At 34.8% G+C, this 72089-nt stretch overlaps 1 pseudogene; it reads left to right on the top strand.

Moving 5' to 3' along the window:
* Positions 1 to 31054: 31054 nt before the first annotated feature.
* LOC132362793 (protein lin-28 homolog A-like) lies at positions 31055 to 65223 on the top strand (annotated as a pseudogene).
* The last annotated feature ends 6866 nt before the right edge of the window (positions 65224 to 72089 follow it).

Below are 72089 nucleotides of genomic sequence, written 5' to 3'. Positions count from 1 at the left end.
CATGCACAAAAGTTAACTCAAAATAAATCACAGACCTAAATGTAAGAGAGAAAACTATATAACTCTTGGAAGAAAATGTAGAAGTACATTTTCATTACTTCGGGTTAAATAAAAACTTCATAGATATGACACCAAAAGCACTACCAACTAAAGAAGAAAAATGGATAAATTGGACTTCATAACAATTAAAAATATTTATGTTTCAGTGAACAAACAAAAAATGAAAGATAATTCATAATATAGAAGAAAATATTTTCAAATCATATATCTAATAAGAATCTTTATCTATTATATAATAAAGAACATTTATAGGTAAACAATAAAAAGCCAAATAACTCAATTTTAAAATAAGGCAAAGGATTTCAATTGGTATTTCTTCAAAGAAGATATACAAGTGACCAATAAGACATGAAAAAATTCTCAATATATTTAGTGATCAGGGAAATGCAAATCAAAACCATGATACCAACTAGGTGTCACCCACTAGAATGATTAAAATGTTAAAAGACAGGGCTTCCCTGGTGGCGCAGTGGTTGAGAATCTGCCTGCCAATGCAGGGGACATGGGTTCGAGCCCTGGTCCGGGAAGATCCCACATGCCGTGGAGCAACTAGGCCCGTGAGCCACAACTACTGAGCCTGCGCGTCTGGAGCCTGTGCTCCGCAACAAGAGGGGCTGCGATAGTGAGAGGCCCGTGCACCGCGATGAAGAGTGGCCCCTGCTCGCCACAACCAGAGAAAGCCCTTGCACAGAAACGAAGACCCAACACAGCCAAAAATAAATTAATTAATTAATTTTAAAAAAATGTTAAAAGACAGGCAATAACAAGTGATGGTGAAGATGTAGAAACTTTGAACCCACATTCACTGCTGAATTGTAAAATTATGCAGCCAATTTGGAAAACAGTTCAGGACTACCTCAAAATGGTAATGATGGAATTACCATATTTCTCAGTAATTCTACTCCTAAGTATACACCCAAGAGAAGTGAAAATACATGTCCATACAAAAATAAACATTTATAGCAGCATTATTTGTAATAGCTGAAAAGTGGAAACAACCCAAATGTCCACCTCTGATAAACGGAAAAATAAAATGTATTGGGTTGGCCAAAAAGTTTGTTCAGTTAGTGAGTCCATTGTTCAATACAATTCTTGATGAAAATGAAAAATATGGCTTTTATTGTTACTTAAAACCAAACAAACTTTTTGGCCAACCCAATAGTGTATCCATACGATGGTGTATTATTCAGCAATAAAAATGAATGAAGTATTGATACATCTACTGTGTGGTTGTACTTTGAAAGCATTACACTAAGTGAAGGAATCCAGTCACAAAAAATCAAATTTTGTGATCCATTTACAAGAAATGTCCAGATTAGGCAATTCTATAAAGATGGAAATTACGTCAATTTTAGCCTAGGGCTGGGGATAGGAGGGAGGGTAGGAAATGACTGCTAATGGGTATAGGGTTTGTTTTGGGGGTAATGAAAATGTTCTAAAATTATATTGTGGTGATTTTTGCACGACCATTGACCTGTACACTTTAAATGGGTGAATTGTTTCGTATTTTAATTATATCTCAGTATTGTTCTTTTTAAAAAAATAAACCTGCCTATCAGTTATATTTGCTTAGGTCTTAAGGACATCTCACAATGAACCTGTGAAGTTCCCCCTAAACCTACTAGTAGTAGTACCATAATATCCCCCCAAATGACCACATACTAATCCTTGGAACCTATGAATAGGTTACCTTATATGGAAAAAGGGACTTTGCGGATGTGCTCTAGGCAGAGCACAGAGGATATTTATGTGGGGGAGGAACTATTTTGTATGATACTATAATGATGCATATATATCGTTATACATTTGTCCAAACCCATGGAATTGCACAACACTGAGAGTAAACCTAAAGTAAACTATAGATTTTGGGCCATGTGGTGTATCAATGAATGTTCCTCAGTTGTAACAAATGTACCATTCTGGTGGGCTATGTTAATAAGGGGGGAGGATACTGATGTGTAGGCACAGTGGGTATGTGGGAAATCTCTGCACCTTCCTCTCAAGTTTTCTGTGACTCTACAACTTCTCTAAAAAAAAAAAAAAAAGTATCTATTAAATCATTAAAAACAAACCAATCCAAACAAACAAACAAACAAAATAAGCAGTGGGTCAGATCTGGCGTGCAGGCTACCATTTGGTTACTCTTGGCTTAAACTAAAATACTCTACCATCTGTTCACCACAGAATTGCAGAGTTTTACTTATAAAATATAAATCTGATAATGTTCCTTCCTTGCCTGGAAAACATCAGTGTGTTTTCATATACACTACAGTGGAAAAGATACAGCCTCTTCTATTTCTACTATATCTCCAACCCACTGTAATTTCATCCCAGTTCCTAGTTATGTTAAACCCAAACTTGTTTCTTTCAGTTGTTTCTTTCTCAGGGAATTTTTCCAGCCATCTTCTACCTTATGCATACTTTCCTCATATTGGAATCTCTTATTTAAGTCATATTTATTAGTTAAAATATCACTGTATTAGAGAAGTTATTCCTATACAATTAAATCCAAATGTGTTCTTTCTAGATATTCTTTCTCAGATAACTGTTTCTTAATAGCATGAAATATCACCATTTGTTTCCCTCCCCCCTATTTTTCTCTATTGTAAGATAAAGTGCAAGAGGGAAGGGATCATGACTACCTTTACTCCCCTCTGCAGCTCTACTGTTAAATATATGCTCCATAAACATTTGTTGAATGCATAAGTGAATGAATGAGTTTCACAGTTAAAAGATGACAAGCTGAGTGTCATAATATGCTAAGGACTGACAGTTAGATGAAACGATTATCTCCCAAACTCCCAAACAAACATAACTGAGTTACAGGAAAACTCTCAGATGTATCATCAGTCCAGAAAATATTTGCTCTACCTCTGTCATATAATATGAATTGTTTTAGTTTTCTAAGAAGGATAATACTGGAGTAAACTTTGAAGCATTGCCATGGTACATGATTTTAAGCATTTATTTGTTCTGTTTTGTTTTTGTTTTTGGTTGGTTGTTTTTTCTCTTTATTTCTTGTGTAATTTAGGATCAGAAAAAGCCTTTTTCGTGCAGGATGTCAAAGCACAAGCATGGTGAGGAGAAATCTGTGCTAGGGAAAAGGTGGTGGAGATGAGAGATTGATTACACAGAGGAAATTGAACAAATAAAGTTGAAAAAAAAAAAAGCCAGATTTCTCAGTGCCAGAGAATGGTTTACAATATGGAATGGAAGTAAAAAAGTATGAACACTAATGTTGGATTGAAATTGACATGTTGATAATGAAATCATGGTTTTCAATATATAGAAATAAATATATATGTAAAAACACCTATGTATATATAGAGAGAGATATTTATAAATGTAAATTTTATACATATTATATATGTCTACTATATAGACATAAATGCATACATGCATATATATGTGTAATATATATAGAGAGAGAGAGAGAGAAAGAGAGAGACTTAGAGAAAGAGACAGAAACAGAAACAGAGACAGAGAATGAGTGCCTGAGAGAATGACACTCTAATGGCAACAGCACACTCAGCGCCCAGATCTTGGTTCTCAATAACCATTGTCCATTGAAAAGGAACAGGGCTCCTTGGAGATATCGCTGATTCCAGGGCAGGAGCAAGAAAATTATAAGATGATTCTGAAACATGTCATGCCAAAAAGCAGGAAAATGCTTGAAAGGTCAAATTGTTGACAGTTTGAGCATTGAAATAATTAATGGCCTAAGTAGATTATAACCTATTGAATAAAAGAGAAAAAATAGGAGTCCATACTGATATAAATAAATAAATGTATACATTGAAAGATTAATTAGATATGAGATATATCATAGTTTCAAAGCACATCCCCCAAAAATACTTAATAAAAATTGGTAACGATTGTCTTTTCAGTAGAGTAGCCTGACTGAACCCATATTAATCAAGTAAGTGATCAATGTGAATATTATCAGAATAAATCAAAAGCATGCATCCCCTGAGAGCATGCTATGAGAGCATAGCAACTTTGTAATATTTCCACCAAAAACGCAAACTTTGAATCTAACCATGAGAAGACAAAAGCAAATTAAGGGATATTCCACAAAGTAACTGATTTGTAGTTATCAGAGTTTCAAGATCATGTAAGTAAAAGCAAAAGGGAGAGACTGTTCAAAACTGAAAGAACATAAAGAGACATATCAACTTCATTTAGAACTGGATCATTTTGCTAAAAAGGACTATATCAGGACAACTGATGAAACTTAAATAGGGCCCAAGTATTAGGTAGTAGTAATGTATCAGTGTTAATTTTCTGATATGGGTGCTTGTATTGTGGTTATATAGGATAATATCCTTGTTTGTAGAAAATATAAACTAAAGTGTTTTGGGTGATGGGTCCTCATGTTGGCAACCTACTCTTAAGTGTCTCAGGGGAAAATGGTCTTTGTACTGTGCTTATCTTTTCCTTAAGTTAATAATTGTTTCAGATTTAAATAAAGATTTAAAATATTTTTAAAAGCCAAAAGATAACAAAAAATGATTAATTAATTTGGTAAAAATTCTATGGTATGATTTCTTTACACTGGCTTCATTTCAAAGTGATTTCTGAAGGTCATTCAGAATAGAATGACCTTCACCTGTGAGGAGACAAAATGGTGGACAGTTTCCCTCAGATGTTTGATAAAGAGGAGTTGTGAATTGGGATGAGGGAATTTCTACTAATCTATAAAGAAGGACAAATGCCAGAGTTTGTTTTTTCCATCAAGAAACATAGAATCTGGAGAAGCAAGAAGAACTACAATCCTGCAGCCTGTGGAACAAAAACCACATTCACAGAAAGATAGACAAGATGAAAAGGCAAAGGGCTATATACCAGATGAAGGAACAAGACAAAACTCCAGAAAAACAATTAAATGAAGTGGAGATTGGCAACCTTCCAGAAAAAGAATTCAGAATAATGATAGTGAAGATGATCCAGGACCTTGGAATAAGAATGGAGGCAAAGATTGAGAAGATGCAAGAAATGATTAACAAACACCTAGAAGAATTAAAGAACAAACAGAGATGACCAATACAATAACTGAAATGAAAACTACACTAGAAGGAATCAGTAGCAGAATAACTGAGACAGAAGAACGGATAAGTGACCTGGAAGACAGAATGGTGGAATTCACTGCTGTGGAACAGACTAAAGAGAAAAGAATGAAAAGAAATGAAGACAGCCTAAGAGACCTCTGGGACAACATTAAACGCAACAACACTTGCATAATAGGGGTCCCAGAAGGAGAAGAGAGAGAGAAAGGACCAGAGAAAATATTTGAAGAGATTATAGTTGAAAACTTCCCTAACATGGGAAAGGAAATAGCCACCCAAGTCCAGGAAGAGCAGCAAGTCCCATACAGGATAAACCCAAAGAGAAACATGCCAAGACACATAGTAATCAAATTGGCAAAAATTAAAGAAAAATTATTGAAAGCAGCAAGGGAAAAATGACAAATAACATACAAGGGAACTCCCATAAGGTTAACAGCTGATTTCTCAGCAGAAACTCTACAAGCCAGAAGGGAGTGGCATGATATACTTAAAGTGATGAAAGGGAAGAACCTACAACCAACATTACTCTACCCGGCAAGGATCTCATTCAGATTTGATGAATAAATCAAAAGGTTTACAGACAAGCAAAAGCTAAGAGAATTCAGCACCACCAAACCAGCTCTACAACAAATGATAAAGGAACTTCTCTAAGTGGGAAACACAAGAGAAGAAAAGGAACTACAAACACAAACCCAAAACAATTAAGAAAAGGGTCATAGGAACATACATATCAATAATTACCTTAAATGTGAATGGATTAAATGCTCCAACCAAAAGACACAGGCTCACTGACTGGATACAAAAACAAGACCCATATATATGCTGTCTACAAGAGACCCACTTCAGACCTAGAGACACATACAGACTGAAAGTGAGGGGATGAAAAAAGATATTCCATGCAAATGGAAATCAAAAGAAAGCTGGAGTAGCAATACTCATATCAGATAAAATAGACTTTAAAATAAAGAATGTTACAAAAGACAAGGAAGGACACTACATAATGATCAAGGGATCAATCCAAGAAGAAGATATAACAATTATAAATATATATGCACCCAATATAGGAGCCCCTCAATACATAAGGCAACTGCTAACAGCTATAAAAGAGGAAATTGACAGTAACACAATAATAGTGGGGGACTTTAACACCTCACTTACACCAATGGACAGATCATCCAAAATGAAAATAAATAAGGAAAGAGAAGCTTTAAATGACACAATAGACCAGATAGATTTAATTGATATTTATAGGACATCCCATCCAAAAACAGCAGATTACACTTTCTTCTCAAGTGCGCACGGAACATTCTCCAGGATAGATCACATCTTGGGTCACAAATCAAGCCTCAGTAAATTTAAGAAAATTGAAATCATATTAAGCATCTTTTCTGACCACAACGCTATGAGATTAGAAATGAATTACAGGGAAAAAAACGTAAAAAACACAAACACATGGAGGCTAAACAATACGTTACTAAATAACCAAGAGATCACTGAAGAAATCAAAGAGGAAATCAAAAATACCTAGAGACAAATGACAATGAAAACACGACGATCCAAAACCTATGGGATGAAGCAAAAGCAGTTCTAAGAGGGAAGTTTGTAGCTGTACAGGCCTACCTCAAGAAACAAGAAAAGTCTCTAATAAACAATCTAACCTTACACCTAAAGGAACTAGAGAAAGAAGAACAAACAAAACCCAAGTTAGCAGAAGAAAAGAAATCATAAGGATCAGAGCAGAAATAACTGAAATAGAAAGAAAGAAAACAATAGCAAAGATCAGTAAAACTAAAAGCTGGTTCTTTGAGAAGATAAACAAAATTGATTAAGCCTTAGCCACACTTATCAAGAAAAAGAGGGAGAGGACTCAAATTAATAAAATTAGAAATGAAAAAGGAGAAGTTACAACAGACACTGCAGAAATACAAAGCATCCTAAGAGACTACTACAAGCAACTCTATGCCAATAAAATGGACAACCTGGAAGAAACGGACAAATTCTTAGAAAGGTATAACCTTCCAAGACTGAACCAGGAAGAAATAGAAGATATGAACAGACCAATTGCAAGTAATGAAATTGAAACTTATTAAAAATCTTCCAGCAAACAAAAGTCCAGGACCAGATGGCTTCACAGGTGAATTCTATCAAACATTTAGAGAAGAGCTAACACCCATCCTTCTCAAACTCTTCCAAAATATTGCAGAGGACGGACCACTCCCAAACTCATTCTATGAGGCTACCATCACCCTGATACCGAAACCAGACAAAGATACTACAAAAAAAGAAAATTACAGACCAATATCACTGATGGATATAGATGCAAATATCCTCAACAAAATACTAGCAAACAGAATCCAACAACACATTAAAAGGGTCATACACCATGATCAAGTGGGATTTTTCCCAAGGATGCAAGGATTCTTCAATATATGCAAATCAATCAATGTGATACACCATATTAACGAATTGAAGAATAAAAACCATATGATCATCTCAATAGATGCAGAAAAGGCTTTTGACAAAATTCAACACCCATTTATGATAAAAACTCTCCAGAAAGTTGTCATAGAGGGAACCTACCTGAACATAATAACGGCGATATATGACAAACCCACAGCAAACATCATTCTCAATGGTGAAAATCTGAAAGCATTTCCTCTAAGATCAGGAACAAGACAAGGATGTCCACTCTCCCTGCTATTATTCAACATAGTTTTGGAAGTCCTAGCTTCAGCAATCAGAGAAGAAAAAGAAATAAAAGGAATACAAATTGGAGAAGAAGAAGTAAAACTGTCACTGTTTGCAGATGACATGATACTATACATAGAGAATCCTAAAGATGCCACCAGAAAACTACTAGAGCTAATCAATGAATTTGGTAAAGTTGCAGGATACAAAATTAATGCACAGAAATCTTGCATTCCTATACACTAATGATGAAAAATCTGAAAGAGAAATTAAGGAAACACTCCCATTTACCATTGCAACAAAAAGAATAAAATACTTAGGAATAAACCTACCTAGGGAGACAAAAGACCTGTATGCAGAAAACTATAAGACACTGATGAAAGAAATTAAAGATGATACCAACAGATGGAGAGATATACTATGTTCTTGGATTGGAAGAATCAATATTGTGAAAATGACTATACTACCCAAAGCAATCTACAGATTCAATGCAATCCCTATCAAATTACCACTGGCATTTTTTATGGAACTAGAACAAAAAATCTTAAAATTTGTATGGAGACACAAAAGACCCCGAATAGCCAAAGCAGTCTTGAGGGAAAAAAACAGAGCTGGAGGAATCAGACTCCCTGACTTCAGACTATACTACAAAGCTACAGTAATCAAGACAATATGGTACTGGCACAAAAACAGAAACATAGATCAATGGAACAAGATAGAAAGCCCAGAGGTAAACCCACGCACCTATGGTCAACTAATCTTTGAGAAAGGAGGCAAGGATATACAATGGAAAAAAGACAGCCTCTTCAATAAGTGGTGCTGGGAAAACTGGGCAGCTACATGTAAAAGAATGAAATTAGAACACTCCCTAACACCATACACAAAAATAAACTCACAATGGATTAAAGACCTAAATGTAAGACCGGACACTATAAAACTCTTAGAGGAAAACATAGGAAGAACACTCTTTGACATAAATCACAGCAAGATCTTTTTTGATCCGCCTCCTAGAGTAATGGAAATAAAAACAAAAATAAACAAATGGGACCTAATGAAACTTCAAAGCTTTTGCACAGCAAAGGAAACCATAAACAAGATGAAAAGACAACCCTCAGAATGGGAGAAAATATTTGCAAACGAATCAACAGACAAAGGATTAATCTCCAAAATATATAAACAGCTCATGCAGCTCGATATTAAAAAAACAAACAACCCCATTAAAAAAATGGGCAGAAGACCTAAATAGACATTTCTCCAAAGAAGACATACAGATGGCCAAGAGGCACATGAAAAGCTGCTCAGCATCACTAATTATTAGAGAAATGCAAATCAAAACTACAATGAGGTATCACCTCACACCAGTTAGAATGGGCTTCGTCAGAAAATCTACAAACAACAAATGCTGCAGAGGGTGTGGAGAAAAGGGAACCCTCTTGCACTGTTGGTGGGAATGTAAACTGATATAGCCACTATGGAGAACAGTATGGAGGTTTCCAAAAAACTAAAAATAGAATTACCATATGATCCAGCAATCCCACTTCTGGGCATATACCCAGAGAAAACCACAATTCAAAAAGACACATGCACCTCAATGTTCATTGCAGCACTCTTTACAGTAGCCAGGTCATGGAAGCAACCTAAATGCCCATCGACAGACAAATGGATAAAGAAGATGTGGTACATATATACAATGGAATATTACTCAGCCATAAAAAGGAACGAAATTGGGTCATTTGTTGAGACGTAGATGGATCTAGAGACTGTCATACAGAGTTAAGTAAGTCAGAAAGAGAAAAACAAACATCGTATAGTAACACATTTATGTGGAACCTAGAAAAATGGTACAGATGAACCGGTTTGCAGGGCAGAAATTGAGACACAGATGTAGAGAACAAACATATGGACACCAAGGGGGGAAAGCTGCAGGGGGGTGGGGGGTGTGTGTGATGAATTGGGCGGTTGGGATGACATGTATACACTGATGTGTATAAAATTGATGACTTATAAGAACCTGCTGTATAAAAAAAATATATGATCAAATGTATTCTATTGGAAAGAAGCAAAAATAGACCATATTTACTGTCTAAATTATATAATAATTTAATGATATTTAGCATCTATTGCAGATTAAAAAATAAAAAAAAAAGAAACATAGAATCTGGTTTCACCACCCTATACTTTCTACTACCTATAATTTCCCAAATCTTTCCGTATTCTCTGTGATTATTTTATGCACATCTGAAATCACAAACCTGGTATAATTAATTTATACACAGTGTTATTTTAAAGGAATGTTCTGTGTGCTTGAAACCTTTAAAAAGTGACCTTTAAAAAAGAAACCTTTAAATGCAAGTTTATATTGCTACTGAAAGATGGTCTATAAATTAAAGCTATTATAATTAAGATTAAGTTCTTATATTCATATTTTCATATATCAGTGTGAATAATAGTACTTAACATTTTGACATCTGATTTTATTATTTTCTTGTTCAATATGTAATGATTTCAGTGTATTTGAAGGCAATTTTATTATTTTTGAAGAGCAATTTTTTTCACTTGAAAATGGAAGTGAAGTGAAAAATATGATCCAATGTGAAGAAATTTGCTTAACATTTTGTGATTAAAGCAAGCTATTCCTTTATACTATATGTTCTTATAATTTTGTCATAAAAATCATTTAAAACCTAAATATAAGGCAAAACCAGTGATTAATACCTTTTACTGTATTTAAACTTGTATCTTAAAAATCTTTCCGAAAAAGAATAGGGAGCAGGAAAATAGAGCAAAATTGAATAACTGGATATGCAGCATATAAATGTAACTGGAGTAGGAAAAAACAGTTGTCAATTTTGTCTCTGAAAAAGCTTTGGGTTTCAGCCCCCTCTTCCTACCCCCACTATCAGCATGGCTTACTTGGACATGGATGACCACAATCTTAGCTAAGCCTTTCGACATTCTAATTTGGGGCATACGTTGCATAAGAGATATGATGCCCTCTCTATATCGCCACATGTACACTTGCCAATATAATCATTGCTGAAGTTATTTATGGAGGTTCCCAAAAAAGTCAGACTTCTAGGAGAATTGAGTTAAAGCTATTAGTGTAGTGGTTCTCAACACTCACTGTGCCTCTAAATTACAGGGCAATGTTTTTAAAATAACAGTGTTTGGGGTCCACTTGTACAGATTCAATTTTATGTGGTCCAAGATAGGAGCTGAGCATTAGAATTTTTTTTAAAGAAGCCTCCAGATAATGCTTAAGTTGACAGGCTTGGCCAACAGTGATCTAGAAAAAGCAGCAATCTTTCATTAAAGGCCTTCAGAGAAAGATGAAGGTCAGTGTTTTTTAGAGCATCTTATAGAAATTTGGTTTCAACAGTAGGACTTGGAACATTATATTAGGTGGAAGATCAGGAAAGGAAGAAGCAAGTAAACCCTACACCAATTCAATCAAAGCAGCTATATTTAATTGTGTGCTTCTTTCTGCCTTGAAAATAATTCTCCTATTAAATATATTTTTAAAACACTAATTTAATTCTACCCCAAGAGAGTCCCAGAGATGTGAAATATCTTGCCAAGATCACACAGATAATTTAAAGTACTCAGAACAGGTTCTGCTGGGAGTTAGTCATGCAGTTATTTTTTTATACTTTTATTTTTTCCTCTCAAGTAAGTTAATTATAATGATGTTGACTGTTGCTGATTTTTAAAAACTAAGTTTTAATAAAATCAAAAATAAATATTTGCAGAACAGTTGTTTTAGGATTCTCTAAAAACCAAAGAACAGGTATCTGTTGCTTTTCGAAAATTCTCTTTATACCACGTCACTTTTATGAAAGACCTAAATTACTACCTGTTTTTGCTAACCAAAAGAAATCTGAAGAGGATTTTCGATTTTATGAAAAAAGAAAAAAAAGTGTTCAACGTTTGTTTTTCAGTGGGCCTCTGTAAGAGGCAGTGTGCATGCACCCTGAGGGTGAATGGCATCGCAAAGCTCCTTCCCCAGGAGCTACACTTAGCATCTCACATCAAGCCACCATAGCTTTGAACTCTGTCTGTGATCATGCGTGCTTTATCTCAATTTATTTTGTATATCCGTTAGTAAGATGTGTCCTAATGTAACTGCTTCTTCGCTGTAGCCCATTTTGGCTAAAGAAAGATTTCATAGGACTGCTCTACTTTCAGACAGTGGGGGGAACCCTGTATTTGAAAAATGCAGCTTGCAAGTCAAATGTTATTAATTAAATATAAACTCCACCTAGTGTCAACTTGCTGAAACTGCCGTCATATGATACATTGATTTTACAAAGACTGAAATCACATGCAGTTATCTTTAAAATTGTTTAGTTAGACCTTGTCAAAGATATAGATGAAATCACAAAAGTTAGATGCTTTATTTCTCCAATCACATAGGTATGCAGAGCTAGAGCCACACACAGATATGTAAAAACTGTATTTATACTTGCTAATGGAAAAACAGTATGCTCCATATTATTCTCAGAACCTCCATGAATCATCAACCCACAAAATAATTTACTGTAACATAGGCACTAAGTTTATCTGTAGGTAGCCTGTTCAAAAAACTGAGTTATTGGGAAAGAGAGATTCATCCAACTTTTCGCTATATAATGCACTGAATTTTTAAACTTAGTATTCTCAGGGCCATACTCCATATGTTGATTTTTAAATACAAAAATAATAATTATTCAAATATGATTAGTGACTCTGTATGAGTCATTTAAATTTATGTATTAAAAGTAATATATTTGAGATATCATTGTAAAAAAGCAATAAGCATATGTAAACACAAAGTGTTACACATATGTGGGTGGTATAGATTGAGAAAATCATGACCTAAAACCTTTCTCCTGTAGTGAGTTATTTGAGGCTTGGCAGCCATGGGAGATAAAACACTGCTGTATTTGAAGACTGGAAACTTTGCACCTATGCAAAGTTTGAATTTGAAATAGAGCGAAGAATTCTAGTTAATAATACAGATTTTGCAGCCAGATATCTAGATGTACATCCTGGATCAGCAACTTCCTCATTAAGCTACTTAAATACTGTCTTATTTCATAGTCTTTCATTATGTTTTAATCTTTAAATCAAGCACAATAATATCTAACTAAGAGACTGGGGAGGATTTAATGACTTACTATGTATAAAGGGATGCAAAACAGTGTCTGGAAAATAGCAGTTTCTTGATATTTTATTAATTTAGTTTTTATTGAAGTAAAACACATAAAAAGTATAAAAGACATTAGGTGTAGAATTCAGTAAATAATAAGAGTATTAATATTTAACCATCACCCAGGTCAAGAAATAGATCAATGCCAACAACACTGAAGACTCCCTTTTCTCCCTCCGATTATCTACCTTGTCCTTCCATCCCCAAAGAAACTGTCATCTGACTTCTAATACTGTAGACGTTTTGCCTGTTCTTTTTTAATATACATGTGAAAATACTCAGTATGCATTCCATAGCATCTGATTTCTTTGCCTTAATGTATTTTTGAGACCCATCTGTTTCTATACAACTTACTTTCCCATTTTTACTTTTGTATGGTATTTCTTTATATGAATATAACACATTAACTGTGTAAAACTACAGGTGAAATATACTGTTTTACTGTCTTAATGATGTTTGTTCATGAGCAGAATAAATTAATTTTATGTAATATTATTTACCATCATTTTCTTTATAGTTGCTGCCTTTTTGTCTCACTTAAGTCATATTTCCCTAAGTCAGGATTATGAAATTATTTCCCTGAATTATTTTCTTGAAGCTTTTTGTTTACTTTCACATTCAAATCTACAATTCACATAAAAATAATTTTATTTGTTAGGCAGGAGCTAATTTTTATGTACTTCTTTATAGATATATAAATATCCACTTGACAGAACATCATTCTTTGAAAAGATTGTCTTTTCCATACTGTTCTACAATGCCACGTGTGGTATAAACAAAATGTTCATACATGCATCAATCTATTTCTGGACTTTTATCTCTATTGCATAGGTGGGTCTATTTGTCTCTTCTTGCACCAATACCTCATAATCTTATTTGCTGTAATTTTATAGGATATCTTGCAATTTGGTAAAGGAAGTCCTCTGACTTTGTTGGACTTCTATATTGTCTTGGATGATCATATTCTTTTACATTACCCTGCATATTGTGAAATCACCAAGTCCATTTCTGGAAAAAAAAAAGCTTCTGGGATTTATTTGGGATTTTTAAAATTTCTAGACTAATCTGGGTAACATTCTTATCATTATAATACTGAGTTCCTATTCATATACTTTGTAAACCCTTTAATATTTTATTTCTTTTTAATATCTCATAACATTTCAAAATGTTCTCTGTAAAGATCCTGCACATCTTCTGTTAGATTGTTTCCATGTCTTTCTTCAAGTTTTATTAAGAAATAATTGACACACTTCACTGTGTAAGTTTAAGGTATACAGCAAAATGGTTTGATTTGCATATATTGTGAATTGATTACCACATTAGGTTCAGCTAACATCCATCTTCTCATACAAATACAATAAAAAAAAAGAAGAAAAGGAAAAAAATTTCTTCTTGTGATAGAACTCTTTAGGATTTACTCTCTTAATTTTCCTACATATCTTATAGCAGTATTAGCTATAGTCATCAAGCTATATATTACATTCCTAGTACTTACTTATAAGTGGAGACTGTACCTTTTGACTATCTTTCTCCAATTCCCCCTCCCTTCACCTTCTGCCTCTGGTAAACACAAGTCTGACCTCTTTTTCTATGAGTTTTTTTTTTTTTTAATTCTACATATAAGTGAGCTCATACTATATTTGCCTTTCTCTATCTAACATATTTTACTTGACATGAGGCCTTCAAGATGTCCCCCATTTTTATGGCTGAATAATATTCCAGTGTGTGTGTGTGTGTGTGTGTGTATACAACTTCTTTATCCATTCATCTATTGATGGACACTCAGACTCAGGTTGTTTTCAAATATTGGACATTGTAAGTATTGCTGATATGAACATGGGGTTATAGATATCTTTTCAAATCAGTGTTTGCTTCCTTTGGATATATTCCCAGAAGTGGAATTGTTGGATCATACTGTAGTTCTATTTTTAACTTTTTGAGGATACTCCGTATGTTTTACATAGTGGCTGTACAAATTCACAATCCCTCCAACAGTCCACAAGGGTTCCCTTTTCTCCTCATCCATGCCAGCATTTATTTATTTGATGATGGTCATTCTAATGGGTTTGAGGTAACATCTCCTTGTGGTTTTAATTTGCATTTCCCTAATGACTAGTGATTTTGAGCATATTTCCATGAACCTATTGACCTTTTATATGTCTTCTTTAGAGAAATGTCAATGCAGATTCTTAGCCCATTTTTTAATTGAGTCATTTGGGGTTTGGGGGTGGGGGTTGTTTGTATGTTTACTATTGAATTGCATGAGTTCTTTATATATTTTGGATATTAACCCCTTATCAGATATATGGTTTGCAAATATTTTCCCCATTTTATAGGGTGTCTCTTCCCTTTGTTGATGGTTTCTTTTGCTGTACAAAAGCTTTTTAGTTTGATGTAGTCCTGCTTGTTTACTTTTTATTTTGTTGCTTGTGCTTTAGGTGTAATATCCAAAAAATCATTATGAAGACCCATGGCAAGGAGCCTATTCCTATGTTTTCTTCTAGGAGTTTCACAGTTTGAAGTCTTACACTTAAGTCTTTGATCTATTTTGAGTTAATTTTTGTGGGTGGTGTAAGAAATGGGTCCAGTTTCTTTATATTACGTGTGAATATCCAATTATCACAGCACGATTTATTAAACAGACCATCTTTTCTCTAGTGAGTATTCTTGGCTCCCTTGACAAATATTAGTTGACTGTTTATGCTTGTTTACTTCTGGGCTGTCAGTTCTGTTCCATTGGTGTATTTGTCTGTTTTTATGCCAGTGCCATACTGTTTTGATTATTGTAGCTTTATAATATAGCTTGAAACCAGGAATTGTGATGCCCCATGCTTTGTTCTTCTTTCTCAGGATTTCTTTGGCTATTCAGTGGTCTTTGGTAGTTCCATGTAAACTTTAGAAGTGTTTTTTCTATTTCTGTAAAAAAAATGCCATTGGAATCTTGATAGGGACTGCATTAAATCTATAGATGGCTTTTGACAGTATTGACATTTTAACAATATTAATTCTTCCTATCCATGAATACAACATAACTTTACCTTTATTTGTATCTCCTTTGATTTCTTTTTTCAATGTTTTGTAGTTTTTAAAGTGATCTTTCACCTCCTTAGTTAAATTTATTCCTAAGTATTTTTCACACTACTGTAAATGGGATCAATTTCTTTATTTCTTTTTCAGGAAATCCATTGTTAGTGTATGAAAAGACTGATTTTTATATGTTAGTGTTGAATCTTTACTAAATTCGTTTATTAGATCTAACAGTTCTTTGGTTGAATATTTAGGATTTTCTATATATAAAATCATGTCATCTGCAAATAGAGAAAATTTTACTTCTCCCTTTCCAATTCTGATCCTTTTAATTTCTTTTTCTTGCCTGGTTGCTCTAGCTAGGACTTCCAGTACTATGTTGAATAGGAGTAGTGAGAGTGGGCACTCTTGTCTTATTCCTGATCTTAGAGTAAAAGCTTGCAGTTTTTCACCATTTAGTATGATGTTAGCTGTGAACTTGCCATATGTAGCCTATTACATTAAGATATACTTCTTCAATGGCTAATTTGCTAAGAGTTTTTAAAATCTATGAATGTTGAATTTTGTCAAATGTTTTTTCTGCATCTGTTGAGATGATCATGTGATTTTTTTTTTTATTTTAGTAATGTGATGTACCAATTTATTGATTTGTGTATTTTAAACCATCTTTGCATCCCAGGAATAAATCTCACTTGATTGTGGTGAATGAGCCTTTCAATGTTCTGCTGAATTTTGTTTGCTAGTATTTTATTGAGAATCTTTGCATCTATATTCATCTGGGATATTGGCCTATAGTTTTTTTTCTAGTAGTGTCCTTTTCTGGTTTTGGTGTCAGGATAATGCTGGCCTCATATAATGAATTTGGAATTGTTCCTTTCTATTCAATTTTTTGGAAGCGTTTGAAAAGGATTGGTGTTAATTTTTGAAATGTTTGGTAGAATTCAGCAGTGAAGTCATCTAGTCTTGAACTTTTCTTTGTTGGGAGATTTTTGATTACTGATTCAATCTCCTTAGTAGCAATTAGTCTATATAGATTTTTTATTTCTTCTGGATTCAGTCATGGTATGTTGAATGTTTCTGGGAATTTTTTCATTTCTTCTAGGATGCTCACTTTGTTGACATACAGTTGTACATAGTAGCCTCTTAACATTCCTTGAATTTCAGTGGTATCCATTGTAATGTTTCCTTTTTCATTTGTAATTTTGTTGGTTTGGGTTCTTTCTCTTTTTTCCTTGGTTGATATAAATAGGGTTTGTCAATTTTGTTTATCTTTTCAAAGAACCAATTCTTAGTTTGGCTAGTGTTTTCTATTATTTTTATGTTCTCTATTTTATTTATTTCTGCTCTGATTTTTTTTTATTCTACTAACTTTGGGCTTAGTTTGTTTATCTGGGATCTTTCTTGCTTCTTAATATAGATGTTTATTGCTATGAACTTCCTTCTTAGAACTGCTTTTGCTATATTCTATAAGTTCTTATATGTTTTATTTCCATTTTGATTTGTCTCAAAAAACTTTTTAATTTACCCTTTAGTATCTTCTTTGATCCATTGTTGTTCACTAGAATGTTGTTTAATTTCTATGTGTTCATGAATTTTTCAGTTTTCCTATTGTTGTTGATTTCTAGTTTCATGTCATTGTCGGCGGAGAAGATAGTTGGGATAATTTCAGTCTTCTTGAGTTGGCTAAGTTTGTGGCCTAACATATGGTCTATACTAGAATATGCTCTATGTGTGTTCTGCTGTTATTGGATAGAATATTCTGTATTGTCTGTTAGGCTACTGTACATAGGGCTATTGAACGGCCTACACAGTTTCCTGAGTTCTCTAGCTAGGTCCCCTGTTCAGACAGGCTTAAGGCTACCCAGAAGTGAGTGGAGCTACAAATGAGTGCAGCAGAAGCAGCTCCAAAGCCATTAAAGCTCTTTGTCGTCTTAACTCAAGATGACCCACTCCCCAAGTTCTCTGGCTGAATAAGCCACTGGCTTTGCTTTGCAAACTATCAGCTCTGCCTGCCTTTCCACTTGAGTGCTACTGGGCCACACATTTACCAGGAGTTGTCACCAGTTCTTCTGGTCAGATAGGGCCAGAAGACACTTTTCACAGTGAGTGGAGCTGTGTCTCAGCTCCTAGTGGAACTATGTCTCAGCTCCCTTGCCTAGGCAGGAGGGTGAAGGTCCATCCCATGTTACTATCAATTTCCCAAAGATGTCTTTCTAGTTGGGAGAGGCCCAGAGCTATCCTTAGCCTTGGCTATGAATTAATCCCCTTGCCTGGGCATAGCACAGGAATACTCCAGTCCTGGTACTGAATTTGCTCTGGGGATGATCAACTCTGCCTGCCCTTCTCATGGCTTGAGCACCATTGGGCTGCACAGCTTCCAGGAGTAGTCACCAGCACCCCTAGTCAGATGGGGCGGGAAGACACTCTCTACAGTGGGTGTGGCTGTGACTCAGCTTCTTGCCTGGGTATAGACATCCCAGGCTCTAGGGCCAGCAAAACTCCTTGTTTGAAGATGTGAACAGGCAGATCTGCATCCTGTCAAGTTCCCTCGTCAAAGTGTGCCCTTGACTTGGTTCTGCAGATGAGCAAAGCCACTGGTTGGGATTACTTACTACTTGGGCACTGCAGGTATGAACTTTGTCTACCAAGATCTGTGTGCTGATTGTTACAAGCCCCTCCCCCCTTTCTCCATCACAGTCAGATTCCCAGTAATTGCAACCCACAGGTTTCCCCGCAATCTTCGTGGTATGAGACCAGAGCAGGGGCTCCTACAAAGCAACTCCAATGCCAGGAAGTGTTGGTTGTTCCTCCTGGGTTCTCTTTTCCCACTGGAGGTACTGGAGGCTCAGGGGAGGTCGTGCCATGTGATGCTACTGCACTGGCTTCAGGGAGGGACAATGTGGTCAGTGTGTAGTCACTTCACTTATCCTTCCAATGCAATCTGTCTGGATCTCTGTAGGGAAGGGGTGGTGCTCCATCCTCACCCCTGTGTTCTAGGATTCTCTCAGTGGTGTCTTGTTTTTGAACAATTGTTAGTTGTTCTTCTGAGGGAGAATGAAGTCAGGCACAACCTATTTCATCATTTTGGTGATGTCACTCCCCCCAATATTATTGATGATAAATAGTGTTATTTTTGATAGTTTTATTTTCTAATATTTTGTTTCCACTATATGGAAAAACAATGCTGATTTTTGTATATTGACTTGGAATTCAGGGACTTTATTGAAATCATGTATTTACTGTTTTTTATAATTTAATTGTAGATTATTTTGATTCTATGGTCACAATTTTTGAAAATAATGATACTTCTATGTGGTTATGTCTTTGTCAATCCTTATATATATATTTTTTCTTATTGCAAAGACTAAGACTGTGTGTACAGTGTTTAATGCTGATAAAATTTGTAGATTATTGAACCCTTATTTGTGCCTGATCTTAAAGGAAAATTTTCAAACTGCTGATAAAATTATGTAATATAGGTCAGTAACTGATACCTTATTATCAGATTAAAAAATACTTCTTTGGGTCTGAATATCCTAAGATTTTTTCTGAAACACAAATAGATGTTAAAAACTATCAATTTTATATGCATATATTGATATAATAACATTTATTTTTAATAATATTAATAGGGTGAATACATTGTTTCTTTGTGGTAAGTGCAACTTGTATTCTGAGATTAAAGTAAAATTGGCCATGACTTAGTCACCATTCTGTGTATCATCTGATTAGGTCTGATAATGTTTTCTCAGGGATATTTCATCTATTTATCTTTAAGAGTTAAAATGCCCTTCACAGGTTGTTGAATCAAGCTTACATTGGCCTTATAAAATGAGATTAATAATATGATTCAGCTAAAAATATTTTCTATTTACATTTGAGTACTTTCATCTATGGTTTATCTGGTAGTGCTTTGTTTAATTTCAAACATTTGTAGATTTATTCTTAGTTAACTTTTTGCTATTTATTTCTAGCTTAGTTCCACTATGTATAGAGATCATAGCTGTATGTTTTAAAACATTTATAATTAGATAATGTCTACTATATGGCTGAAGAAAAGTCAGTTAGAGTAACTATTCTGAGTACATTTGTGTACTTTTTAGTTGTGGAGTGCGTTATTCAATATATGTCAATCTAGGTTGTTTGAATCATCCATCTTTTTATAATTTGTTAACATACTTGCTTTATGAGTTTTTGAGAGAGGCATGGTAAAAAATCTAACTTTTTTATATGCTTGAATATTTATCTTTTAGTTATTTCAGACATATATATAAATATTTATTTTATATATATATTATATTTATATATATATATATATATATATATATATATATATATATATATATTAGGGCCATGAACATGCAAAGCTAACTGTTGTATTTCCTAGTGGAATAAACTTTTGATCATTAAGACACAACCCATTTTTTCCTCTAGTTAAATTTGTCCTTAACATCTTCTTGAGCAGGTATTTCAAGAGTTAAACCATCTTTGATTAATGTCCATGAGCTAATGTCTCCATTCTATTCATTTCTCATTTTTCTTATCTTTTAGTAAAGTTGGTTTCTTATAAATTACATATGGTTGGGTCATGTTTTATATTCCCTCAGGAAAGCTTTGTCAATTTGATTGGAGAATTTATTTCATTGAATAGGACATAATGACTTATGTATCTGAGTAATACTATCTTTTATTTGCCCCACTTGTACCATATTTCTTTTTAATATTATTTCTTTTGGATTTTTAAAAATTGCATTTTAGTTCTATATGGTTTTGTAGTTATACATTCTTTTACTTTTCTTAATGAGGTTAATTATAGATTATAACATGCATCTATGAGTTTTTTAACTTCCTGAAAAATTGAAAGATATTAGAACATTTTAACTGTTTTCCATTCCCTCATTGAATATGCTATTATTGTTTTCTGTTACACCTATCTATATATATGCATATGTATATATGTGTATGTATCTGTGTATAGTTGTGTAATGTTATGTAAGTATAATTAAACTCCATAAATTTGTTTTGACAGTAGTATTCATTTAGAAGTGCCACATCTTAGAGTTTATATTCCTCTTTATTCCTTCCTATGTCTCAAAATTTCAATGTTAAATTATTTTTCTTCTGCCTAAAAGTCAAGCTTTAAAAATGGTAGTATGACACTAAAGATGACAAATGTTCTTTTTTTATCTATTTCTTTATTTAAAAACTTTTTTTAATATCTTTATTGGAGTATAATTGCTTTACAATGTTGTGTTAGTTTCTGCTGTATAACAGAGTGAATCAGCTATATGTATGCATATATCACCATATCCCCTTCCTCTTACATCTCCCTCCCACCCTCCCTAACGCACCCCTCTAGGTGGTCACAAAGCACCAAGCTGATCTCCCTGTGCTATGAAGCTGCTTCACACTAGCTATATATTTTACATTTGGTAGCGTATATATGTCAACACTACTCTCTCACTTCATCCCAGCTTATCCTTCCCCCTCCCCATGTCCTCAAAACCATTCTCTATGTCTGCATCTTTATTCCTGTCCTTCCCCTATGTTCTTCAGAACTTTTTTTTTTTAGATTCCATATATATGTTTTAGCATACAGTATTTATTTTTCTCTTTCTAACTTATTTCACTTTGTATGACAGAATCTAGGTACTTCCACCTCACTACAAATAACTCAATTTCGTTTCTTTTTATGGCTGAGTAATATTCCATTGTATATATGTACCATACCTTCTTTATCCATTCATGTGTCGATGGACACTTAGGTTGCTTCCATGTCCTGGCTGTTGTAAATAGTGCTGCAATGAATACTGTGGTACATATCTGTTTTTGATTTATGGTTTTCTCAGGGTATATGACCAGTAGAGGGATGGCTGGGTCATATGATAGTTCTATTTTTAGTTTTTTAAGGAACCTCCATGCTATTCTCCATAGTGGCTGTATCAATTTACATTCCCCCCCAAAATGCAAGAGGGTTCCCTTTTCTCTGTACCCTCTCCAGCATTTATTGTTTGTAGATTTCTTGATGATGGCCATTCTGACTTGTGTGAGGTGATACCTCATTGTAGTTTTGATTTGCATTTCTCTAATGATCAGTGTTGTTGAGCAACCTTTCATGTGTTTGCTGGCAATCTGTATATCTTCTCTGGAGAAATGTCTATTTAGATCCTTTGCCCATTTTTAGATTGGGTTGTTTGTTTTTTTGATATTGAGCTGCATGAGCTGCTTGTATATTTTGGAGATTAATCCTTAGTCAGCTGCTTCGTTTGCAAATATTTTCTCCCATTCTGAGGGCTGTCTTTTCATCTTGTTTATGTTTTCCTTTTCTGTGCAAAAGCTTTTAAGTTTCATTAGGTCCCATTTGTTTATTTTTGTTTTTATTTCCATTTCTCTAAGAGGTGGGTCAAAAAGTATGTTGCTGTGATTTGTGTCATTTATGTCATAGAGTGTTCTGCCTATGTTTTCCTCTAAGAGTTTTATAGTGTCTGGCTTTACATGTATGTCTTTAATCCATTTTGAGTTTATTTTTGTGTATGCTGTTCGGAAGTGTTCTAATTTCATTCTGTAACATGTAGCTGTCCATTTTTCCCAGCACCCTTATTGAAGAGGCTGTCTTTTCTCCATTGTATATTCTTGCCTCCTTTATCAAAGGTAAGGTGACCACATGTGCGTGTGTTTATCTCTGGGCTTTCTATCCTTTTACATTAATCTCTATTTCTACTTTTGTGCCACTACCATACTGCCTTGATCACTGTAGCTTTGTAGTATACTCTGAAGTCAGGGAGCCTGATTCCTCCAGCTCTGTTTTTTCTTTCTCAAGATTGCTTTGGCTATTCGGGGACTTTTGTGTTTCCATACAAATTGTGAAATTTTTTGTTCTAGTTCTGTGAAAAATGCCAGTGGTAATTTGATAGGGATTGCATTGAATCTGTAGATTGCTTTGGGTAGTAGAGTCATTTTCACAATGTTGATTCTTCCAATCCAAGAACATGGTATATCTCTCCATCTGTTTGTATCATCTTTAATTTCTTTCATCAGTGTCATAGTTTTCTGCATACAGGTCTTTTGTCTCCTTAGGTAGGTTTATTCTGATGTATTTATTCTTTTTTTTTCAGTGGTAAATGGGAGTGTTTCCTTAATTTCTCTTTCAGATTTCTCATTGTTAAGGTACAGGAATGCAATAGACTTCTGTACATTAATTTCATATCCTGCTACTTTACCAAATTCATTGATTAGCTCTAGTAGTTTTCTGGTAGCATCTTTAGGATTCTTTATGTATAGTATCCTGTCATCTGCAAACAGTGACAGTTTCACTTCTTCTTTTCTGATTTGGATTCCTATTATTTCTTTTTGTACTCTGATTGCTGGGGCTAAAACTTCCAAAACTATGTTGAATAACAGTGGTGAGAGTGGGCATCCTTGTCTTGTTCCTGATATTAGTGGAAATAGTTTGTTTGTCACCATTGAGAATGATGTTGGCTGTGGGTTTGTCACATATGGCCTTTATTATGTTGAGGAAAGTTCCCTGTATGCCTACTTCTGGAGGGTTTTTATCATAAATGGGTGATGAATTTTCTTGAAAGCTTTTTCTTCATCTGTTGAGATTATCATATGCTTTTCATCCTTCGATTTGTTAATATGGTGTATCACATTGATTGATTTGCATGCACTGAACAATCCTTGCATTCCTGGAATAAATCGCACTTGATCATGGTGTATGATCCTTTTAATGTGCTGTTGGATTCTGTTTGCTAGTATTTTGTTGAGGATTTTTGCATCTATGTTCATCAGTGATATTGGCCTGTAGTTTTCTTTCCTTGACATCATTGTCTGGTTTTGGTATCAGGGTGATGGTGGCCTCATAGAATGAGTTTGGGAGTGTTCCTCCGTCTGCTATATTTTAGGAAGAGTTTGAGAAGGATAGGTGTTAGCTCTTCTCTAAATGTTTGATAGAATTCACCTGTGAAGCCATCTGGTCCTGGGCTTTTGTTTGTTGGAAGATTTTTAATCACAGTTTCAATTTCAGTGCTTGTGAATTGTCTGTTCATATTTTCTATTTCTTCCTGGTTCAGTCTTGAAAGGTTGTGTTTTTCTAAGTATTTGTCCATTTCTTCAAGGTTGTCCATTTTTTTGGCATATAGTTGCTTGTAGTAATCTCCAATGATCCTTTGTATTTCTGCAGTGTCAGTTGTTACCTCTTTTTCATTTCTAATTCTGTTGATTTGAGTCTTCTCCCTTTTTTTCTTGATGATTCTGGCTAACGGTTTATCATTTTTGTTTATCTTCTCAAAGAACCAGCTTTTAGTTTTACTGATACTTGCTATCGTTTCCTTCATTTCTTTTTCATTTATTTCTGATCTAATCTTTATGATTTCTTTCCTTCTGCTAACTTTGGGGTTTTTTTGTTCTTCTTTCTCTAATTGCTTTAGGTGTAAGATTAGCTTGTTTATTTGAGATATTTTTTGTTTCTTGAGGTAGTTATTGCTATAAACTTCACTCTTAGAACTGCTTTTGCTGCATCCCAAAGGTTTTGGGTCATCATGTTTTCATTGTCGTTTGTTTCTAGGTATTTTTTTATTTCATATTTGATTTATTCAGTGATCTCTTGGTTATTTAATAGCATATTGTTTACCTTCCATGTGTTTGTATTTTTTACAGTTTTTTTTCTGTAATTAATTTCTAGTCTCATAGTGTTGTGGTTGGAAAAGATACTTGTTATGATTTCAATTTTCATAGATTTCCTGAAGATTGATTTGTGACCCAAGATATGATCTATCCTGGAGAATGTTCCATGAGCACTTGAGAAGAAAGTGTATTCTGTTCTTTTTGGCTGGAATGTCCTATAAATATCAGTTAAGTCTATCTGGTCTAATGTGTCTTTTAAAGCTTGTGTTTCCTTAATTATTTTCATTTTGGATGATCTATCCATTGGTGAAAGTGGGGTGTTAAGTCCCCTACTATGATTGTGTTACTGTCAGTTTCCCCATTTATGGTTGTTAGTATTTGCCTTATATATTGAGGTTCTCCAATATTGGGTGCATAAATATTTACAATTGTTATACCTTCTTCCTGGATTGATCACTTGATCATTATGTAGTGTCCTTCTTTGTCTTCTGTAATAGTCTTTATTTTAAAGTCTATTTTTTCTGAAAAGAGAATTGCTACTCCAGCTCTCTTTTGACTTCCATTTACATGGAATATCTTTTTCCACCCCCTCACTTTCAGTCTGTATGTGTCCCTAGGTCTGAAGTGGGTCTCTTGTAGACAGCATATATACGGGTCTTGTTTTTGTATCCATTCAGCCAATCTATGTCTTTTGGTTGGAGATTTTAATCCATTTATATTTAACGTAATTATAGATATGTATGTTCCTATTGCCATTTTCTTATTTGTTTTTGGTTTGTTTTTGTAGGTCTTTTCCTTCTCTTGTGTTTCCTGCCTAGAGAAGTTACTTTAGCGTTTGTTGTAAAGCTGGTTTGGTGGTGCTGAATTCTCTTAGCTTTTGCTTGTCTGTAAAAGTTTTAATTTCTCCATTGAAAATGAATGAGATCCTTGCTGGGTAGAGTAATCTTGGTTGTAGGTTTTTCCCTTTCATCACTTTACATATGTCCTGCCACTCCCTTCTGGCTTGCAGAGTTTCTGCTGACATATCAGCTGTTAACCTTATGGGGATTCCCTTGTATGTTATTTGTTGCTTTTCTCTTGCTGCTTTTAATATTTATTCTTTGTATTTAATTTTTGATAGTTTGTGTCTTGGCATGTTTCTCCTTGGATTTATCCTCTATGTGACTCTCTGAGCTTCCTGGACTTGACTGACTCTTTCCTTACCCTTGTTAGGGAAATTTTCAACTATAATCTCTTCAAACATTTTCTCAGACCCTTTCTTTTTCTCTTCTTCTTCTGGGGCCCCTATAATTCGAATGTTGGTGCGTTTAATGTTGTCCCAGAGGACTCTGAGACTGTCCTCAATTCTTTTCATTCTTTTTTCTTTATTCTGCTCTGTGGTAGTTATTTCCACTATTTTATCTTCCAGGTCACTTATCCGTTCTTCTGCCTCAGTTATTCTGCTGTTGATTCCTTCTAGAGAATTTTTAATTTCATTTATTTTGTTGTTCATCATTGTTTGTTTGCTCTTTAGTTCTTCTAGTCCTTGTTAAATGTTTCTTATATTTTCTCCATTCTATTTCCAAGATTTTGGATCATCTTTACTATCATTACCGTGAATTCTTTTTCAAGTAGATTGCCTATTTCCTCTTCATTTGTTTGGTCTTGTGGGTTTTTACCTTGCTCTTTCATCTGCTGCATATTTCTCTGTCTTCTCATTTTGTTTAACTTACTGTGTTTGGGGTCTCCTTTTCACAGGCTGCAAGTTCGCAGTTCCTGTTGTTTTTGGCGTTTGTACCCAGTGGGTGAGGTTGGTTTAGTGGCTTGTGTAGGCTTCCTGGTAGAGAGGACTGGTGCCTGTGTTCTGATGGGTGTGGCTGGATCTTGTCTTTCTTGTGGGGAGGGCCATGTCCGGTGGTGTGTTTTGGGGTGTCTGTGAAGTTAGTATGTTTTTAGGCAGCCTCTCTGCTAATGGGTGGTGTTGTGTTCCTGTCTTACTAGTTGTTTGGCATGGGGCATCCAGCAGTGGAGCTTGCTGGCTGTTGGGTAGACCTAGGTCTTAGTGTTGAGGTGAGGATCTCTGGGCGAGCTCTCACTGATTGATATTACGTGGGGCCAGGAGGTCTCTGGTGGTGGTCCAATGTCCTGAACTTGGCTCTCCCACCTCAAAGGCTAAGGGCTAACACCAGGCCAGAGCACCAAGACCCTGTCAGCCACACGGCTCAGGGTGGTTAAATAAAAGATTCATTTTTAAAAAATTTAATGCTATGTGAGTCTGGAATTTTGGAGAAGTTTGTGTTGAAATATGTTTTCTTTGTTTGGGAGGGTGAAATTATATGGTTATATACAGTTTTCAATTTATGTGATTCATTCATAAGTCAAATTAATAATTTTTAAAACAAAAGCAAAATCAATCCTGCATTATTATTCACTATTTGACATTTTAAAGATAAAAAGTTTCATTTATGAAAGAGTTTTGCAAACTTTTATGAAAGTTGGAATGATTGGGCATTTGAAACCAAGAATATTTAAGAATTAAATTAAAATAAGCCCAAGAGAATGCCATCAACAGTCAAATATTATTACAATTGTTGTAAGTGTCATACAGGTCTACTATTAATTTTACTGGTATTCTTTATTTAGCATCTGAAAAAGTAATTTTTCTGTAAAATTTTACTCAAAATGTTCATTTATTAGTCATTTATATTTAAAGATCTTTTAAAAAACCTATTCATATATATAAACTTTTATATTTTTTATTTTAAAGTTTATTAGTGTAGAGAAACTCTTTTTACATTAAATAAACTTGAAGCTAAAAATATATTTCTACATTTAAATATGGCATTTTACACTTCATTTTTTAAGTAATCATATAAAAGTCCTGAAAAAAACACTTATTCTAATTTTAAAAGGCATACACCTACATATATTCCTGAACATTCTTTTAATGATAAAAATCTTGATTGTCATAGGAAAGTCCAAGCATAGTTTAATAGTCTATAGAAGTTGTCAGATGTGTAAGTACATGTTATCAAGTAATATTTGATATGTAGGATACAAATAAATGTTGCTGGAAACTTTTTCAATCTGATTTTTTAAAAATCTTATTTTAGTCTAACCAGTACAACAGTGACATTTCACTTTACACTTTTCCCCTTAATACAAGGTATGTCTTGCCTTCTCTGTTTATAATATTTATAAATATTTATTTTAGTCTAACCAGTACAACAGTGACATTTCACTTTACACTTTTCCCCTTAATACAAGGTATGTCTTGCCTTCTCTGTTTATAATATTTATAAATATTTTCTTTCTAGCACTATTTTAGAAAATAAATTTAACTGCAGGCTTGGTAATACATTATTTATTAATACTTTTTTCTTTTAGAATAGTTTTAGGTTCACAGCAAAATTTTAGGGAAGGTAGAGAGATTTCCCACATACCCACTAACCCAACACATGCATACTCTTCCCCGTTATCAGCATCACTCATCAGAGTGGTAGATATGTTTCAATTGGTAAAGCTACATTGATACATCATAATCTCGCAAAATCATAGTCAAGTACTGGACATAGTCAAGAATTGTACAGCAAGAATTGCTGTACAATTCTTTGGGTTTGGACAAACATATAATGACATAGATCCATCATTATGGTATCACACAGAGTATTTTCACTGCCCTAAAAATCATCTGTGCTTTGCCTATTCATCCCTCCCTCTACCCAGTCCCTAGCAACCACTGATCTTTTTTACCTTCTCCATAGTTTTGCCTTTTCCAGAATGTCATATTGTTGTAATCATACAATATGTAGCTTTTCAGACTGGCTTCCTACACTTATGAATATTATGTAATATATAATCATATTATAGATAATTATGTTATATATACAATATTATATATCAGTAATATACATAGGCATAAGTAATATGCATTTAAGATTCTTCCTGTCTTTTTATGGTTTGATAGCTCACTTCTTTTTAGCATTGAATAATATTCTATTGTCTGAGTGTACCACTGTTTTTTTATCTGTTCATCTACTGAAGGACATCTTGATTGCATCCAAGTTATTTGGCAATTATGAATAAAGTTGGGTTAAACATCCTTGTGTAGGTGTCTGTGTGAAAATACATTTTCAACTCTTTGGGTAAATACCAACGAGTACAATTGCTGGATCATATGGTAAGAGTATGTTTGTTTTGTAAGAATCTAGCACACTGTCTTCCAAAATGGCTGTATTATTTTGCATTTCCACCAGCAATGAGTGAGAGTTCCTGTTGCTCCACATCTTCACCATCACTTGTTGTTGTCAGTGTTCTAGATTTTGGCCATTCTAATAGGTGTGTAATGATATCTCATTGCTGTTTTAATTTTCATTTTTCTTGATGACATATGATGTGGAGCATATTTGCTTATGCTTATTTTCAATGAGGTGTCTGTTAAAGTCTTTGACTCATTTTTGGTCCTATGGTTTATTTTCTTATTATTGAGTTTTAAGAGTTCTTTGTATATTCTAGATAACAGTTCTTTACCAGATGTATCTTTTGCAAATATTGTCTTCCAGTCTGTAGCTAGTCTCTCATTCTTTTGACATTGTCTTTTGCAGAGTAGAAGTTTTTAATTTAGTGGAATCCAGCTTATCAATTATTTCTTTTATGGATTATTCCCTTTGGTGTTGTATCTAAAATGTCATTGTCAAATCCAAGGTCATCTAGGCTTTCTTCTATGTTACCTTCTCCAGCTTTTATAGTTTTGCCATTACAGGGAGGTCTGTGATCATTTTGAGTTAATTTTTGTGAAGGGCACTAATATAAATTGTATTGTGTTTTCAATTTTAGATTCCACTTGTTTATTGCTTCTTTTTAGGAAAGCAATGAACTTTGTATCCTACAAACTTGCTACACTTGCCTACTTCCAGGAAAAGTTTTTGTCTATTTTCTCAGATTTTTCTACATAGACAAGCATGTCAGTGATTTGTTCAGTGGAGTGAGTGATTCAGTGATATCTGATGAAATCTCACAGCTGCACCTTTCTCTAGAAAATGTACTAACTCTTACTAATTTGCAACTACATAAAGGGGCGCTGTTTTGTCCAAAAGATTATGCTGATGTGTGTGTGTGTGTGTGCGTCTTACCAAGGCATCCAGAGTACTTGCCACTTCCTCTGATCAGGTTTAATTAATATTATATCATAAATATAGAGGATCAATGTAGTGTTCTGCAGAATATCTAAGTGTTGTAAGTATGGTGTAAGATAAACCATAAATATACTAAGGGGCCTACCACAGATGTGATATTCTGGGAGTTTTAGTATTTTTGTGACATGCTGGGATATCCCTTGTAAAGTTAAAGACAAGATAGGACAATCAGTACTTCCTACCACTTTAAAAGAAACACAACACATGGTAGACTTCCTTGAGGTTTGCAGGCAGTATATTTAATGCTTGGAAGAAAACTCTGAAACTAAGATCTCTTTATCAGGTTACATGAAGGGTTGCTTATTTTGAATATGGTTCTGAGCATGAAAGGTCTCTGCTGCAAGTCGACACTACAGTACAAGCAGCCTTGCCGCTCAGGCCATGTGAATAAACTGATCCCAAGGTATGAGAGGTATATGTGGTAAGAAGTGAGGCTGGTGAAACCAATGACAAGGCCTAATAAGAGATTCACACACTGATCCTTAGAGTCCTGGCACAAGGACCTGCTGTCTCCAGAAGATAATTATGCACCATTTGAAAAGTATCTCCTTGCAAGAAACTTTACATCAATATACCAAGCAGTCAGGATTGACCACTAAGTTTAAGTTCAGGTGATCCCAGAAGGCTATAGACTAGAAGTGGTCAATCTAGAACTGGGTTCAAGGGGTCCAGAGGGCACATGTAAACTGCACAAAAGATGATCAAACTCCCATGTTATTTTCCACTATTGTACTGATAATTTTTTGTCAAATGACATCTATGACCTTATTGGGATTTCCTATACCTAGCTGATGGAGAACGGAAAAGCCCAAGGTTAATGCAAGGATAAATTAGCTTAGTATGGGTGTGCATGTCATGGTCTGCTTATGTTCTATAGTCCTAAGCAAGCTTGGCCCTGAAAGACAGTGGTGAAGGGTGTATTCTCAGTAGGCAGAGTTTGGGCAGTGTTACTGATCATCCGCTTTGTATAGAAAGAGAATTGTCCTGAGGAAAGTATATACAAGAGGTATGTGGATGGACCTATAAGACACAAAATATACTGTGTGAATATTTGCATCAAGAGTCAATGCCCTTCAGAGAGCATCACCTGCAGAAGAGGCATTAAACCACCAAGTGCACAAGACACCTTATTAAATTAAGTGTCATTAAATGTCAGCCAGTCTTCATCACTGGGCATCCCAGTGCTTGTGCCATAGATTATGAATGGAACAGCCATGGTAGTATAGATGGAGGTCCAGCAGCTCGTGATCTTAAACCAGTGTGATGTCGTTCTTGCTGGTGCTGAGTATCTGACCTGTCAGTGCCAGAGAACAATGCTGAGTCCACAGTACAGCACAATCCCTCAAGTAGGAGGACCAGTAATTTGGTGGCAATTTGGTTACAATGAACTCCTTAGAATCTGGAAAGGGCAATGACTTATGCTGAATTGTCACTCATTCTAGAAATAGTTTTGCTTTCCATTTGTGCTGTGGCTCAGCCAGCTCCACTACTTAAATACATACTAATGTGGGTTCTCCTATAACATATCCTCAAACTAAGGATTCTTAACAGCAAAAGTACTGCAGCAGCGTGTACATGACCATGCATCAGCCACAAATTTCACTGTCCTGAAGCTGTTTGTCTGATTAAGCAGGTTCACAGCCTCTTGAAGAAACAGGTGAAATGCCAACTTGAAGATGAGTCTCTGAAAGGATGCGATGCTGTCATTCAGAGTGTGGAATAATCATTAAAGCGATGGCTGTGATACAGTGCATTGTTTCCAATAGATGGAGTACATGGGTCTGGAAATGAAAGAATGGAAGTAGCAGTGGTTCCACTCGCCAGCATTCCAGTGACTAATTTGTGCTTCCTGTCTCCTCTAGACCCTTTGAGTGTAGAGTAGGTCACTTCCACAAGGAAATACACTAAGATTTTCACTAGACTTAAAGCTATAACTGCTGCCTGGTGTCTTTGGGCTCTTTACAGCAGTTGATCAACTGGTTCAGAAGGAAGCTACTATACTACCAAAGGTGATTAACTGCGACCATCATGAGGGTTGCTGTTCCATAACAAGGGCAGGGCAAAAGGTACACGGCAGTCAGGAGATCCTGTGGGTATTTCTTGGTACTTCTGTGCTTAACTTTAATTGTAAATGGGTCAGTAAATAGACACACCTGATAAATACACAGTAACCAAGGCTCAGAATCCTTAGGGATCAGAATTTCCACCATGCAACCACAAAGACCAGTAGAAGTACTAGTTAAATGTAAGAGGGGTCTTGATTGGGTAGCAGAAAAACTAGATGATATGTATCAATTACAGCCTTAGACCAACTGCAGCAGCATGTGCTGCAGTTCATTGCAATAACTTTTCTACTGTAAAACTTTTCTTAAGTTGTGGCCAACCTTTGGCCTGGATGAAACGAACTAAACGTGAGAAGGAAGCAGATTTGAGCAGTACAATGCCTTGACCATGGTGGAGACTAATGATGTCGCATTTAGATCCCTTTTATTAGGACAGTGTATCCTAGCTACCTTAAGGGTTGTCTCTTACTGGTTCATAGCTTCCTCCCTTTCAAAGGTTTACTGTTGTCCAAATAAAATAGGTTATGCTCGCTGCAGGGGGCAACCTACAGTCAATGATTGGCTGACAAGGATGCTTAACGCCTTCCTCTTTCCTCAAACTGAGGCCTATTTGTTGGACTCTTCATGCTCTGGGACATCTCATGAAATCAGACTGAAGCTACTCCCCTGCTATGATCTCATCCAACTTTTACCCTATTCTGCTTATTTCACTCACTTTCTCCTGAAATGAAGAGAGAATTCCTTCAAAAAACCATGTGCAACTAAAACCCTGTATCAGCCTCTGTTTCCAGGAAAGCCAAATTAAGACACTTTGTGACCATGAGATTTTAAATTAAAAGTACGAATTTTCAGCTTTCTCAGTTGTAATCTATTAAAGGTACAGTTGACCCTTGAACAATGTGGGGGTTAAGGGTCCTAACCCTGGCGAAGTTGAAAATCTGGGTATAACTTTACAGTAGGCCCTCTGTATCTGTGGTTTGGCATCTGCAGGTTCAACCAGCCCTGGGTCATGTAGTACTGTAGTACATATATATTGAAAAAAATCCACATATAAGTGACTCCATGCAGCTCAAACCTGTGCTGTTCAAGGGTCAACTGTATATGTTCCTGCCATTGCTCTGTAGGTAGAGGTTTCTACAAAATCAGCCACTCTATAATTCCTAATACCCTGCCTTCGGTCAGCTGAGTAGTTGAATGTTGCAATAATGGTGTCTTCTATATGTTATTGTATCACACAGTACAATTTTCAAATGCTGAGAAGAGAGATAATTTGCTTGGCTCTGATATGGAATATATATTCTGGCCTTTTTCTAACTGTATCTTGTACCACTGGTTCAGGCGTTTATAGAATAGGGTTCTTGTACACCTGATCTCATGTCACTTCTGTAGACTACAGTCCAGGCTCCCAGGACTTTGGACTTCTTACCACAAAACTGAGCTGATGTCTAGGCCTGGCATTGGCTTTGTCCCAAAATGTGTTGCCCTGAGGGCAGACCATGGTACTGGTGAGTTAATCCCTAGGCCTGAGAGAAAGTTATGCAGCTGCTCCTTCGGAAAGTGCTAAAACGTGAGGTGTGGATGTCCACAAAGGCAAGTGCAAAGCCCCTTGTCATATATGGTACAGACCCAGAGGCACTGAGGCTCAGGGTGCTGGCTCTCCTCATATCATCATGTTCCAGGACAGAATTCTTAAAAGTGAGGATTGGAAACTCACACCTGACCTTTCAGTGACTGTAAAGATATGTTTTCAAGGTAGAAGAATTGGACATTATTTATTAATGGCTTTAGCTTGTTTAGATATTTTAATTATTTAATCAAATGCATATATATATATGGATCTTATACTCTTGCAAATGTTAGGTTGGACTTAGTGTTGCAATCATTAATTTAGACCATAATTTCTATATTTGAACCCAGGTAACATATTTGTATAATGAACATTACAATATATTCAAGCATTCCACATGCACAACTTTTTCCCTTTGTTCATCTTCTTCATCTACACATTTTTTATACTTACATGCCTGAATTGTGAAATGCACATTAACTCATCTTTTTTACAAATACATTTCATTTTATTCAATACTATCCCCACTACTAACCTCATTATGTCTATTTGTATTATTTCTCTGTTTTTGACGTAGTTTGTAACACCTCTCTATTTTGTATCATATGAGAACCTTATTAATATTCCATTTACTTGCTCTTCTAAAATTCTTAATTAAAATGCTAAACAGTATATTAAATCAGATGGAGGCAAAGAATGACCTCTGTGACAGACCATAAGACAACTTCCTCAATGTAATATTGCTATTTATCATGTTTCTTGATATATTACTTCAGATAGTTTTCTGTGACTGTGAAATCAATTTAATATTTTCTTAAAATACAGTTTTGCTTTAAAACTTTACTTATGGATCTCAAGGTCATCATTATAACCTGTAAGAAATAGACTTCTTCCATTTTATAAAAATCATTAAATAAATGTTGTATGATGAATACTTGTCTTAATCAGGATTCAATTTAAGAAGTGTTTTGTTTTTCAAAACACTATCATGAGCCATAATTAATGTAGAAAACATAGACTTTTGGTTTAGTATATTTAAAAAATGGGATTGTTGTAGGAAAATATGAATACCTTGTAGGAATTTGTTCAATACATGTCTATAATGTTCGTTCTTTCCTTCTAAGCTCACTGTATTAGGGCACAGAGGTTTTTACTTAACAACCAGAGACTTACTTAACATTTTAAAAAATGGCTGAATAAAACTCACTCACTAACTCAGAAGAAACTTAGAAGATTCTGACACTCATTCAATGTAATGTGGAAACCATCATTTCAAAACAGTGGAAAATTTTGAATTGTTTCATGTGTTCATATAAGAATTTACTTGAACCACTCACTCCACTGAGCAAAACGTACGTTGAAGGCATATTGTCCTCCTTATTTAAAAAATATCTCAACTAAGTATTCTGTTTTTCTAACACCACAAGAGGAGTGGTTAGGGATGCCACACTTTCTGGTTGTTAGTTTTTCTTTAAATATAATTTGGGGTCATAGGGTACCTAACAGCCATTTTTTTTACACATTCCAGTGTATATTACTACTTTTATATCCCTAAAATATATCAGTTAAACATCCTAACATGTACGAAATACATTTAAAGGGACAGGGATGAGAATAAAAATGTTAAAAGGCACCCCATAATAATCAACATCTTGAAACATTTACTTAAAATTATTTAATTAAAAATTTGCAAAGTATAATCATGTGATTTAAATTAATGCAATTAAAGCACGTTTTAAGTAAACCATAAAACCTATAAAATTTGAATAATTATAAAACATAGAACACGTATTTTGGAGATTATTGGAGATTATGAATAATTGAAGATTATGAATACACATCTTTTCAAAAGCTTATGCCTAGTATTATGGAACGCCATTACCATTCCCCATTTAAACCTATGATACGTGAAGCTTTTAAAAGTGAATAATGGACACAATAATGAATAATACAGGACAATGTTCCTGCCCTCATAGGCCAAAATGGGCAAAAGTTTACAAACTAATGAATATTATGAGAATTCCTGAGAGTGAGAGTATTGGAAATATAAGCAGTATAATTGGAGAGGATGTGATTGAGGGACTGAGGGAGTTTGTTTATTTAAGAGGATTAGGAAAACAGATACTTCATCATGATTTTCACCAAACTTCTAGAATTTAATGAGCTGTATGTGTATATCTTACAATGAATGAATCCACTAGCTTATGAGGAACTTCAAGTTGGGCCCCCAGAACAGAGGAAGAGCCTCCAGAACTCTACGGTGATTTATGCTGAAATATTTCAGCACTTGTCAGAGAACAGAACTAATTTGAGTTATTTTAGTAATTTAAGTTGTGAAAGCTTATTTTACACAATGAAAAGTATGTAGTATGATAATGACTATGATGATAATTAAGTCTACGTTGAAGTATAGGTTAAGATACTATCTTCTCTGTGTCTATCATTATATGCAAGGTAATATTGTATACATATTTATAACATTTCCTTCTCTGTGTTTAACTATTATAAACATAAATAACTTTTTCAATTTCATCTTAACTCTATTGAATGTCTTCATTCAGTGAATAGTATATATAAAAATATGTGTGAAAATAAATAAATTGAAAATAGTTGTCATAGTAAAAACAAGCAGAAATGCAATAACAATATAAGATATAGTATAAAAGTATTCCTCAACATCCTCTCTTTGTTTTTGATGTATCTATGTTTCGTCACAAAAATAAGAAATTATGTAATAATGATTTGCAATTTTGTATATCAAAAGTGGAGCCTTAAAAAAAGGTACGTATCTACATTTCAAACTTATTGGGTCCAAAATATATTGTCAACCCCATTAAATTCCTTAAATCAGGTGCCTAATTAAAGTCACGGACATTCTGTCCAGGGCTTCAGAGTTTGCCAGTTATTCTTCCAAATAGATGAGCCAGTTGTTGAATTATAGATTTGTGCTGTGGAAAATTATTATATTAGTTGTAGTCATATATTCATTGACTTTATGTCTAAATGGAAAAACTGAAGGCTATTATACATATTAAAGTAGAGTGGAAGAAACTATAGAACTTGACCATTCTCTTTTAAAACCAGTATTTAGTTCATCTTTTTATTGTGTGAATATAGCACCCATAGACTGTATCTGGCATCTAAATGTCAATTTAACCTTCAGGCTTTGCAAATTTCATCCACATTAAACTATATCTCATAAGTGCAGAATGTCACAGAGTCTAAGTGTATGCTCTAGATCTTTACTTATAATCACTCTGCTGTTAGAAAAAAAAAGTTAATATTACAATGTTTATATTCTGGACACCTAGGGCATAAATAAATATTATTTCTTAGATGAGTCACTTAAGAAATGAGCTTGTTCAGGAAATACTGGTTTCAAGTCTATGAAAAAGGAAAAAAAAATGTTTGGAAGGGAATCAGGGTATGGAAAGATCAAAATGAAAGTTCACACTAAATGATGCATCTTTTCATTCAAGTAAATGTCAGCTATCAGTTTCAGAGCACTGTCCTTATTTTTAAGAATAAAGCCACGAATACAGTGGAGAATATGATGAAAATAAAGATCATAAAACTTTGGGAATTAATAAAATTCTTCATTGCAGAAAAGAGGGTGATTTCTTTTAGCACACAAGACATAGGGGTCATTTTCAGAGGCTGTCTTTGGAAATGTAGCCTTTTAAGTGGCATTTCATTCTGTAATATTAAAAAGCAATTTTTATAGGCCAGTTTTTCTTTCATCTGAAGTCAAGTGGAATGTAGAAATATTTCTACAAAATATTTAGAGAAGAAATATTCTTTTACCTCTTTACCTTTGGGATAGCCACCCAAAGAGTTTTTTTGATCTAAAACCTAGGAGCAATTTGATGGTCCCTAATCAGAGAAGTACAACTGAAACAACTGAACAATAAAAAAGGTTACTAAGCTACACTTTACTCCCAAATGATATGGCAGGTTTCCTGCAGGTAATCCGTGTTATAAACCATCAGTGTCAGATAGTAAGTTGTACAGGCACTGAGTGTGTAGAAATCTTGCCTGACATGTTTGGATTTTATTTCTGATGCTTCCAGAAATTATATTTTACATTATTTGCAATCCTCATGGAACCATTGATGTTTTAGATAATTTTGATCTCATAAAAATGTTTTGTAATTCGTTTGGTTCGTTTTAATTATTGGATAATCTTTTTTTTTTACTTTATTATTTTAATCAAATTAATGGCAAAACAAAGCAAACTTGAAGACTGAAATGCACTTCATAATCAAGGGTTATCACAGAAAACACATAAGCTTTATATAAGAAAAATTCCCAGAGCAATTACTTTTATTAGAATACATTTGCTTTTGGAGTAAACACAGTTTAAAAATGTAAAAATAACATTACATTATGTTTCAACTTAATTTAACATAAAATTTAATATAATTTTAAAAGAGGATGGACTAGTTTATAATTATTACATTTTAGCAACATGATCTTACTTGGACCCAAATGTACACAACAATTCCTGATTAATGCTATCAATTTAGGATATTGATGGATGTTCGTATTAATATCCCAACTCCAAATGGTTTGAACAGTAAGACATTCATTAGTCTACTTCAAAATCTGAAGGTATGACTATTTAAAGGTAGGTTAATTCAGAGACATAAAAAAAGACATCCATCCACTACACAGGATTTTTTCATCCTCTACTCTGCCTTCCTCAGCATTTTGACTTTTGTGTGAAGGTAGAAATTTTCCCCAGAGATCCCCCTGCAGATTCCACCTTGTGTCCTTTGGCCAGAATGGCATTATTATATGTCCACTCTTAAATGAACTACTAGCACCCAGAAAGGAATGACCATGATTATTTTTACCTAATGAAAATTAATCACTACCCTTGGGGAGGATGGGGGGAAAGGGTGTGGACAAAGGGAGGGGGCCTCCATAGAAGAAAGGAAACAAGTACTAAGCGATAACGAAATGTATTTTTCACACCAACGATACTGGGAACAGTTGGTTTATTAGAAGAAACTTTGTGAATCAATAAACTGATTTGACCCCTCCTGCAAACCCAAGGGAAGGAAGAGAGAGAGAATTATTCAGAATAAGGAGATTACATGTATTTTCTCCAGAAAAGATAGCCTAGCATTGATTTTTAAAAGCTAGTTGGTCCCAGAAAGTAGGGCAGGATTTGAAGATATTTTTAATAATATTCTGTCTGTCATGAATTTGAAAAAAACAGTACTAAAATATATTTGAGTGATTTGAGCAGTGCTGACATGCCTCCTACTTTTTACTTTAAATTATGACTATCTTTTTTAACCTTTGATTTTAAGCCTTTAAGAGAAACATTTTATATTTACGTGGCATATTCAATTTAGGGATCAAGAAGCAGTCCATAAATTGATTTACTAACTATAGACCATGTTCTGCACTTAATTATTCGCCATTATATTCCTATTTGTAGTCTTAGGACAAAAAAAATGTAGTTTCTCCCAACACTGAAATAAATTCAGTCATGTCTGCTGGGCTATTTGGAAGCTATTCAATCGTATAAATTAACACTCAGTAACAGCTTAGAATTGCTCGCAAACATTTTAACTATAGAAACACATAAAAAGTCTCCTGCTGATATCTAACTAGGGAGAAGTAAGAGAGAAGAGGAAAGGAGAAGACAGGAAGGGAAGAGAAGTTAGGGGAGGAAAGGGAAAGGGAGGGCAGGAGAAGAAAAAAAATCAAGAAGTGTCTTAAGAAAAGTGAATAAGAAGTATTTTAATCTATTTTTAAAAGTTCAATGCACTTAAATTAACTGCTTTACTTAGAAAAAAATCAAGTATGCCACTTTTCTTGTGAATTAAGCTAATTACAGAGCCCCAAAATGTATTTAAAAGGAGCTGTCAATTTTTGGATTAGAAACACATAATATTCATTATTATAATACTACATTCCTCATCTTTATTCAAGTAATTTCCTGTACTTTTTTATGTGAGCAATAAATTCTAATACAATGGAGTCTCTGAGATTAAAATAAGATCCTATAGTGTTTGAATCAATCAGAAACAAAGTCAAATATTACCTCAGATTTAACACAGTTGTGATTTTAAGAAGAGGCAGTAAAAGACTCAGTTCTTAGCAGGCAGAACTTAGTTTGAATGTACTGCTTGTTCTGCTAAAAAAAAATTTTGTTGTTGATGTTGTTTAACAAATCTAAATTTCATTCATTTAGCTGAAGAATAACAATAGTAAAGCATATCTTTGTTAGATCATCTAGGTGTACATATATATGTATTGTACGTGAGAGCATGTGAGACTGAATATGTGTGTGTTTCTTGTACAGAGGTTTATATATATACAAATAAAAATAAAAATTTAATTCAAAATATGTTATTTTAAAACTGAAATCAGTGTGATTTATATTCATCGGTACCTTGATATTTCAGTCTATTTTCAGTAGTACCTAATAATTTTATAAAGCCTTTTACAGAATATGAAAAATGAATTCAAAATTTATTTTAAGCTTAACTAATATTATCTGAAATTTGCTATATATATATACCAAAAAAACCCAAAAAACAAAAAACTAGTACTCAAGAAGAACAAACTGGAAACAAGCAGTTTAAAATGATAAACTATTTTACATAGTTCCAGTTTGCATGGAAAAAAAAAATTAATTATTTTTAACTTTAGTTTCTAACATGGTTAAGATACATTTAGGAAAATTTAAGAAGCTAGACGTATAGTGAATTAATATTCATTTACATTCAATTATAGTATAAATTTGAAAATAACAAAATCAAAACCATGCTAGTATGTTGGCCATATGTGTGAGAATTTGTAAGTAATATTTCTGTATTTAGATAGCGTTAGAATTGATTAAATACTAAATATAAATACCTGCGTTTGAAAAGTTTTTTTTTTTTTAATATTAGTTAAAATCTAGAGAACTTGCTTCATAATCGTTGTAATTTATCCAGGCAACATGTACAAACATATGGGCATACATTCTTTATTGATGATTTTAAATAACTCGATTTGAAATTCAGATAATTTAAGTGGAAAACAGCCATTGACTCAACATTCTTTTATTAAAATGGTGGACATAATGACCAACCCCTGAACTGTCAGTTTCTTGTTGCCTGGTTGTTGCACTGCTATATGCAAAGGCCCGCCTCTGAATTCCATGTGTAGGTATCTGGTTTAAGCTTATTATTTATAAGTTTGGTAAACATATGCGTAAACTCTGAATTTATTTTTATACTATAGGCCAATTTGAAGCGTCTGAGTCCTATAAGTATGGTTCTCATGTTAAGGTGTATAGGTCAAAAAGCCAACACTGTCCTAGAATATTTATGAAGAACATGGTGAGGTACTCATTATAATTTCAGAAGCCCAAAATAATTCCTAGTTTTATCTGTATGTAACTTTTTTTCCCCCTGAACTAGTATGGACCTCACAGAAATAAACTTGAATAGCCTAGGTAAGGGATAGGGAGCACTGATACTGATCTTTTCCCTTGGGAGATCTTTCTGAGTTCTGTATGTCTTAAACCTAAACAGGACCTTCCTTTACTAGGATTGTGGAACAGCCTGTATATGCTATTTGTTGTTCTACTTTTTCTCCCTCCTTCCCTCCTTCCCTATCCCCCCTTCCCCTTTGTCTCATGTATTCATGCAACACACATTACTTGTTTAACATGAATATGTGGCTAAAAGTTGGTAGATTCATCAAGACTACCATGATAGTACCATAAAGGATAATAACTGTTTGGCCAGTTATAGAAATCTGTTTTCCAAATGTCACATTGTTCATAGACAGTCATGGGTTTGTTTGACAATCACTGCATGCTTAATGTGATATTTTATTGGCTTCTATGGACTCTCATATAATTTAGTTAGAACGAACGACAATTCTTAATCATCCCCACTAAATCAATTCTGAATGCTGATCGATTCTGTAACACAGTATTTTTTTGAAAAGACAGCTCTTTATTCACACTGATAATTCCAATTTTTCTTATATCTTATGGCTTTCATTTTATGCTAAAGAGAGGACATCCTGAAACTTCCTAAAGTAATTCTAAACTTGTTCAAGTGAATATTTTTTGATCTCTAAAATCCAGAATTCAAAATTTGGACCACATATAATAATTTGTGTATATTAATAAGCCCATGTACCTGAATAATACAATCTGAAACTTTGAATTAAAATCTTGTTTACCAGTAGAGAGGCAAATTCTAGCCTCATTTAGCCATTGGTTTACTAGACATATGACTCCAAATCTTAAAACCAGAGAAAGCTGAGAAAACTGTATTGGCCTGGTGCCACATTTCAATGACTGAGTAATAAACTCACTTTGTTTACACTGATATGATGCACTTGAAAAACATGAACACATTTCATATAATCAATAAGTATACCATATGTTTTAGTGAAATGTATCATTAGTTGTCCTGAGATTCAGTTATTCATTCATACAATAGATACATAATCAATGCCACATTTGTCAGATATTGTGATACAACAGTGAGATACATAGTAATTATTACAGTATTTATTTGCTGATTTTACAGAGTGAGATAACATCTTGACCAGCTTCACAAAAATAGCATGTACCCAGAAGTGGAACACAGATTTTTTTCCCATCATAACGAGCAGGATACTTATGTTCCATTTCAGAAACACTATGTCTTTAATGAAGATTGAGGAAACATCACTATCATATCAGCACATTTCTAAATGCCCACAACGTAAATATGGAAATACCTTATTGTCTCTGTAATATAACCCTTTTTCAAATGCCTACAGTATTATTATCACGCTTATAGGAAACTGTAATCATATGTTGCTTTTCACTGTAACTATTCTCTCATAGGTATATGTTTTATTTCACCAAAACTACAGGTTATAATACTGATAAAATAATGTGTTGATAGAAAGTTAGAATTGAGAACTATTCTTTCAAAGACTCTGGTGGGCATTGATTTTTTTAAAAAAGAAATAATAATAAATCAAGAGGGCAGGAAGAAACTTTTAGAGGTGATAGATACGTTTACGGTATAGATTGTGGTAATGGTTTTATGGATATATACTTATCTCCAAACTCATCAAGCTGTGTAAACATTAAAAATGTACAACTTTTCGTAATTAATCATATCTCAATAAAGTGGTTAAAAAAATTGTATTTATTCTGTTTATCACTTATGGGCCTTTCTTCCATCTCTTGCATAGTAGAGAGATTAACAGTACCCAAAGAACTTAATAAAACTAATTTAGGAATAAGTAAAGTGCTACAGAACAATTATAAAAAAACTGAAGAACTACTTAGGAAGATTTCCACAAAGAAAAAAACCAGGACAAGATGAATATCTTCCCAGATTTCATCAAACTCTTAAGGAAAAATGATGCCCATTTTATATCATCTTATCTTTCACATAAATCATCCTTTTAAAAGACGTTATTGTTACCTGAAAAGAATAGTACAATGAAAAGAAATTATATAGAACCATCTAACTGATGAAGATGAATTCAAAAGCATTAACCAGAATATTGGCAAAGCAAATCTAGCATTAATATAATTTATTAAGTAATAACCTCCATGGTACTAGTGATTTCCTAATTCTCATGGTGAACTCAGAGAAGTTATTGTATTTCCTTCATAACCTATATTAATGATACATACATTATTTTATGTTTCAAATTTATATTTGAAAAGTTAATAGAGAAAAGATTTGAACATCCTGCTATGAGTAGCTGTCATTTATAGTGCTTGATATGTACCCATTTTTTAGTAAAATAACGTTCAAAAAGATGATCCAAGAGATCAGTGTGTCTTCTAAACTATTAGACAATCTAAAAATCTTATATGATATCATCAAATCAAAACATAAAAAAAATTCAAATAACAGCCATAAACAACAACAACAAAGTGAAGAAAATACAGCAAATATGTTTTATCAAGGGCAATCATACCTGCTTTAGAGAGCTATTTTTCACGCACAAAAAATTAATAAAACAAATACCTAATACACTTATGTATTCATTAAAACTCAAGTTCCAAAATCACTTATTCCTAGTGGCTGGAGGTAATTGGATTCTATTTCTTTTAAATATTAAGTGTAAACAGTGCTTACCAAGAATTTAGGTATATACAAGAATTTTGGAGAACTTTAATATCCACTAGTTCACTAGGGTCACTGTTTAGACATGAATAACTGAAAGACCCACCCAGCAATGACTCATTATATGAAAAAAGCCCAAACAAAGCACAAGCTTGGTTCAAGGAAGGGTGTCAAAGGGGCAGGTGTCAAATGAATGATTCTAAGATGCTCAGTACCTAGTATTCAGATTGTCTTTTCCCTTAGTACACAGTCATTATCAGACCTATGCCTGTGTCTCTTGCTGGTAGAAAGATCTACGATAAAAAGTGAACAAAAGGTAAATTTAGCTTTTTGAATAAAATATTTTGGGGGCAGTGCTATCAAAGATAAAAAAAAATCTGTATTATCAGCCGAAGCTGCAGCAGTGTCTGAAAACTGGATCCTCTACAATGAGCTGGAATTTTGGAGGGAATATAGAGGAATGGTGCCATTCTATAGCAAACATGACTTACACACACTATTGCACTGAGAGCAGCAATGGGTAGTGTGATGAGTCTGAAAAGGAGCAATATATTGAAGGTCAAACCATACCCAAATGGTGATTGATCTTTCTTCAAACTTGATACCTTGTTTGTGGCTCTAATAGCTACTTAGTGTTTGGTAAAAGCTAACTATTTCTACATTCAAAATAATCTAAATGCATAATATTTTTATATACATATTATTATACTATAGGTATATTTTAGCCATCTATAATGGAAACTACAAGAAAATTACTTTTGACTTTACATTTTTACCTTTATTCTTTTTTTAAAAAAAACAGGCTATGCCAGTCAAATGTCAAATAAAAGTGATCTTAAAGTAATTTTGTAGTTTATGAATTTTAGAGTAAATATGTATGTGAGGTATAACTGAATAGTACTTTCACAAATTATATCATTTTCAAGAGCATTTCAGGTATGTATGTGTTTACTCTTATAGCTTCATTTTATAATTATTCTATATTCATCATGAATCATTTAGTAATGATATAACAGCTTTTTGACCAAGACGTTATATATATAATTAATAGAGATATGAAAAAATGTCTCTGCATACTTGGATTATGTCATTTTTATTGTTGTTTTAATCTTTTATGTATAAAATTCTCTCAGTTAATATTCCTTTAAATTAGAGTTTTGAAAGTTTTTTCATCTCAGAACCTTTTTATATTCTTAAAGAGAAAAAAATGATCCCAAAGATGTGATTTTTAATGTGAGATATATATATATATATATATATGATTTGTATTGTATTAATAAATAAACGTGAGAAACTTTTTAAATTTATGATTTAAAAGCTGATCTATGAATCAGTTTTAGAATACCAAAAATAAACCCATTACATACTAATGAAACTGCACTCCTTCTCGTGTGGGACTCAAACCCAGCCAAAACTCAGATTGTGACTCGGACCCACAGGCTGGAACTTAACCCACCCGCACCTCAGATTGGGACTTGAACCCATGATCCCTGACTAGAAGGGGACTTGAACCCACTGTCTTTTGATTAAAACCGCTCACCTCATGTCAGGATTTACTGAAGCTCGGGTTCTTTTGTCTGGTTACCGAAAGAACTCAGTGAGAGGGAAAGCAGCAGGCAAAGGGTGAGTTTATTAGCATAGGATGCTTGTGAGAGATACAAGCGGGCTGGCAAGGGAGCGCAGCAGCCTGGAGAACAAAGAGGGCTACATTTTTATAATCAAAGAAAAAGCGGGGAGGGGAGAAGACCACCTTCTTCCTCATTCTTGGGCAGACGTCAAGGCTTACATCATTAGTCTCTCCTTTGGCCCTATATGGTTTAATGGGGACTGTCATGGTGCTATTTAAATCATACGTATATTAGCAAAAGGGTGGTAATGTATACCAAAATATTGTAATTTATCTCAGATTTTGGTATAATGTCCCCTTTCACCTAGTTTCTTTCCCCTTTCACCTGTATTTTTATCTTGTCTACATCAGAAATGCTACTTTTCCAGGACTAATAACTCTTTGAATTCATGTAACAAGATTCAGACCCCATATGTATTGTCTTGTGTTTTAATTATCAGGACTTGTGACTTGAGTGTATATGGAGCTTGGATGCACCTGGTCTTCTTCAAGGTAGTGTAGATTGTTGTTACATTACTAGATTCTTTTCTCGAGTGGTCATTAGCTTACAACAGTCTCCCAAACTCCCTTAAAATTCCCTTCTGTCCTTAATCCCCTAGTGGGATTTCTAAACTGACTATTTAATTTATCCTACTCTGTCCCTATCACTAACACAACCAACACATTAAAAAAATGATGTTCTCTAAAACAACAATAAATTACTCAGAGAAATGATATTGTTTTATGTTTTTGCACCTATCTTTAAAGTCTACTTTAATAGAAGATAACTTGACTCCTATATCTGTTTCTGCATTCAATTTGTTACAAAATGTTTTTGTCAAAGGATATAAAGGAAATCCAAAAAAGGATGAAATCCAAGAAAGGATTAGCAATTAATTAGCTTCTGAGATCATTGTGGATATTCATCCTGATCCAAGCTAAAACTGTATAAGTGAAATATGAAACCATACCAATGAACTTGTCATACTCTACTGAAATCAATGTCTATGTTGCACTGTAAATGGACCTATTACACAAGTATAATTTTGTCCTTTGTTACTTTGGAAAATATTGCTTCAATAGTTATACAGATCTTCTGAAAGTTGATATCACATTTATTAATATTACCATTTATTTCATGGAAAATTCTTTCAGTGTTGAGGAGCCATCAGTTGACAATTTCTAAAATTCTAATTTTTGCCCCAGAGCATTCATTTTGCTAATAGCAATGATCAGAAAAAGTTGTTTTCCTTCAAGTGAGTGGCTCACTTTGCCTTCTCTGTAAAGTGTTTGCAAAACACCCAGGTCTGAATTACCATGATTTCTTTACAAGATTTTTTTTCAGTAAAAATGGTTTCCCTTGGGGGAAAAAAGTATTTAGTTTAGCTCACAACTCAAATAATCACACATGTAGTTTTTGCTGGAGACAAGAAGCAGATGCCCTTAAAGAGGACTTTCAGAGTTTCTTTGGTGGGGATAATGGCGGACTCCAGGAGAGATCACACCAAGGATTACTTCCCAGACTTCTGCTGCCAGTGTCCTTGTGCCTGCAGTGAGCCACAGCCACTCCTTCCCTCTGCAGGAGACCCTCCGACACTAGCACCCATGTGGTTGACAGGGTCTTGGTGCTCCAGCCGGGGGTCAAGCCTCAGCCTCTTAGATGGGAGAGCTGAATTCAGGACATTGGCCCACCAGAGACCTCCCGGCCCCATGTAACATCAAATGGTGAAAGCTCTCCTAGATATCTCCATCTCACTGCTAGGATCCAGCTCCACTCAAAGACTAGCAAGCTACAACTAGCAAGAGAGGAACACAACCCCACACATTAGCAGAGAGGCTGCCTAGAAGCATAATAAGTTCACAGACACTACAAAACACACCACCAGACACAGTCCTGCCCACCAGAAAGACAAGATCCAGCCTCATCCACAAGAACACAGACACCAGTCCCCTCCAACAGGAAGCCTACACAAGCCACTGAACCAACCTTACCCACTGGGGGCAGACACCAAAAACAACAGGAAATACGAACCTGCAGCCTGAGAAAAGGAGACACAAATGCAGTAAGTTAAGCAAAATTAGAAGACAAAGAAATACACAGCAGATGAAGGAGCAAGTGAAAATCCACCAGACCAAACAAATGAAGAGGAACTAGGCAGTCTACCTAAAAAAGAATTCACAGTAATGATAGTAAAGATGATCCAAAATCTTGGAAATAGAATGGAGAAAATACAAGAAACGTTTAACAAGGACCTAGAAGAACTAAAGAGCAAACAAACCATGATGAACAACACAATAAGTGAAATTAAAAATTCGCTAGAAGGAATCAATAGCAGAATAACTGAGGCAGAAGAACAAATAAGTGACCTGGAAGATAAAATAGTGGAAATAACTACCCCAGAGCAGAATAAAGAAAAAAGAATGAAAAGAATTGAGGACACTCTCAGAGTCCTCTGGGACATTAAACGCACCAACATTCGAATTATAGGGGTCCAGAAGAAGAAGAGAAAAAGAAAGGGTCTGAGAAAATATTTGAAGAGATTATAGTTGAAAACTTCCCTAATATGGGAAAGGAAATAGTCAATCAAGTCCAGGAAGGGCAAAGAGTCCCATACAGGATAAATCCAAGGAGAAACACGCCAAGACACATATTAATCAAACTATCAAAAATTAAATACAAAGAAAAAATATTAAAAGCAGCAAGGGAAAAGCAGCAAATAACCTACAAGGGAATCCCCATAAGGTTAAGAGCTGATCTTTCAGCAGAGATTCTGCAAACCAGAAGGGTGTGGCAGGACATATTTAAAGTGATGAAAGGGATAAAACTACAACAAAGATTACTCTACCTAGCAAGGATCTCATTCAGATTCGACAAAGAAATAAAAACCTTAACAAACAAGCAAAAGTTAAGAGAATTCAGTACCACAAAACCAGCTTTACAACAAATGCTAAAGGAACTTCTCTAGGCAAGAAGCACAAAAGAAGGAAAAGACCTACAAAAACAAGCCAAAAACAATTAAGAAAATGGTAATAAGAATATACATATCTATAATTACCTTAAATGTAAATGGATTAAATGCTCCAACCAAAAGACATAGACTGGCTGAATGGATACAAAAACAAGACCTGTATATGTGCTGTCTACAAGAGACCCACCTCAGACCTAGGGACACATACAGACTGATAGAAAAGGATATTCCATGGAAATAGAAATCAAAGAAAGCTGGAGTAGCAATTCTCATGTCACACAAAATAGACTTTAAAATAAAGACTATTATAAGAGACAAAGAAGGACACTAGATAATGATCAAGGGATCAATCCAAGAAGAAGATATATCAATTGTAAATATTTATGCACCCAACATAGGAGCACCTCAATACATAAGGCAAATGCTAACAGCCATAAAATGGGAAATCGACAGTAACACAATCATAGTAGGGGACTTTAACACCCCACTTTCACCAATGAACAGAACATCCAAAATGAAAATAATTAAGGAAACACAAGCTTTAAATGACACATTAAACATGGTGGACTTAATTGATATTTATAGGACATTCCATCCAAAAACAACAGAATGCACTTTCTTCTCAAGTGCTCATGGAACATTCTCCAGGATAGATCATATCTTGGGTCACAAATCAAGCCTTGGGAAATTTAAGAAAATTGAAATCATATCATGTATCTTTTACAACTACAACGCTATGAGACTAGGTATCAAGTACAGGAAAATATCTGTAAAAAATACAAACACATGGGGGCTAAACAATATGCTACTAAATAACCAAGAGATCACTGAAGAAATCAAAGAGGAAATAAAAAAATACCTAGAAACAAATGACAATGAAAACACAATGGCCCAAAACCTGTAGGATGCAGCAAAATCAGTTCTAAGAGGGAAGTTTATAGCAATACAATGCTACCTCAAGAAACAAGAAAAATCTCAAATAAACAACCTAACCTTAAACCTAAAGCAATTAGAGAAAGAAGAACAAAAAAACCCCAAAGTTAGCAGAAGGAAATAAATCATAAAGATCAGATCAGAAATAAATGAAAAAGAAATGAAGGAAACGATAGCAAAGATCAATAAAACTAAAAGCTGGTTTTTGAGAAGATAAACAAAATGGATAAACCATTAGCCAGATTCATCAAGAAAAAAAGGGAGAAGACTCAAATAAATGGAATTTAAAATGAAAAAGGAGAAGTAAAGAGTGACACTGCAGAAATACAAAGGATCATGAGAGATTACTACAAGCAACTATATGCCAATAAAATGGACAACCTGGAAGAAATGGACAAATTCTTAGAAAAGCACAACCTTCCAAGACTGAACCAGGAAGAAATAGAAACTAAAAAGAGACCAATTACAAGCACTGAAACGGAAACTGTGATTAAAAATCTTCCTTGTTGTTTGTTACAAAATCCCAGGACCGGAAGGCTTCAGAGGCGAATACTATTAAATATTTAGAGAAGAGCTAACACCTATCCTTCTCAAACTCTTCCAAAATATGGCAGAGGGAGGAACACTTCCAAACTCATCCTACAAGGCCAACATCACTCTGATACCAAAACCAGACAAAGACGTCAAAAAACAAGAAAACTACAGGCCAATATCACTAATGAACATAGATGCAAAAATCCTCAACAAAATACTAGCAAACAGAATCCAACAGCACTTTAAAGGGATCATATACCATGATCAAGTGGGCTTTATCCCAGGAATGCAAGGATTTTTCAATATATGCAAATCACTCAATGTGATACACCATATTAACATACCGAAGGATAAAAACCATATGATCATCTCAATAGATGCAGAAAAAGCTTTTGACAAAATTCAACACCCACTTATGATAAAAACCGTCCAGAAAGTAAGCATGCAGGGAACTTACCTCAACATAATAAAGGCCATATATGACAAATCCACAGCCAGCATTGTTCTCAATGGTGAAGAGGTGAAACAATTTCCACTAAGATCCGGAACAAGACAAGCTTGCCCACTCCCACCACTATTATTCAAAATAGTTTTGGAAGTTTTAGCCACAGCAATCAGAGAGGAAAAAGAAATAAAAGGAATCCAAATCAGAAAAAGAAGTAAAACTGTCACTGTTTGCAGATGACTTGATACTATACATAGAGAATCCTAAAGATGCTACCAGAAAACTACTAGGACTAATCAATGAATTTGGTAAAGTAGCAGGATACAAAATTAATGCACAGAAATCTCTTGCATTCCTATACACTAATGATGAAAAATCTGAAGGAGAAATTAAGGAAACACTCCCATTTACCACTGCAACAAAAAGAATAAAATACCTAGGAATAAACCTACCTAAGGAGACAAAAGACCTGTATGCAGAAAACTATAAGACACTGATGAAAGAAATTAAAGATGATACAAACAGATGGAGAGATATACCACATTCTTGGATTGGAAGAATCAATATTGTGAAAATGACTATACTACCCAAAGCAATCTACAGATTCAATGCAATCTCTATCAAACTACCAATGGCATTTTTCACAGAACTCGAACAAAAAATTTCACAATTTGTATGGAAACACAAAAGACCCTGACTAGCCAAAGCAATCTTAAGAAAGAAAAACAGAGCTGGAGGAATCAGGCTCCCTGACTTTAGACTATACTACAAAGCTACAGTAATCAAGACAGCATGGTACTGACACAAAAACTGAAATATAGATCAATGGAACAGGTTAGAAAGCCCAAAGATAAACCCACACACATATGATCAGTTATCTTTGATAAAGGAGGCAAGAACATACAATGGAAAAAAGACAGCCTCTTCAATAAGTGGTGCTTGGAAAACTGGACAGCTACATGTAAAAGAATGAAATTAGAACACTCCCTAGCACCATACACAAAAATGAAATCAAAATGGATTAAAGACCCATATGTAAGGCCGGACACTATCAAACTCTTAGAGGAAAACATAGGCAGAACACTCTATGACATAAATCACAGCAAGATCCTTTTTGACCCACCTCCTAGAGAAATGGAAATAAAAATAAACAAATGGGACCTAATGAAACTCAAAAGCTTTTGCACAGCAAAGGGAACCATAAACAAGACAAAAAGACAACCCTCAGAATGGGAGAAAATATTTACAAATGAAGCAACTGACAAAGGATTAATCTCCAAAATATACAAGCAGCTCATGCAGCTCTATATCAAAAAAACAAACAACCCAATCCAAAAATGGACAGAAGGCCTAAATAGACATTTCTCCAAAGAAGTTTTGCAGATTGCCAACAAACACATGAAAGGATGTTCAACATCACTAATCATTAGAGAAATGTAAATCAAAACTACAATGAGGTATCACCACACACCAGTCAGGATGGCCATCATCAAAAAATCTACAAACATTAAATGCTGGAGAGGGTGTGGAGAAAAGGGAACCCTCTTGCACTGTTCGTGGGAATGTAAATTGATACAGCCACTATGGAGAACAGTATGGACTTTCCTTAAAAAACTAAAAATAGAACTACCATATGACCCAGTAATCCCACTACTGGGCATATACCCTGAGAAAACCATAATTCGAAAACAGTCATGTACCACATTGTTCATTGCAGCTCTATTTACGATAGCCAGGGCGTGGAATCAACCTAAGTGTCCATCGACAGATGAATGGATAAAGAAGATGTGACACATATACACAATGGAATATTACTTAGCCATAAAAGGAAATGAAATTGAGTTATTTGTAGTGATGTGGATGGACCTAGAGACTGTCATGTAGAGTGAAGTAAGTCAGAAAGAGAAAAACAAACACTGTATGCTAACATGTATATATGGAATCTCAAAAAAAAAAAAAAAGGTTCTGAAGAACCTAGGAGCAGGATAGGAATAAAGACGCAGACGTAGAGAATGGACTTGAGGACGCGGGGGGGGGGGGGGGGGGGGGGAGTGTAAGCTGGGACGAACTGAGAGAGTGACATGGACATATATACACTACCAAATGTAAAATAGATAGCTACTGGGAAGCAGCTGCATAGCACAGGGAGATCAGCTCCGTGCTTTTTGTCCACCTACAGGGGTGGGGTAGGATTGTGGGAGGGAGACGCAAGATGGAGGAGATATGGGGATATATGTATACATATAGCTGACGCACTTTGTTATACAGCAGAAACTAACACACCATTGTAAAGCAATTATACTCCAATAAAGACGTTAAACAAAAAAGAGAACTTTCATTCATTGTAGCATTATTCATGATAGACAAGATATGAAAACAAGCCAAATGTTCATCAACAGACAAATGGATAAAGAAAATGTGGTATGCACATACAATAGAATATCATTCTGCCTTAAAAACGAAAAAAAAAAATCCTGGCTCTACCTGTAAAGCATTATGCTAAATGAATTAAGTCAGTCAGAGAAGGACAAATACTGCATTATTTCACTTACATGAGTTATCTAAAATAGTCAAACTTGTAGGAGCAGAAAATAAATGATGGTTGCCAAGGCATGGGGAAGGGAAAATAAGAATTATTGTCCAGGGGGTATAAAGTTACAGTTATACAAGATGGATAAGTTCTAGACATCTGGGGTACAGCATAGTGCCTGCAATTAACAAATGGTGGAGTAGTTTGATCAAACACTTAAAAATTTGTTAAGAGGGTAGATTTCATATTAAGTATTCTTAACATACACACAGAACATGAGGAAACTTTTGGAGGTGATGTGCATGTTTATTTCCTTAATCTTTGTGATACACACATACACGGTGTATGAATGTAATCAAATTGATCAAATTGTAGACATTAAATTTGTGCTGTTTTTTGTACATCATTTATACCTCAATATAGCTATATTAGAAAGCAATTTGGAAAGATGTGTACTCAGGGTCAAGATATAAGTTAAAAATTGTAAGATGCTTCAGGGACATTTTCATGTATCTTTTGTAAAGGTATAATAATATTTGACTTTTAAAGCACAAATCATGTCTATGTTTAATAGCGAGGACTCTGATTTTATCTTTCTTCAGCAACTTTATACATAGATGCTACAAATGTGAGTTGAGAAACCAAGTCGTCTAATCTCCCTTTCTAAGCCAAACATCTATTCTTAACTGCAAGAAAATATATTCTAACTAAAATTCTAAAAAATAAGCTTCAGATACCTAAAAGTTCCCTCAATTTTTAAAAAATATTGCAAAGCAAGAAAACTATGTATTGTTTGTGTTTCTGCATAAATGCAGAAAAATTGGGGGTTTCCAAATAATGATGAATTATTGGAAAATAATATTACAGAGATCATGCTAGTTATAATTGCACATAGCTAGTAAGAGTATGGTATGAACTCTGAAAAAAAATATATATATATATATTTCTACCTACGTATCATCTATCTATGCATTGTCTACTTCAGAATATTCTAGGAAACATAAGAATATACTGTATACAATTCCATTCACATCCATTAGTCATGAGAGCAATTACCCCATCAAAGTCATGTAGCATTTATATAGCTCCACTCTACAATTATGAGAGAATATTGGTGAAAACAAAAAATAATGTTTTAGTGTTATTTTAGAAATACATTTGACCTCAGGTGTCTCTGAAAGAATTCTGCATCAGAATTGTGAACCACTAATTTATGGAAAGGTTTCCATTCCCAGAACATTTATATTTATTTTAATTTCTAGGAAATGGTTCACTTTGCCAGCTTCCTTTTCCCTTCTATGATATGTATATGTGTGAAGTGAATATAAGTAAAGAAAAAGATAAACATGTTGAACTCTTTCATACCAAGGAAGTCTGCAAGCATAACATATTTTCTAACTCAGGTACAAAATCACCGAGACTTTGGTTTTATATTTTTACTGATAATAAAATTACACTTTGAATATTTCAAGTATGATTATTTTCTTCTAAGTTTTCAATTCACTTTTCAAATTACTTTAAGTATTTATTGTTTCTTTTCTGAAATTAGAGTGTAAATTGTGTGTTCCATTCATTGTAGAAAAATTGAAAAAGAGTGTAAAGAATATTAAAATTATCTGAAGACTTGGTATACTCAAAGACTCACACTGTTTTATGAATACCCTTACCATTATAATAATATTATATTATTTATAGAACATACAAGAATAACCTCCATTTTAAAGTACTGTTATATTCTAGGGGTGTGTGTGTGTAGGTTTGTGTGTGTATGAATGTCTGAGTATGTGGATATTCTCTTACATTTGTATTCAACAAAATGCTCTACAACTAGGTTTTCTATGATTTTCATTGATCTAATAGGTTTATTTTTTGTTCTAGTACACCATTGCTTTACCTTTTATAAAGAAATAATGTATTTAAACATAAGATAGTAAAACTAGCCTGCCTTTTTTCAAATATGTTTGACATCTACTATTTCTTTTGTGTTTGTATTGAAATTTTGGAGTAACTTTATGTAATTGAAAAACAGGCTTATGGTGATAGAGTATATTTAAATAGAAATCTTATTCAGAATCATTTATAGTATTGATTTAGACAAATATTCAATCATATTGTGTATTATATTTTGATCAGTATTGAATATTTATAATAGAATTAACTTCTAGGAAACTTTTAGGAAATAACGTGTCATTTGGGTTATTTGGTGAAATGGAATATTCATTCTATTTTAGTTTCTATCTTGTTCTAAACACATATAAGTTCTATCCTATTATCATTGATATATATGAGAGTTACTGACTTCTATCATTTTATGTTGTAGCAGAGTAGTGTGTCCAACTCTTATTGTATATGTTCTAATGATACGTTAGCTTCCTGTAATCTTTCCAAGAAGAAAGTCGTATCCTCTGTTAATTAGAGCAACTAGCCAGAATCTATCAGTCTTTTCCATTGTTCTTCCTCTTCTTGCAGGACATCATTAAATAACTGTGGTGGGCATTCCCTTCTTATTTTCAATTTTTCAGTAAACTGCTGCTAGTGATTTACCATTAAGTATGTTACTGCTTAATAGGTTGATTTAATCATCATGTTCAAGATTCTCTTTTATCTCAAATTATGGTATTTTCTTTTCTAAAATAACCCATTCCTTTATGTTTGAATATCTTTTCAGAAGTTCCCTGGTGATATGTATCATACAATTAATTTTCAGATAAAGTGAGATTAGCCATAGTGTTGTATTTCCCAAAGGACAGCATGTGAAGCCTGAACTTGACTTAGATTTAACTTCTAGTATTACAGTGGGATCCTTTATTAAACTATAATTGTTGGGCAGGTTTAGATGCAGCCAATTAAGTTTGTACCTTTTAGCATTGTCCAGACATGCACTATTAAGATACTACTAAAATCACTATACTACTGCTTCATTTTCTAATTCTCAGAGTTGATAAAATACATGAGAAAATGTAATCCTTTGATACCCTGCTCCTAGGAATCTTCCTCTTTGTGCTGCTACCTCTTAATTTAATTAATATTTCTATAAATCTCACCATCCCCTACCTCTGCTTTGCATTCTTTTCCTTGGAAATTTCCATTTCTGAATAGGTTAATTTAAAATGATTTCAGTCACTATTCATTGTTTACTATTATTCAATAACTTTCAGGGAAGAAATAGCATCTGAGTGACTGAAAATCAACTTACGTTGCCAAAAGATGGCCACTTAAATTTTTGGTTAGTATAATTTTATTCTTTTTGGTTAGAAGACTGAATGGTGAGGTGTAAATCATGACTCTTTCCCTTGTTTCAGTTAAATTCAATGTGTTCAAAATTACGTGCCATGAAATAAAATATGGATAGTTTAATGTTTTCCTCTAGTCATCTCTATAGTAGACTGTTTACAAAAATGACTTTAATTATCCTGCTCTCTGTAATCATGTCCTCGCAAATTGATTTTGCAATGCTTTTCATCGAGAAAAGGAGTCTCCTCCACTCTTTGAATCTAAGTTGACCTTATGATTTACTTTAGTTAGTATATTACAAAGTTTCAGGTTTCTAGTTCTAAGCCGTAGCCTTCAATATCTGAGTGCTTCAAGCCTCCCTTTTGGGTCTCTTCCACTACTATGGAACAAATGCTGGAGGAGAGCTCAGTTTTCCAGACATCCATTCTAGATCAGCAGTCAACAGAGCTGCCTACAGGTAGCCACAGACACATGAGGGATCAGAGCTGAAACCAGAAAAACCTACTCAATCTATCATTGTAATAATGAGTCTGACCCTGTTTGATATTTGGCTGCTGACAACTTCTGGGCCTTACCTCTTCCTCTTTCCCTTCTGTCTCAAATCTCAGAAAGCTGATAAGAATATCTGTGTACTCCCTCTTGTGGTGCTCACAGAATTTAAAACCGTATAAGCCCTTTGCTGCACACAAGAGCCACACCCTGGTGCCACTCCCTAACCACTATGAAAACCCAAGCCAGTCTCCTTTCCATGCACTCTCCAGGCATTTTTAGGCCAGCTTGGAAACCTGGCCTAAAATATCTCATTATATAAAATATCTCATTATATAAGTAATAAACTTTTGTATGTCCTCTTTTTCTGTGTGTGCGATCATCTGTCTTGACATTTGGGGGTGGGAAGAGCTGGCATATCCTGTTTCTGAAGAATGCCTAAAACAGCCATAGACTTACGAGTCATATAATTAGTATTGTTTTAAGCCATTGAAGTTTACAGGTATCATTATGATTTATATTTAAGAAAGATTATATTTAGAAGCATATAGGATATTTTTGTTTTTATTTTCAGAGTTGTGGTGTATTTCTGTACATGAGCATGGATTATCTTTAAGAGTGTCTTATAAGCATTTTAAAATAACAATGAGGGACACTTCATGAATGGCCATCAACCCAATGTCACTTTTAGTGAGAAATCTAAAATGAAAAACTAAGGAGCTCTATTATTTATCTCTTGTTACAATAGTTATTTATTACTTCACAGTTTTCTATGGATCAGAAGTCAGGCATTGGTTTATCTGGGTCTTTTGCTTAGGACCTCACAAGACTTCAATAAACATGTAGGATAGGGCTGAAGTCTCATTTGAATTTTGACTAGGGATGGATCCACTTTCAAACTCACTCAAATTTTTAGCAGAGTTCAGTTCTTTGCATCTTTAGAATTGAGGACTCAATCATCTTTCTGTCTGTCAGGCAATGACTTCCCTCAGTGACTAGAGGCGTCTCACAGTTACTTGCCAAGAGGGTTTCCAAAAATGGCTGCTTGCTTGTTCAAACTCAGCAAGGAAGAGAGAGAGAAACTCCATCAAGATGGGTTCTCCAATTTTATGAAATGCAATCATTTAGTAGCAAAAACATAATCATATATATCCTGACATGATTCTCATTTTCTGTTGATTAGAAGCAAGTCACATGTTCTACAGACATTCGAAAGAGATCACATAAAGGCATGAATATCAGAAAATAGAGATCATGAGGGTCATCCTGAGAGTCTGGTTGCAAAAGGACAAATTTTCTGCAAATCCATTTGTTCACTTAAGCTAATATATTATTTCTAGCACAAAGGGAATTATTGAAACTTGATTAGATAATAGTTTTTTCTAATTATGTAATGGCTAGAATTATTTATTTTATTTTTTGTTTGTTTGTTTGATTATAGTACCATGGAAACTTCGATTACAGTTAAAGTTTTGGTTAATGCTTACCTGGTTTCAGTTTCAGCTTTGAAACATGACCTCTTTTAACCATAAAAAATTATTTACTAATTCTAAATGTCTGTTTCTTTGGCTGAAAAATAGTGCTAACAATGATGCCTGCTTCATAGCATACCATGAAGCTATCTTAGCTTTATTTTCAAAACAAAGCAAATTTGCAAAAAATGTTTATTACTATTTTTACATTACTCTTTTGGCATTTAACTTTGTTTTGGCCTTCATATTATGAAGTCATATATGAAAGTGAATTTGGGGGCAGCAATTGTTAGGAATAGTGACACTGGAAACATACCTAGAAGCATGCAGATAAGATCACGGCCTGTGCTTTGTTTTTTATATATATATATATCAATAACCAATGTTAATGTGATACTGAATAAGTAAGCTTTATAATACAGTATACAAAGTTATTAATAGATAATACAATAAAATGATATTTAGGAAATCCAAATTTTTACATTTGTACTAGTTCTAAGTGAAATAACTAATTAGGCTTTTTTCTTGTTCCTTTGAAGAAAATACCTTTAACCTAAACTCATTTGGTAAATAAAAATATCTGGTCTGAAGCCCTGTAATTAATATTATATAATTTGTGTGTATTAAAGATCCAGTTTTTATTTATTACTCTTGATACAAGCTGTTTCTAAGTTTATTTAATGTGTTTATGCTTTCTTATGACTTTTAATTTGAATAAAATAGAACCATATGTTTTATTTTTACACTACTTTATATAACTAATAATGTACTGGGAAATGTGCCTCTAATATATTAAATCAATATTTAGAGTGATTCAAATTAGATGACTGAAACATTTAACTATAATATTGAAAAATACAGTACATAGAATTTCTAAGTATTGTGAAAAGTTTGATAATTTTATGGTGAAAAGGAGAAATAAAGTCAGTCAGATATTAAGAAATAATAAGACAAAATTAGAAAGTTTTCTAAGACTAAAGAAAATAAAACATTATGACTGGAGTAAAGGCATTTTCAGGAAATAACTGAAGGGAATATAAACATAAATTACAGAACTAGAACTAGATACTTGAGATGGAGAAATGTGAAAAATAAAAAATCTGTTTGTTTTGAATTTGATAAGCACCACTTACCACACCTTCCTCTTCTTACCGTTTATGCTATATGATGGTTAATTTTATGTGCCAGCTTGACTAAGCTATAGCACCCAGTGATTTAATTAAACACTAAGTGTTGCTGTGAAGGCATTTTGCAATGGGATTAACATCTACCTCTACAAGTGACTTTAAGCAAAGTAGATTACCTTTGATAATGTGAGTGAGCCTCACCCAACCATATGAAAGCCTTAAGAGCAAAAACTGAGTTTTCCAGAAGAAATTCTTACTCATGACTATAATGTCAGCTCCTGCCAAGTTTCCAGCCTGCCAAGCTACCTAATTTTAGACTCAGGACTCCAACATCAATCCCTGCCTGAGTTTTGAGATTGCTGGCCTGATTTATGAATTTTGTACTTACCAGCCCTAACAATCACATGAGCCAATCCTTAAAACAGAAAAAAAACTCTTAATACATACACATATAAATACATATATGTGTATATATGTGTGCATAGATCTAGACATAGATCGACAGATATAGATATAGATATAGATATAGATATAGATACATATATAGATATATCATATTGGTTCTCTGGAGCACCCTGCTTAATACTGGCATCAATTCTAAACCAACTACTCATTTTTTCCAAATAAACTCCAAACCTTTTTTATCTCCACTGACTTTTATTTTTTATTACTACTTCTTGTTTGAGGTTCCACTCCATCTTTATAATTATTTATTTTCACTTTGCTCATATGGATTGCCACCCCACTGTAATTTGGTGCTTTTTAGGAAACCTAGATTTCATAGCCCCACCTTTGGGCTAGAATCCATGGGAGAATCCTAAAGTCAAAACTTCCCAACTCTCTGATCATTCCTCAAATCAGAATATTCTAGTACTGCCCCCAAGCCAGTTTCTTTTGATCTACCCCCTATTTATTTGATATCACCCTATACGCATCCTTCATAACATTTCCCAGAATTTGTAATTGTGAGTAATTGCATATTTTTAAAGTTTAGTATTTGACTCCACTAACCAGGCAATAATATCCATGAGCTAAAGATTCTTTTTTTTGTGACTGTGTGCCCTGTTCCTGTAGGGTTTGGACATTAGGTTGATGAAAATATTTTTACTGAAAGAGCAACAAGAATGTGTTTCATTGATAGAGAAATGTTGTGATTTTTCCTTTCCCCTTCAGTAGAATCTTCCTTGATTAAAAACACTGCTGTACTGAAATGTTACATTTCCTGGGTGATTGAAAAGAAGTAAGAAAGGGCAAATGTATTTAAAAAAAAAAAAAAGTGGTTTTGTTTTGCTTGCCTTAGCCAAGTCTCAGCAGTAGGTGTAGTTTGTTTGCATGATCCCTAATTAACATGACACCAGCTCTTGGGAGAAGGTCTTCCCCACACCAAAGAGAAGAATAGCTCAAAAATATCAGCAAGGGAAACAGGAGGTGTTTACCCAATGTTAGTTAGTGGTATGCATATGTGACTGCAGCTCCATTGGGCTCTCTGAGGCTGGTTGGATCTTGGTCAGCATCCTACCTTTGTCTCTAATGGTCATTCCTTATCACCATGTGAAACCCTATTGCTTGCAGCTCCTTGGCCCAAACTAATGTCATGATTCATGTCTTTCTCTTCACAACTCGCAGTCCACAAATTCATCATCTTATCTCCAATGGGGCTGAAGGATTAGCTGATGACATTATTTTCTTTCAGAAAGAATATGTGTCATTTTTTTAATCACATGACATTTTATTTTTGATTTTCAAGAGTCTATTTTTCGATACTCAAGTTATTCGTATTTAAAGCTTTCACTTCTGCGTTCTCAGTAAGTCAACCATAATACACCTAGAGGTAACGTGGGTAGAACGGCATTTATGTGAATGTTCAAAAAGAGTAACATAAACATGAACATTTCAGGATACAGTCCTGTTACAAATGGATGAATGAATACATGATTGGATGGGTGGGTGGATGACTGAGAAGATCATAATGAAACACAAGTGTCACACAAACACAGCATATGTTCAAAATACAATTTGATACTGAATAATCAATAGGCAATGTGGAAATCAAAGTTTGTTTTTCTTATGTTAATAGTATTAAAACATTTTGACTCTCTGATGGATATTTGTTGAGAGTTTTGGGGAAATCATGTTTTTCATCCATTTCCCTACTGTTCTGCAATTTATTCAGATTTTGAAGTTTATCCATCTATTTCTGTTTACACTCCAAGAAAGATATTTCACTTGATTAAATAACTTGCTCAATGTTTTACAAAAAATAAGAGACAAATTTGGTCTGGGAGCACAGGGCCTTGACTCTGTTGTTCTTTTCTTTCCTTTGTTCCAGGCTGTCACATTTACATATTTCTGAAGTAAAATTAAGTAATCAGAAATAGTGGAAACTGTCAATACTTTGGTTTTGAATCAAAGGCATAAATAGAGATATGGTCTGACACAATTTAAAATGTTTTATGGTTTTATTTTTTGATTCATTTCATAATATCTTCCCTAATGATATTTTGAACAGACTAAAATTTATCAAAATAATTATATTCCTAACCTATTTTACTGGATTATGTGACTAAACAGATTTGCAATACCTTTATTTATTACAGTTGCAATTAAACTGCTTTCATTTATGAATGCATCAAAATATACTTTCTTTAGTTATAAAGTACATGATTTCACAATTTACTATAACCATTTGATATTTTTATAACAGAATTGGTGAGTAATGAAACACTTTAATAATTATAGAATTTACAATGGTTAAACTGCACAATATACTCGCTACTATTTTGAAAAGACATAGGAATAATTTGCATAATTTACACTCATATGATTCACTTCTAAGTGTAATGTGATGCACAGTACTAAGCTGATTAATCTTTCCTTGGTTTACTATGAAGAATGTGGTCAGAGTTTTAGTGAATTAATTTGACCACCATTATGTGTAATGGGCTGAAGTTACATTAATCTACTAAGTGATATACCCATCAAAGCTTATGAAGAACTAATTCATCTGAATAGGAACTAACAATATGGATTATATTTTCAACACAAGGAAAGAACACTATGCATGGTTTTGTAACTTAAAATTAAACTTTAGCCTATGTAAAAAGATACATATTTATTTTTTCAAAATACCAGTTAATTTTTCATAGGGTGATGGTAGTTGAAGAAATGTGGTGGGTAGCATTTGTTAGAGGGAGTACATAATTATATTAACCCAAGTGTAACAAATGTCTAAAATGTACTATTATTAATTTTAATGCATAATAAAATATAAATTACAACTCCATGAAGAGAATTAAAACTGAAGATTATAAAAGATCATTATAGATTCAATTTGGTAACTCTTTCAGATTCATTAATAATCCTCCAAGTGAGAAATCATCAGCACTGGGAATGTACCCTTAGCCAGAAAAATCAGTTAAATTTTCTACCTTAGTTCTTAACTTTCTTTAATATAAGTACATACAAACACACACACGTACACATCCTATGCACATACACACCATACACACACAAACACCCCATATAATTTACTTAACATAAATAATATTTTAAAAGAATATATAAATTAAATATAAAATTATTTCTGATACTCTAGAATCAGTATGCATTTTTTTAATTCAATGGTTATTTAAATAATTTTTAGAACTTTTAAATCTATGACATGTGTTATGGACTGAATGTTGTATCTCCTCAAAAATTTTCTGTTGAAATTCTAATCTCTAATGTGATGATGTTAGGAGGTGGAGCCTTTGGGAAATGATTGTCTTGAGGGTAGAATCCTCATGAATGGGATTAATGACTTTATGTCCTTTCTGCCATATGAGGACACAGCAAGAAAACAGTTGTCTACGAACCAGGAAGGGGGCCCTCACCAGACATCAAGTCAGCAGGTGCCTTATTCTTGCCCTTCTCAACCTCCAGAACTATATGAAATAAATGTTCTTTAAGTCACACAGTCTATGGCAGTTTATTATAGAAACCTGAATGGACTAAAATAGCATATATTTGAAAAATATGATCAGTGAGAAATGTATGGTTTAAGTTTGAATGAGTTTGATTATTATGAAAAGATATTTGTTATAATGCCACTTGAATGCAGAGTATACAGATCTGATACAATTGTTTAGAGTCAAATATTAAGGCATCAAACATTGAGGCATGTCCCTCAATTTATGCCAAAACAAATTCAGTTTTAAAACACTAATATTGAAATAATTTGAAGACATATTAAAACATACAATCCAAGGAAAGAATGAAGCTTGACAGATTTACTGCAGAGAAATTGAAAGATTCTGTGTCACAAAGACCATGAATAAAGCTAAAAGCAAATAATAAAATCAGGAAGATACTTGATTGTTTATATTTCTGCATAATCTTTATTAAATTATAAAAAAGTAAATATGAATTTGGAATTGAATAACAGTCTCCATACACTTCAAATATGATAATTTGCCAGCTTCCTCTTACTTTCCCACCAAGAAAATCCACTTTCAGGGCCTGAGATTTATTTTTCTGCCTCCTTCTCTCTCTTTTTCTCTCTCTCCTTCACTCTTCACAGACATATATATATATTTTTTTCACAAATATATAATTATATGTATAAAGTATTACCCTTCCAACTTGTTTCTTTGTGCCACTGGGAAAAAATATCTTAGACATTTATTTGTGTCCACAGATATGGATAAAAACTGCTATTTATGGCTGCATAATTCTCCATATATCCTAACATATGTGGAACAAATTATTATGTATGGCTGTATAGTCATCTGTTCACTGTAATTTAGTCAAATTTTGCCCTGTTGATGGACATCCACATTTTTTCTAGGTTGAATGTAATTTTATGACTTCTGAGCTCTGTGAGGCCCATCCTAGAATCATCCGGTTTCCTGAAAGGAGAGCTCCTTTTGTAAAGGGTCTGTGGCTCGTTTGCATACTGAAGCTTTGGCCCGGGGTTCTGTGATTGGCTTTGTCCTGCTTCTGCCACATCTCTGCCTCAGATCCCCAGACCATGCGACAGCTCTGCCTCCCGAAGCAGAGTTATCTTCCTCAACTTCAGCCCATCATTCCCTAATTCATTTCTTGTTTTTGTGCTACACAACTTCTGCGACTTTTGCTATGTTCTTTGTATTGTAGAATACGTGTATTGTGCTGACCATTAACGTGCTCTACTTTCCCTGACTCTTTGAAATTCTGATCCCTCATTACCAGTAAAATAAACTGCAGTAAGGACTGAACCCAAAGACTGCAGGATTATTTTTTCCATCATGAAACTGTCTACTACCATCACCAACCCCCCCTGCTGTATACATAAAAAGACAGAGTTATGCGATGCACACACACAAGACCTACATGCACAGAATATCTGTAACAAGCTAAGGAGAAATGATCTAGTAGGAATGGGGCAGAGGGAGGATAGGAAACCTATAATAAAGGTATATATGCAGAAGTACACTGTAGTAACTCAGAATATATAGTACAAAGTAATTAGCAAGCAGCAACGTTCTCCAAAGATACTTTATTCACAGATTTGAAAGACTGGAAAAATGAATCAATTGTCGATATCGGAAGTAATTACATGGGTGGGCCCTCCCACGTCTGTTGTGCTGGGGAAGATGTAGCAGCCTCTTCTCCGAGCCACCCCTTTGCCTCCCAACTTCTCTGGGGCCCTCGGCCGCCCGACCAGGGGCCCCAGGGCCGCGGGCTCAGCCGAAGACCACGGGCTCTGTGTCAAACCAGCAGTTTGCGGGTTTGCGCAGTTTGCGCCGCACCCGAGGCGGCGCCGGAGGAGCCGCAGCTGCCGCACGGTGCCCGCGCCTCTAAGTGGCTCACTGTGCGCATGGGGTTCGGCTTCCCGTCCGTGACCTCCCGTGCTGGGGTCGCGCTCAACACCCCGCCCCCCGGCCCGTGGATGTGTTTGTGCACCAGAGTAAGCTGCACACGGAGGGCTTCCGGAGCCTAAAGGAGGGTGAGGCCGTGGAGTCCACCTTTAAGAGGTCTGGCAAGGGCCTGGGATCTCTCCGAATCACCGGCCCTGGTGGGGTGTTCCGTATTGGGAGCGAGAGGCGGCCCAAAGGGAAGAGCATACAGAAAAGCAGATCAAAGGGAGACAGGTGCTACAACTGTGGAGGTCTAACCATCATGCCAAGGGATGCAGACAGCCACCCCATCCCAGAAAGTGCCACTTCTGCTAGAGCATCCACCATTTGGTGGCCTCGTGGCCACTGAAGGTCCAGCAGGCTCCCAGCTCACAGGGAAAGCCAGCCTACTTTCGGGAGGAGGAAGAAGAGATCCATAGCCCTGCCATGCTCCCAGAGGCACAGAGTTGAGCCACAGTGGATGGGGGCTATCCTTTTGTGATCAGGAAGTTTTGAGGAGCAGGCATCAATCGGCAGAGTAGAGACATGGGGACAGCGTGGGTAGGGGACAGCTGGCACTGTCATATATCTCAGGCCGGGGTCCACAACATCCCCCACTTCCCTCCTGGTGGGGAGAGGGGTGAGGCAAAGGAACTCCAGTCATGCTCTATCCAAATGCACATGAGGGCTCTGGGGGGGTAACCCTACCTACATGCTTTATCTGAGTCTCCACCCGCAGAATCTTCAGCTTTTGAAAGTGGCCTGGATAGAGAAGTTGTTTTACTCTTAAAGAAGGATTTGGAAGAATATTTCCCAGCCAGAGTGAAAAGATTAAGCATGAGACCAGATTGATGGGCCCAACCCACAAGCCATTACATTCTGTGGGAGGGAATATCTCAGGCGTAAGGCAGGGTTTTCCACATCTTGTCTCCTCATAACCCCCTCTTGGGATAAAGTGCTGAGAACTGTCCCAAGCAGTGGGTTGTAATGACAGGCAAAAGGGGTGGTTATGGGAACAACTGTAGACCTGCTGCGTCTAAGCTCATTCCCACCCCATTCTGGGCCAATACAATTTTATTTATTTGCTCCCTTGGATGACTGTACCTTGGGTCCCACTTTCTCCAGGTTGCCAACTGCACTAGCTGTGTGCGAATGACATATCTTGTGCACTTTAACTTTTTTTCTGTAATATAAGTGTTCTGGCTTTGTATTTTTGTGTATTTTAATCTAAGGCCCTCATTCCTGCACTGTGTTCTCAGGTCCGTGAGCAATCTCAGGGGTAAGTCGGCAGCAGCTCCGGGTCTGCACAGCGGGAACACTTTCTGTTGCTCTATCACCAGAGAGAACAACTATTTGGAGCGTGTAGCCTATTGAACGACCTCATTTTTGCCAGTTAGAGCTGGCTTTTCTGCCACAGTGTTCTCTTGAAACCCCACCATCTTCAATGTTTCATGGGAGACTAGATTCTAACTGGGTTGCCCCATGACTTGGTCTCCTTCTACTGAAAGATTGGAAATTGGTCTAATCAGGAAAAGGTGGTGCAGAGAGGTTAGGAGAGGCTGGGCCAGGTAAAAGGTGCAGAGAGGGGCAGCCTAGATTAGGCAAAGGTCATCTGTACATGTGATAAAGGATTCCTGTTCCAGACCTCTAGTCCCAGGGCACAGGACTCGCTTTACATACCAGATGCATCCTTCACTGGATTGGGCTAGGCCTACCAGGCACAACAGGGTGTATGTGTGTGTTTTTGTAAAAAATGTGACTTGGTAAGGATAGGTTTTAAGAACGATGCCTCTGTACCCATCTTGAGCTGCCCAGGGATGGATATATGAAGCAAGGACAAGATCCTTAACTTTTAACAATTCTGGGCTTTTCCTCCTTGGCTTGCAGAGAGACCATCAGCCATGGCTTCTTTGTGGTTCCCAGAGCCAGTGTCCTGCCCTGCTGCAGCAGTGATTAGTGTCACGGATTAGCTAAAGGAGAAAAGGGGGTTTCGTCTACATGCTGTGAGCTCACTGCAAACCTACCTCAATGTGTTGTAACGGGGCAAATGCAATAGAACACATTGGGTGATGTGTGTCTGATCCTGGGTTCTTGTCTCCCCCACTTGCTGCCCCCCTCTAGTTATTGTATTTGTCTGGGCTTTGTAGGACTTCACAAGTAGCTGATTTGGTGATTGCTAGGTGGCTTAGTTTGTGTAAATATAATGTGTTGGTCTTCTCCATGTTCTTTTGGGGTTTTATTGTTTACAAACTTCTTTTTATATTGAGAAAAATAACCAAAGTATCTTTGACTAAAGGTTCTGTACCAGGCAGAAAGATCTGAAACATAAGCTTGGGGGCCCCTCACCTTGAAGTGAGGGGTCTTAAACCACACTTTTGTGTTTCCCTTCCCCGATTTCCTATTTCAAACAAGATCTTATGTCCTAAAAACTAGATTCCTACCCCTTTGTCTTTCCCCCTTCATGCTCCCCCAAAATAGTCCATACACCTGTATTTAATTTGTGGGGTGTCTGTGATTAAATGATTTGTGCAAAAATCCTGAAGAAGCTAAGAACTCTCCATCCCTTGTTCCCAGTCTCCTGAGTCATGACCATTCCTTGATGTGATTCATGCCAAACAGACTGCTGACTTTGGATGAATTAAAACCTAGTTTAATCTCTAATCCTAGGTTGGAAAGAAGCAATGAGGGGGCCTTCCATGTAGAAAGTGGGGTTGAGAGACCACAGAAGGAAAGATGAATGTATATCCAAGTCACTCAGGAACTTTTATGAAGGTGCAAGAAACGTCAAAGTGGCCATGAGATTGTTTAATAGGAGACGGATGAATGTAACTCCATGTTTACTGCTAGAAACCAAAGCTTTCTGTGAAATCTTGAATTTACGCGGAGGAAGGGAGAGTAGAAAAACATGTACCTGTCTGCTCTTTCCCTCATCGCTTCCCTTCATTCCTTAACTGCAGGTGAATGAGCCTCTTTGGGCTTTGGCGACCCCATCTAGGCAGTGTTTATTTGACGGTTAATTTTGCTGTGCCAGGTACTTCCTTTCCCATTTACTATCATTTCATAACACACACGCTGACGCTTTTCCCTTCTCCTTCTTTTCCTTGGTAAAAAACAATGAATAAAGACTTACTGGTACTGAAAAAAAAAGAAGCAATTACATGACATTATATGAATATGCAAGTCACCAGAGGAATGATGTTTGTCATGGCTTGATTGATGTAAAATTATAGAATAAAAAACATTTTATTCTTTTTACTCTCAGATGAAAAGCTTAGCTTACCTTCAAAGCTTAAAGGGCATAAATCTTTTGATATGATTGGAAACAAAAGCACTAATGAAAATATTAGCTCCTTTACTGTTTATAGCTGTTATAGCAACATTACCTGTTCAGTTCTCACTACTACTTCTCCTCAGATACTTTGCACATATCTCAGAAGCAACCAAGATGAGGAAAGAAAGTATGGAATTTTAATAAAAGCTATACTTCTAAGTTCCTAGGAATAAACTTTTAATTTTAATTCTCCTAAAGAAATTTCTACTTTTTTGCAAAGATTCATATATGCTACAGTGAATCTATCCTAAAGTAGAGACTACATAGAGTATTTGACTACCACAGATACAGCTGAAGATAACTAGAAAAAGGTAGTATTTTTTTTCTGCCTACTTTCTTACCAATTCTCTTACTATTAAACATCATCACAGCTTTTCTTAATCATGTCTCCCAAGAAACTATTAAACAAACACAAGAGCTCACTCTTATTTCACCTGTCTTGATTCTTGATTGCAAGGTAGTTTCCCAAATGAATGCCTGAGTACTGAGGGCCCAGTGTGTGTCACCAGCCTCACTGAATGAATTTAAGAGAGAATCCAAAGGAAGAAATGCCAGGAAAAGCTCTAGCTGCTCTACTGGACAAGCAGAGGCTCCCTGAGGTTTTCAGTTTCCCATGCAGAACTCAGCTGCCTGCAGATCACTGTAGGGAGGAAACCCATGAGAGACCATTGCCTGATCAGTTCAAGGATTTGAAGACTATCAGGTAACGCAGCCTAATGAAAAGAAAAAATGCACAGGGAAAGCAAAAAAAAAAAAAAAAAAGTTGATTTGAAAGTCAATACAGAGAATTCTGTACCAATTGCTGAAGAAAGAAGGAAGCATGTGTCTCTAAAGGATACAGTGGCATGGCTGCAATGGTCTGTACAGGTTATTAGATAAACAAGTGTTTGTGTGAAACAGGGCAGAATGAGTGCCGGGTTGCAACTTAAAGTATCAGAAATGGCATCCCCTGTAACAACTGCATTGGAAAGGAGTGCATAAATAAGAAAATGTAATGCTATAGGCACTTAAAATTGTCTGAACACATTATACATTTAATTTTACTTTTCTCTAAGAGAGCAAAAATACCACAACTCAATTCAGATATTCCAGGTTATGTTCAGAATTATGAAAGAGAGTTGAATGCGCAGAGATCATCTTCAAAGTCAGTCAACAGAGGACCACGTTCACCAGAAGTTTATACACTGGCCTGAGCACACAGCCAGTAAACTCCATAATCTTTGTAAACTCCAACACTAATTAAAATTTTACATACATTAAATCAGCTAATCATACAAAAGACCTTTTACTTTTACTATAACTATTTTGAGATGAGATAACAGAAGCCCAAAGAATGCAACACCAGTGGTTGCACGGTAAGAATTAGAGGTGAAATTCAAACTCAAGTTTCAGAGTGTATACCCTTCACCATGACACAGTGCCATTGCCTTGAACGCTGAATGGCAATATAAGACAGGATAAGTAGAAAATAGTTGCAAGCATCCCTCTCCCGTACACATTTTCATGATTCTTGAGAATGTAAATATGCAATCACATTTTAATAGCATTATTTTAGCATTTTAATGTGTGTTTGTAAAACATTTACAAATAAATGTAAATTGTACTTATTTCCATAATTCAGGGGTAAATGCATTAATTTCCAATCTGTTATTTTTTTTTCAGACTTTTCTCTCACTATTCCTTCTTCTCTGTGAGTTAGAAAAATCATTTTATTACTTCAGAAAAATAATGATCAGAAGTGGCCCTTTTGTTATATAAATTCAAAGCCAATATATATTCATTGTTTCAGAGTAGGAATAGAAGTCATGTTTAACCTGAATATAGCTATTAGTATTATGGTTTGGTAGTATTAATATTTGTCAGATTCTATTCTAAAACTGAGAATGACATTTTATTTTTATTTCAAAAATTCTGTTTTGTTGGGTGGGTGTTAGGAGACCAAAAAAAAGCAGACAAATGTTTAGATAGAATATAAATCTCTACAGCTTTGTGCTAAATACTTTTTCTTGTTTACTAGAAAATGAAGTTTTTCTTTTCTTTTTTTTTAAGGGTTTGGTTTTTTTTTAGTTTTTTTGTTTGTTTGGTTTTTTTTTTTTTTTTTAGTATTTTTGTTGGTTGGTTGACACTACAGGAAAAGATTGAAAAGGAAAAGCAGAAAAGTTTTTTATGAATTTGGTAAGCAATGAAAATGAACAATGTTGCTTAGAAACCTAAGTGACAATTTGTGGCAGGAAGCTGTGGAAAGATCCAGTTTACCAGCTCTACATGCAATCCAGCACCATTTTCTCACCTTGGAGAGTTCGGATGCAGCATCCTTGTCATAGAACTGGGATTTCACAAGGGACACCATCAGCACTGGCTTCTCAGAGGGTCCTTCTGGCAGTCTCTGAGGCGTAGTCATCAGCTATGGAAGGAGTTGGAGAAAATTATTGTGGCAGAAACCACGGAGTTACTGCAGTGGACAAGCTGTATGGCAAGCTCATGTGGGCCTTCTCAAATGGGCAGCCAAAACAGGGAGGAAGGCTCCTCAAGGGTGGAGATTCAGGCACCAGAAAGCACACCCTTGGGGATACAAGTCCTTTTATTTGAACATTAAGTGTGACTCATTTTGTAGCCGTAGACCTGTGATGCCAGGGTGTGTGCATTGTGTGTATATGTGTGTGTGACTGTGTAACATTTTTTTTAAAAATCACATTTTTCTGTAGTATACTGTTTCATTACCTGCTGCTTTTTTCCTTAGAAGTATAATGTGAACATTTTCCCCAAACATTAACACTTTGAAAATTAAAATGCAAAAAATAAGTTGATTCTTCCCTTCTCCCTCCATCTTAAGTTCCATTACCATTTTCTTCCATTTCAAAAGGACGTTGGATGGAAATTTCAGTTTCCCCTTCTTATAAGATGTACGGTACTAACATGTATATTTTGAAATTCACTGATCTTATCTAAAATAGCAGGCAATTACCTCCCTGCCTCTTCTCAGGGCATGTCTCTCCTATCCGTGGAAAGGGCAAGATAAGTGTCAGCTCATAGCAACTTAATATTACAACCTGGTAATTTTTTTTCCACTTAAAAGAGATTAATTTATTGAATTGTTTCTTAAAATGTAATTGCATACATGGATGTTCCAGGGAATAGTAGAAGTCATAGCTTAAAGTTAGTGTGTTTCCTTGAGTCATCCATTGTAATTTTGGTTGGTAATAAGAAGGTAGAGAAAAGAAACAGGTATTTACAAATTTTCTGAGCCGTGTCTATGTTTTTTGCTCACTTGGTGTTCTTGAATATTTTTTATCTGAATTCTAGGAGGGGATGCCAGAAAGGCTGTGGTGGAAACACACAGGCTGACTCACATCATATTGGGGAGTGGGAGGATGGATGAGGCTAGGAGCTAGCCAGAGAAGTAGTTCAATAAGTGACCCTAAAGTTCCTTGAACTTGTATAGTAATTGTGGTTTATGGTCTGTTTTATCTTCTTTTGAGCCTTCAATCAATTTTCTTTAAAAATTAAATCTTATCCTTTACTGGTCTGTGGAGTAATAAGAGAAAAGATGAGTTCTACACTTAGGATGTATTAATAAGAGAAATTAAGAAAGAAAATGCCTAAGATATATTACTTAAAATTTTTTTTAGATATTCCCTTTTTTAGTAGATCATCCCCCCAATTTTTATTTATGTCAGCTTGTTATTTTAAATGACTCACTCTCATTTGTTAGCAAACAATAAATGCAACCACAATTTTTTAAAAAATAATTTTAAAGAATAAAGTTATTTATGTAATATGGACTTGGCAATATTAAGAAATACACTACATAATAGTCACTTCTCAAATGTAGGAAATAATGAACTAAGAATAATTTGGGTACTATCCAATAAACTAAAATTTTAAAGATATATTTTTTTCAATGCAAGTGTTTGGAAATTTACAGAGCTGGAACTTTTTCAATTACCGATAGGCACAGCACATCAATGCAAGTTGCAGTTAGGCAATCCTCTGCATTTTAGAAAAG

Source organism: Balaenoptera ricei, chromosome 3, assembly GCF_028023285.1.
Source record: "Balaenoptera ricei isolate mBalRic1 chromosome 3, mBalRic1.hap2, whole genome shotgun sequence".
Lineage (NCBI taxonomy): Eukaryota > Metazoa > Chordata > Mammalia > Artiodactyla > Balaenopteridae > Balaenoptera > Balaenoptera ricei.
Note: the sequence above shows the minus strand (reverse complement) of the source record. Positions and strands in the feature narration are given on the sequence as shown.